At 33.4% G+C, this 72,089-nt stretch overlaps 1 protein-coding gene and 1 pseudogene across 1 annotated transcript; one reads left to right on the plus strand and one right to left on the minus strand.

Annotated features, from left to right (window-relative positions):
• The first annotated feature begins 12,444 nt into the window (after positions 1–12,444).
• On the plus strand, positions 12,445–26,454 carry LOC134695251 (ubiquitin-like modifier-activating enzyme 5). The gene is made up of 9 exons (XM_063556469.1): positions 12,445–12,512; positions 14,888–14,960; positions 15,735–15,824; positions 17,895–18,004; positions 19,047–19,218; positions 20,969–21,073; positions 23,498–23,576; positions 25,135–25,253; positions 26,173–26,454. Exons 1-9 carry the CDS (start codon positions 12,445–12,447, stop codon positions 26,245–26,247), a joined length of 891 nt encoding a protein of 296 aa, XP_063412539.1. The 3' UTR covers positions 26,248–26,454.
• Positions 26,455–42,370: 15,916 nt separating this feature from the next.
• Positions 42,371–58,950, minus strand: LOC134694016 (serine/threonine-protein phosphatase 6 regulatory ankyrin repeat subunit B-like; annotated as a pseudogene).
• Positions 58,951–72,089: the final 13,139 nt, after the last annotated feature.

Raw genomic sequence — 72,089 nt, forward strand, 5'->3', positions numbered from 1 at the left:
GTTGAGACAGTGGATAGGTAGGTAGGTAGGTAGGTAGGTAGGTAGGCATTTTCTTTTTTTTTTCAAAAAGGAAATTGAAGTATCAGATGTTTATTAGTCTTCATGCCTAAATTTGAGTTTGATGTGTGTTTTATGGTGTTTATGTTTTATTTAGCAGTGTACAAGTTTCATAATATTATACCCCCACTCTTATATGTTAATCAGGTCAACACTTGTCTGCCCTGAAATTTTTCATATGAATCGTTGTTGGTTTGCTGCCTCTGATTTCTTCATTTTAAGGAAGGGTAAAAAGGGGGAGCAAGGGTCAGGGTACCACTGCCCAAATTATCCTTTTTTGCAATAGTTAAAAAAAATCATTTGAAGGCGTTTTCAACATAAGACAGGCCCTGGGTGAAATAAGTTTTAAAGAATTTTTTTTTTTATCTTGAACATCATTACAGATTGAGAGTTAAAAACAGCAAAAATATTAAGCAAAAAAAGATCTACAAATAAATCAACATGACCTTATTGCAGTTATTAGTCCCCTACCAACAAAGTTGAAGGGGACTTTAGGTTTGCACTCTGTCCGTCTGTCTGTCTGTCCGTCAGTCCGGCAAATCAGCTTTCCACACTTTTTATGCCCCCACAACTAAAAGTTGGGGGGCATATTGTTTTACCCCCGTCCGTCCGTTCGTCCGTCCCATTATAGGTATATAGTTATTCCGGATAACTCATCCTACAGTTTGAATGCTAGGAAGTTTTCACTTTGCAATCTGTTTGTACATATATTAAAGGTGTGCATGTGGTCAGGGTTTTGATTTTTATTATTAATATTTGCTCTTTTGGGAGATAGTTGGACTTAGTAATTTTTGGAGTATAAACATGCAAAAGAGGTGCATAGCGTTTCCTAATAACTCCTCCTACAGTTTAAATGCTAGGAAGTTTTCACTTTGCAAGCTGTTTGTACATATATTGAAGGTGTGCATGTGGTCAGGGTTTTGATTTTTGTCTCGTCTGCGACTTTTGTCGCAAAAAGCGAGACTTAGGGATAGTGATCCGATGGCTGCGTTAGCTCTTGACTTAGAGCTTAATATTTCAGAAGGTAGACCTGGATACTTCATACTTTTCATGGATCAGTGAACAAGGTTAAGTTTACAGGGTTAAGTCCATATCTAAAAACTATAAGCAATAGTTATTCTATATTTGGTGTGTGGAATGATTGTACATGTCCAACTGACAGGTGTCATCTGACCTTCACCTCATTTTCATGGTTCAGTGGTCAAAGTTAATTTTTTGTGTTTTGGTCTATTTCACAGATACTATTAGCATTCTGTCAATTATATTTGGTGTATGGAATGATTGTAAGGTGTACATGTCCAAGTGACAGGTGTCATCTGACCTTGACCTCATTTTCATGGTTCAGTGGTCAAAGTTAAATTTTTGTGTTTTGGTCTATTTTTGGAGATTGTTGAACTTAGTCATGTTTGGAGTATATACATGCATAACAGCTAGCCTAGGTGCATGACATTTCCGAAATAACACTTTGCATCTGTGGGGGCATCATCTGTGTCTCCCAGACACAATAATATCTCAAAGAAAGTCCTACATTGACTTTGTTATAATAAAGTTTCTTTAGAGTGGAGTGTGGGGGCATCACTTTGTCTAGTTTTCGTCATGCTTTAAGATAGTGGTTTGATATTTGGTATATAGTACAGCTATGACAAGTTACAGATCAAGTTCTAAATTTTTTCTGGTCAGATGATTTTTTGCAGAGTTATGGCCCTTGGACTTAGAAAAATCACATAAGTGATCAGTTTTCCTCACAGACACTTTTTATGAGGGGCATTATGTTTTCTGGTCTGTGCATCCGTTTGTTCGTCTGTCTGTCCCGTGTCAGGTTAAAGTTTTTGGTCAAGGTAGTTTTTATACGCCCGTCTAAGACGGGACGTATTATGGTATACCATTGTCCGTCCGTATTCCACATTTCGGGCAATAACTCAAAAATGCTTTCACCAATTTCCATGAAACTTAAGGCAATTGTTCATATCTATTGACTTAAGCTCCCTTTCGTATTTTTTTTAATTTCAGATTTTAAGTTTTGGATTTATGGGGCTTTATTCATAAAAAAGGGTGAATTTTCAACACCTGGACAATAACTCAAAAATGCTTTCACCAATGTCCATGAAACTTTGGTGAATTGTTTATGTCTATTGATGTAAGCTCCCTTTCAGTTTTTTTAAATTTCATTATATGCGTTTGGGATTTATGGGACTTTATAAAAAAAAGGGGGGGGGGGGGATTTTCAACACCATCGGACAATAACTTGATTTTTATGGTCCTTGGACTTAAAAAAAATCACTCAAATAATTGGTTTTCCACATTTTGTTTTTTAATGCTTAAAGATATTGACTTGATTGTTGGCATATATTTAAAACATGACAAGTTACAGATTAAGTGATAATTGTGTTCTGGTCTTATGATTTTTTTGCACAGTAATGGTCCTTGGAATTTTGTTTTTGGGAACAATGAATTTTATCTGGTAGGGGACTATGTATTGCCATGCAATACTCTCAGATCCATACTAATCTGTGTCCACACTTGTTCCAATTAATCTCTCGTTTGTGCATTTGGGTTTAATTACGGGTATTTTAAGGTACCAAATTAAAAAAGAAGGCCAAGGGAGGTTTATGATAGTACGCTTTAATACTCTTGGATTTCATTGTCTCGCAAAAAGAGAGACTGTCACTAAGGGATAGTGATCCGGCGGCGGCCTTAGCTCTTAACTTAAGCTTAATATTTCAGAAGGTAGAAGACCTGGATACTATATACTTAGTTCAAATTTTTTGCAATGTTAATTTCTCACTTATTATAAGTAATAGGATAACTATCTATATTTGGTATGTGCGTACCTTGCAAGGTCCTCATGTCTGTCAGTCGGTTTTCACATGACCTCAACATCATTTTATGGATCAGTGAACAAGGTTAAGTTTACAGGGTTAAGTCCATATCTCAGAAACTATCAGCAATAGGTCTTCTATATTTGGTGTGTGGAATGATTGTACATGTCCAACTGACAGGTGTCATCTGACCTTGACCTCATTTTCATGGTTCAGTGGTCAAAGTTAATTTTTTGTGTTTTGGTCTATTTTGGAGATATTATTACAATTCAGTCAATTATATTTGGTGTATGGAATGATTGTAAGGTGTACATGTCTAACTGACAGGTGTCATCTGACCTTGACCTCATTTTCATGGTTTAGTGGTCAAAGTTAAATTTTTGTATTTTGGTCTATTTTGCAGATATTATTACAATTCAGTCAATTATATTCGGTGTATGGAATGTTTGTAAGGTGTTCATGTCTGTCTGGCAATAATCATCTGACCTTGACCTTGACCTCATTTTTATGGTTCATTGGTCAAAGTTAAATTTTGCGATTTGGTCTATTTCTCAGATACTATAAGCATCAAGTGGATTATATTTGGTGTATAGAATGTTTGTAAGGTGTACAAGTCTGTCTGGCAACTATCATCTGACCTCGACCTCATTTTCATGGTTCATTGGTCAATGTTAAATCATCAATGATTTGAAGAGACTACAATATATCTGTTATGCTGGTAGAACCCATTATAACCCCTTTTGTAACTATTTGAAGAGACTACAATATATCTGTTATGCTGGTAGAACCCATTATAACCCCTTTTGTAACTATTTGAAGAGACTACAATATATCTGTTATGCTGGTAGAGCCCATTATTTAACCCCAACTTTTTTTAAGAGTATGGATGGGTCATGCAATTCTGTATTGTTTTTATTTTCTATTTCTCGTAAATTGTGCTTATTATTTTCTACTCTAAAAAATGTTTTTAATCATCGCAGGCTACAAACTTGCGATATACATACATGTACATAAAGGTTTATTTAAAATAATTATAGAAACTACAAAACATACGCTCTAAACACCTTTATTTTATGGTGTGCTTTCGTCGTGAAAGAGCTAATGGGTTATTTTCGTACTTCGTGTCGTGGAATTTCGCTCTGTGATTCGTTTTTCATTGATTTATTATCTGAAACTTGTGATTATTGTGGGTTTTTTAACTCCTAATCAATATAATTAATTAAACATACATTCTTTGCGATGAAGGTGTTAAATCATTGTTTTTCATGAACAGTGGTGAAGGTAAGTTGTCGATTCGTGTTTTTTTGTGAACAGTTTTGTTGACTCCTAAACCATGAAAATGAGGTCAAGGTCAGATGACACCTGTCAGTTAGACATGTACACCTTACAATCATTCCATACACCAAATATAATTGACTGAATTGTAATAATATCTCCAAAATAGACCAAAACACAAAAAATTAACTTTGACCACTGAACCATGAAAATGAGGTCAAGGTCAGATGACACCTGTCAGTTGGACATGTACAATCATTCCACACACCAAATATAGAAGACCTATTGCTGATAGTTTCTGAGATATGGACTTAACCCTGTAAACTTAACCTTGTTCACTGATCCATAAAATGATGTTGAGGTCATGTGAAAACCGACTGACAGACATGAGGACCTTGCAAGGTACGCACATACCAAATATAGATAGTTATCCTATTACTTATAATAAGTGAGAAATTAACATTGCAAAAAATTTGAACTAAGTATATAGTATCCAGGTCTTCTACCTTCTGAAATATTAAGCTTAAGTTAAGAGCTAAGGCCGCCGCCGGATCACTATCCCTTAGTGACAGTCTCTCTTTTTGCGAGACAATGAAATCCAAGAGTATTAAAGCGTACTATCATAAACCTCCCTTGGCCTTCTTTTTTAATTTGGTACCTTAAAATACCCGTAATTAAACCCAAATGCACAAACGAGAGATTAATTGGAACAAGTGTGGACACAGATTAGTATGGATCTGAGAGTATTGCATGGCAATACATAGTCCCCTACCAGATAAAATTCATTGTTCCCAAAAACAAAATTCCAAGGACCATTACTGTGCAAAAAAATCATAAGACCAGAACACAATTATCACTTAATCTGTAACTTGTCATGTTTTAAATATATGCCAACAATCAAGTCAATATCTTTAAGCATTAAAAAACAAAATGTGGAAAACCAATTATTTGAGTGATTTTTTTTAAGTCCAAGGACCATAAAAATCAAGTTATTGTCCGATGGTGTTGAAAATCCCCCCCCCTTTTTTTTATAAAGTCCCATAAATCCCAAACGCATATAATGAAATTTAAAAAAACTGAAAGGGAGCTTACATCAATAGACATAAACAATTCACCAAAGTTTCATGGACATTGGTGAAAGCATTTTTGAGTTATTGTCCAGGTGTTGAAAATTCACCCTTTTTTATGAATAAAGCCCCATAAATCCAAAACTTAAAATCTGAAATTAAAAAAAATACGAAAGGGAGCTTAAGTCAATAGATATGAACAATTGCCTTAAGTTTCATGGAAATTGGTGAAAGCATTTTTGAGTTATTGCCCGAAATGTGGAATACGGACGGACAATGGTATACCATAATACGTCCCGTCTTAGACGGGCGTATAAAAACTACCTTGACCAAAAACTTTAACCTGACACGGGACAGACAGACGAACAAACGGATGCACAGACCAGAAAACATAATGCCCCTCATAAAAAGTGTCTGTGAGGAAAACTGATCACTTATGTGATTTTTCTAAGTCCAAGGGCCATAACTCTGCAAAAAATCATCTGACCAGAAAAAATTTAGAACTTGATCTGTAACTTGTCATAGCTGTACTATATACCAAATATCAAACCACTATCTTAAAGCATGACGAAAACTAGACAAAGTGATGCCCCCACACTCCACTCTAAAGAAACTTTATTATAACAAAGTCAATGTAGGACTTTCTTTGAGATATTATTGTGTCTGGGAGACACAGATGATGCCCCCACAGATGCAAAGTGTTATTTCGGAAATGTCATGCACCTAGGCTAGCTGTTATGCATGTATATACTCCAAACATGACTAAGTTCAACAATCTCCAAAAATAGACCAAAACACAAAAATTTAACTTTGACCACTGAACCATGAAAATGAGGTCAAGGTCAGATGACACCTGTCACTTGGACATGTACACCTTACAATCATTCCATACACCAAATATAATTGACAGAATGCTAATAGTATCTGTGAAATAGACCAAAACACAAAAAAATAACTTTGACCACTGAACCATGAAAATGAGGTGAAGGTCAGATGACACCTGTCAGTTGGACATGTACAATCATTCCACACACCAAATATAGAATAACTATTGCTTATAGTTTTTAGATATGGACTTAACCCTGTAAACTTAACCTTGTTCACTGATCCATGAAAAGTATGAAGTATCCAGGTCTACCTTCTGAAATATTAAGCTCTAAGTCAAGAGCTAACGCAGCCATCGGATCACTATCCCTAAGTCTCGCTTTTTGCGACAAAAGTCGCAGACGAGACAAAAATCAAAACCCTGACCACATGCACACCTTCAATATATGTACAAACAGCTTGCAAAGTGAAAACTTCCTAGCATTTAAACTGTAGGAGGAGTTATTAGGAAACGCTATGCACCTCTTTTGCATGTTTATACTCCAAAAATTACTAAGTCCAACTATCTCCCAAAAGAGCAAATATTAATAATAAAAATCAAAACCCTGACCACATGCACACCTTTAATATATGTACAAACAGATTGCAAAGTGAAAACTTCCTAGCATTCAAACTGTAGGATGAGTTATCCGGAATAACTATATACCTATAATGGGACGGACGAACGGACGGACGGGGGTAAAACAATATGCCCCCCAACTTTTAGTTGTGGGGGCATAAAAAGTGTGGAAAGCTGATTTGCCGGACTGACGGACAGACAGACAGACGGACAGAGTGCAAACCTAAAGTCCCCTTCAACTTTGTTGGTAGGGGACTAATAACTGCAATAAGGTCATGTTGATTTATTTGTAGATCTTTTTTTGCTTAATATTTTTGCTGTTTTTAACTCTCAATCTGTAATGATGTTCAAGATAAAAAAAAAAATTCTTTAAAACTTATTTCACCCAGGGCCTGTCTTATGTTGAAAACGCCTTCAAATGATTTTTTTTAACTATTGCAAAAAAGGATAATTTGGGCAGTGGTACCCTGACCCTTGCTCCCCCTTTTTACCCTTCCTTAAAATGAAGAAATCAGAGGCAGCAAACCAACAACGATTCATATGAAAAATTTCAGGGCAGACAAGTGTTGACCTGATTAACATATAAGAGTGGGGGTATAATATTATGAAACTTGTACACTGCTAAATAAAACATAAACACCATAAAACACACATCAAACTCAAATTTAGGCATGAAGACTAATAAACATCTGATACTTCAATTTCCTTTTTGAAAAAAAAAAGAAAATGCCTACCTACCTACCTACCTACCTACCTACCTATCCACTGTCTCAACATTTGGGTAGGGCTTTGGCAAACCAAAATATTTTTAAGTGTGGCCTTATCAATTAAAAAATTGCTAAATATGTTGCTCCTCTGGCCTCAGTTTTCTTTTACCAAATATGAAACTTATACAATGCAGCTAAAATTAATGAATCGCCCTGGTCATTTAATAATCATTACTTTATTTAAAATCCAACAAAACTAGCTATAAATTGCATATATAGAGAATTCATAATTTCAGGTGTATACAAACTGTATTATATTTACTATATTAAAATACATTCTGACAGCCATAGAATTGAAAAGGCTAAAATAAAAATATCTAGAAAACACAAATTTGTAAAGTGAAATTTTTGTCATTTAATTGTTCAAATCAGGGGACCTCATATGCATATTTCAGTTCATTCAATTAACAAACATTGAGCCATTCTGTTTTTGTTAGATGTATTTCTATCCATCTGATGAGTTGAGCCTTTTTCAACTGATTTTTATAGTTCGTTCTTATATGTTGTATTGTTACACCACTGTCCCAGTGTTGGGATCCCGCTTACATGTTTAACCCGCCACATTATTTATGTATGTGCCTGTCCCAAGTCAGGAGCCTGTAATTTAGTGGTTGTCGTTTGTTACTGTGTCACATATTTTTTTCTTTCATTTATTTGTACATTAATAAGGCAGTTAGTTTTCTCGTTAGAATTGTTTTACATTTTTCATTCCAGGGCCTTTTATAGCTGACTATGCGGTATGGGCTTTGCTCAATATTAAAGACCGTACAGTGACCTATAGTTGTTAATTTCTGTGTCCTTTGGTCTCTTGTGTAGAGTTGTCTCATTGGCAATTACACCACATCTTCTTTTTTATTATGTATTTTGTTCAATTGCCATTTTAAGTTAAGCCATTTTCAATTATCATTTTACAGTGTGCCTTTTCGTGTTGTAGTTTTATACTGCTGTATTGGCAATTGGTAAAATATTCAAACCAACTGCATATCATATGCACCTGTCATAACCCAGGAACCTGTTGTTCAGTGTTTGTCATTGGTAGTTTGTTAGGTGTTTCTTGTTTCTAGTTTTGTAAATACAATGTAGTTTAGACAATTTATTTTCCTGTTTGAATTGAGTTACACTGGTCATTTTGGGGCCCTTTATAGCTTGCTGTTCTGTCTTATGTAAGGCTCTGTGTTGAAGGCTGTACTGTGACCTATAATTGTTCACTTTTAATACATTGTGATTTGGATGGAAAGTTGTCTCATTGGCACACACACACACCAGATCTTATTCATGTAGAAATAAAAATAAAAGTGTGAACCCACAAATGCCTTTGACTATGCTCCTGTAAGATTGTGGATATTTCATTATTCTTTCCCATGTAACTTAGTAGCCCGGGGTGTGATGCCTTGAATATACAATGTATGACTGAAGATTATGCTAATAGATTTGGAGGTGAATGAAATGTTGGGTGACCAGGGTCATGGTGACAAATTCTTCAATGAACTTTATTTTTCAGGATGCTATCAAAAATGAGATATCCGCTCTGAATGGTTATCAGTGTTCGAGTAAAGTTGAGATTGACGACCACTTGCCACATGTATACTCTGCTGATCAAGGCAAAAGGATAATAAAAGATAAAAGCCAAGCTGGGTACTGAACACAATATAAAGGACACATTTCTATCATATAGTTTGTAAAACAAATTTATAATTTTTAGGGTGCATTGGGTGATTATATGTGTGATATCAAGTTTTTAAAAAGGCACCAACCATTCATCTTTAGAGGGGTGGGAAACCTTTATTTTCTCAGAACAAACTTTTTTATGTTTTAAAGGAACAAACTAATGTTTTATAGCATACAGAAACAACAAATATTTTTCTGAAACATAATGTATTTTTTTTGTACTTCTAACTGTTTAAGTGACCGGTCAAAATTTCTCAATGCATAAGACCAATGAAAATATGCATGGGACATAGATTTTTTTTATTGAAACAAATCATTTTCTTGACTTGCAAGACACAAGACAAGTCACACATACTTAGAAGTTACAGTTTGTTTGGTATTTTGGTTATGGCTGTTTATAGTTTAGAATTAGGCTATGATTTAATTTTAGTAGGGGGGAGGGGGGGGGGGGGGACTATATTTTGGGCTGCCTTTTTCTAGTTGCAATCTCTGTCTAACATTTTTAATTTTTTTTCACTATATGTGTGATATTTGGTCCTGTCTCTTTTTTATAACTTAATCCTGGATTGATTTGTCCAGCTGCTCCTCCTGCTTTTCACTCAAAACTTTGATCCTGTCCTGCCTTTTTTTAAATTGTATCCTAGCACGGGTTCAATGTCTTGATAAATTTGTACCGGGTTTAATGTTCAGTTTTTATATCCCCTCCCGTAAAACTTTTTTTTTTAACAAATTTCAGAAATAATCAAACATTTTTTCAAAAAAAAAAAAACACCCAACTTTCATTCAAAAGATGAATGATCAGTGCCTTAATTTAATTCACAATCTTTATAATAAGAGGACCACCATGCCAAGAATACATCCAATCCTCATTCATGGCATACTATCAGAAAAATGCGCCAATTTTTTTTCATCAAATTTTATCAATAATTTTAATTCATACGTGAATAAAATAGAATAAAACTCGAGATATTATATTTTTTCTGTTTTATTTATGCTTTTTCATGTTGAGATGAAGTAACAATCTCTCGAACAATCTTTATGCCTCAAGGACCCCGAGGCAAACAGGGCATACGACCAAAAATAACTTGCGCCAAATTTTCAGAGCTTTTATGTTTTACTTTTATCACGCATTTTTACTAATTGCTGATGAAATATACTCATACTTTACAATACTTGTCTTCCCTGTTCCACACATGCCTGTAATTAGCAAATTATGGCCCTCTCTTGCTTTGGCGAACGAAAATTCTCGTCTATTGTCCATTTTGACAGCTCTGGTAGAAAGAAATAATTTTGCGGGAAAGAAACCGGAAGTTCATGATGGTTCAAAAGTTCAAAAGTTCAATGTTCTAATGTTTATTCATTAAATACTATACCTCATTTACATATATTCACTGCTGATTGGAATTTCCTCGACTTCCTGCCATGGCCAAAACGAATGACAAGGATTCTGTCAGGACGTAAAAAGAAGCTGTAAATTAATAATTAGTGACCTGCAAAGTAGTTTAAGTGGTTAATTGAAGTAACAATATGTTTATTAGTTGACGCATAGCGTTTATTCCGATCAAAAAGTCCCAGATTCAAAAAAGTTAAAAAAAATTGAAAAACGCGTTGCATTCCTGTCGGTTCTCTCTACGAGAGAAGCTCTACTGTGATAGTCGAGTTGACATATTTATAGACCCTCATTGATAGGATTTCAAACTCCTGTGGTATGAATAAGAGGAGTATCAGTGTTGCACATTTTTACTTCTAAACACCAGGAAGATTGGTATGCTATTTTAACACAAAACTGAGGGAGAGAAATGTTATAAATAGCTGGTAATTAATTAGTCCCTAAACTTGTTACACTTACAAGTTACAGACAGCCATTACATTTTCTTGAATAAGTTGAAACTTATATATGAACAACTAGTTTCATTCTGGTAGCTACGTGAATGTTTCTACATGGATCAGGATTTCAGATAACATTTGATTTTATTACATATAACACATAAATGTCAATCCCATATCTGTTTTCTGTGGTTACTTCCCCTTAATTCTTTTGACAGTTTGTCCAAGCAGTGAAATCTGTAGAAATTCAACAGATTTGTCGTCTTTGTTTGATCAATTTGTCATAACGTGTGTACAATAATAGGATTATGAGAGGATTTGCCATTGATCCCTTCTGTGGTATGTCGTTTTGGTCATACACACCACATGAAAAATGTTAAACAATTCAAACAAGATGGCCTAATTTATAACAAAAATAATTTATGTAAAAAAAATACATGTATGACAGACCTGAACCAATGACATCTTGTGACTGTACTACAGGATCCTGTCTTGAGACAGCGACATAAAGAATGTTTATGAGCGCTTAGCCCTTAATGAACCTGGGACAGCGGTGATATCGCACAATATACAGCGGTGATACAATATAAGAACAAACTGTAAAACAAGACTGTGTAATTTGCAACTAAAAGGATCGACAAGATGCATTAAAGAGACGTCATATTATATAAACTTAGAAATTGTATGTACATCATGTACATGGTTTCTTTTAATTTGGAACTTATTTATTGTAGCTACAATATGATTGATTGACTGATTGGTGTTCTTTCAACACTATTGTGCTATTTCTAGGCGGTCAGTTTTTATTGGTGGAGGAAGTCGGAGTCTACCATGTCCAAGGAGAAAACCCCCGTCCTTAGGTACAAATGTGAGAAAACAATCGTAGTCAATTAAGATTGGAGTCAAGTGCACCTGTCCCGTGTGGGATTTGAACTTACAACCTCAGGTTTGACAGGCTAGTGATCATGCTGATACAGTAGTTAGATGGTGAAATCTTCATTGTTCTTAGACAACATGGAAACTTCACAACCACGGCCTTCTGAAACTTATTTGAATGTCCATCATTAACCTTATTGTTTCTAATGTTATTAGTTTCAGCATGTTTAGAATATACAGTCTATTAATTTTCAACATTTCATATATTTTTGATACATTTAACATATATTTTTCAGATTTATATGTGTATGAGAGAAACAAGACAATGTGATAATTAAAATGAAAACTTTAAAAAATAAACAATGATTGAGTTTGAATCTTTACAAAATCATAACAATATTAATCAGACAGACTTAACAAGAGGATTAATTACGATCAATAGTGAACTAGAATCAGACAATATAAAATCGTTAAAATTCCTCTGTCAAGATCACATAGCACAGAAAACCTTAGAAAAAATTAAAGATTGAATTCAATTCTTGAACGAACTTGAAACAATCGGAAAAATTGACACTTCACGAGGGGAGGTGGATTACCTGTTGGAAAGTTTGTGTAGATGTCATCGAATTAACTTAATCAGGAAAATGGGCTTCAATCAAATACAAGTAAAGAATCGAGTGGAAAGTGGACGTTCTAATTTTTCACCTTTCAGGTAATATATCATTTTCTTTTAAGCTCACCTGGGCCGAAGGGCCAAGTGAGCTTATGCCATCACTTGGCGTCCGTCGCCGTCTGTCGTCGTCCGTCGTCGTCTGTCGTCGTAAACTATTTCAAGAATCTTCTCCTCTGAAACTACTGGGCCAAATACTTCCAAACTTTAATTGAATGTTCCTTAGGGTATCTAGTTTATAAATTGTATCCGAAGTTTTGATCTATCAACAAACATGGTCGCCATTGCTAAAAATAGAACATAGGGGTCAAATGCAGTTTTTGGCTTATAACTCAAAAACCAAAGCATTTAGAGCAAATCTGACATGGGGCAATATTGTTAATCAGGTCAAGATCTATCTGACCTGAAATTTTCAGATAAATCAGGGTTGCTGCCCCTGAATTAGTAATTTTAAGGAAATTTTGCTGTTTTTGTTTCTTATCTTGAATATTATTATAGATAGAGATAAACTGTAAACAGCAATAATGTTCAGCAAAGTAAGATTTACAAATAAGTCAACATGACCGAAATGGTCAGTTGACCCCTTTAGGAGTTATTGCCCTTTATAGTCAATTTTTAACCATTTTTCGTAAATCTTAGTAATCTTTTACAAAAATCTTCTCCTCTGAAACTACTGGGCCACATACTTCCAAACTTTAACTGAATGTTCCTTAGGGTATCTAGTTTATTAATTGTATCTGATGTTTTGATCTATCAAAAAACATGGTCGCCATTGCTAAAAATAGAACATAGGGGTCAAATGCAGTTTTTGGCTTATAACTCAAAAACCAAAGCATTTACAGCAAATCTGACATGGAGTTATATTGTTTATCAGGTCAAGATCTATCTGCCCTGAAATTTTTAGATGAATCAGACAACCTGTTGTTGGGTTGCTGCCCCTGAATTGATAATTTTAATGAAATTTTGCTGTTTTTGTTTATTATCTTGAATATTATTATAGATAGAGATAAACTGTGAACAGCAATAATGTTCAGCAAAGTAAGATCTACAAATAAGTCAATTTGACCAAAATTGTCAATTGAACCCTTAAGGAGTTATTGTCCTTTAAAGACTTTTTTTTCACTATTTGTTCATCATTTTGACTTACTTTAAAAAATCTTCTCCTTTGAAACTGCTGTATCAATTTCAGCCAAACTTAGGCTAAATGAGTTTCAGAGTACTAGTATCTAGTATAAATTTTATATTTTATTTCCTTGTATGTCAAGAAACATAGCTCCTATGGCTAAAATAGAACATAGGAGAAAATGATTATTTTTTTGGCTTTTGAAGAAAATAGGACGATCCAAAGAACATTTAATTACATTGAAAAGCCAAAAAAATCATTGATGAGAGATTTAACCAAAAGAATTAAGGTGAGCGATTCAGGCTCTTGAGAGCCTCTTGTTTTTTTTCTATTAAATCTTTTTAGATCCTCTTGATAATCATGATAATATGATCAGATGACATGTCCTTTCAGTGATATTGTGTGCCTTAAATTAGTGGAGAATAAAGGCTTTTTTCCCTGGAGAAGAATCCCAATTTGAATAAAAAATGGCTTTAAAAAAAATATTCCCAAAAAGACAACTGTTTTCCCAAACAGTGCAGTCTCAGTCGTAACTGTGCATGAATACAAACTGAAAACACTCATTTAATCATTTTTCTGGCCTAAAATGACTAAAATGTGCACATTTGAGGGTCTTTTTATGTATCATCACTGACAAAATGGGGTCTTATTTTAAACAGGGTTTGACTCTTGAAAATGGGTCTGCAAATTGAAGTTTCAGTCAACATCATGGTTTATTTTAAATTTCCCAATTTGATGAAAATGACGCATATTTTCCCAATAAAAAAGGGTAGAGGTAGTTTTGAAAAAAGCCAACAATATCACTGCCTTCCTTGTATCATTTGTGTATTGAAATAAAAAAAATATTTTACCTTTAATTTAGTAATGGTAAAATTAATAAGAGGAGGTGTGTGGTTCATTTTATATGTCTTTGAGACAGCAAACCAAATAACATGTGTTTGTTTTTGTGGACTATAAACATCATGATAAACAATTCAAAAGCTGTGATAACATAAATAATATCAAAAAAAAAAGTGTGTAGTTGTGTATTACACACACACACCTCTGCCAACTACTTTTTGGGGGTAAATGAGATGTACTATACACATCTAAAGAAGGTACATGTATGTCTGTTACATGTTTCAATGAGACATTATTTTACATATATAACAAACATGTGTTACCAACAGATTAAGAAAATTTAAGAAATCAAAGAGTAGACAATCCATGATGATAGTATATATGTAAGTGCGGTAACTCTATAGAGTTATATATCCTTGACTGTTCATATAAATGTTTGTTTATTCTATTTTAGATTACTTCTGTTTGAAATTGCTGAAGAAATGGAGACTGCTGATTTGAAGACAGCTCTTTCCACCTTATCGTCAGTAATTCCCACATCCATGTTTGACATCGAAACATGATAAAATTAAATCTATCTGTGATGTATTTATTCAGCTCGAGAGATCTGGGGATTTATCTCCCCTTAATGTTGACGTATTGTACAAATTGTTGAAGATGATGGACCGAGGAGATTTAATCACCAAAGTCAGAGCCTATCAAGGTACACCACAGCTTGTCTAAAATATATGAGGGTCATGAAGGTGGTCTCTCAGTTATTTAATTACTTTAATTTTTAACATGTTTAAGGTCTTTTTCTAACTTCAACACAACATTGCACAACAACATAACAAACCAAGAGAAATGCAAAGATCTATACATTTTCTATATAAACTACAGAGCATTGAGGCCTTGGAATAATTTGATATCACTCATGATCACTGTATACTGTGAATTCATTTATTTTCATGATTAGACCGATTTTGTACTGTGATTGTGCAATCCAAGATGGCGGTATACCATTAATCTACCTTAATTAGATGTGTAGAATTATGAATCAATTTTATGCTATATTTGCTCACATTACATTGCATTATAAACTCATATAAAAATGACTCTGTAGCCTTCTGATGTCATAGAAAAACACTTTGACATAAACAGGGCAGCAGAATATTGTGAACATCCATGACTAGGAGGAACCATGCTTCACATTGAACTTGTCCTCAAGCATGTAAGAGCCAGTGAGTAATCTAATTAATAAAGCATCTCTATCATAAATACCAGTAAATGTATTATTTATACTTTTGTTTTTCCCTCTCAAGAAAATCCGAGATTATACAGTGGCAGTAGTAGGAGTTGGAGGAGTAGGATCTGTGGCGGCTGAAATGTTAACTAGATGTGGCATAGGGAAGGTTAGTTGTTAACTAGATGTGGCATAAATGGCATAGGAAAGGTTAGTTGTTAACTAGATGTGGCATAGGAAAGGTTAGTTGTTAACTAGATGTGGCATAGAAAAGGTTAGTTGTTAACTAGATGTGGCATAGGAAAGGTTAGTTGTTAACTAGATGTGGCATAGGAAAGATTAGTTGTTTACAAGATGTGGCATAGGAAAGTTAAGTTGTTAACTAGATGTGGCATAGGGAAGGTTAGTTGTTAACTAGATGTGGCATAGGGAAGGTTAGTTGTTAACTAGATGTGGCATAGGAAAGGTTAGTTGTTAACTAGATGTGGCATAGGAAAGGTTAGTTGTTAACTAGATGTGGCATAGGGAAGGTAATTTGTTAACTAGATGTGGCATAGAAAAGGTTAGTTGTTAACTAGATGTGGCATAGGAAAGGTTAGTTGTTAACTAGATGTGGCATAGGAAAGGTTAGTTGTTAACTAGATGTGGCATAGAAAAGGTTAGTTGTTAACTAGATGTGGCATAGGAAAGGTTAGTTGTTAACTAGATGTGGCATATGGAAGGTTAGTTGTTAACTAGATGTGGCATAGGAAAGGTTAGTTGTTAACTAGATGTGGCATAGGAAAGGTTAGTTGTTAACTAGATGTGGCATAGGAAAGGTTAGTTGTTAACTAGATGTGGCATAGGAAAGGTTAGTTGTTAACTAGATGTGGCATATGGAAGGTTAGTTGTTAACTAGATGTGGCATAGGAAAGGTTAGTTGTTAACTAGATGTGGCATAGAAAAGGTTAGTTGTTAACTAGATGTGGCATAGGAAAGGTTAGTTGTTAAAAAGATGTGGCATAGGAAAGGTTAGTTGTTAACTAGATGTGACATAGGGAAGGTTAGTTGTTAACTAGATGTGGCATAGGAAAGGTTAGTTGTTAACTAGATGTGGCATAGGAAAGGTTAGTTGTTAAATAGATGTTTTATTCTCCATTTGATAAAGGTACAGAGAAAAAACAAAAAAAAATTGCACATTTATTTTTAATTCTTTGCAGGAAATGATGTTTGCAAACAATTGTACTGATTTTAGTACCACTGTCATAGCAGAGGGTGCATAACGTTTTACTGTTGTCAGTCTGTACATGTACATTCCATAATTGGTTTCCGTTCTCTAATTTTAGTTTGCCTCAACCAAATGTTATGAAACTTGTGCACAATGCTAACTACCAGTCAGGGGTACTACTTAAACAAGTTAATTTTATTTACTTGAACAAGTAAAAAAAAATATACACATATAAGTAAATTTGTAAGATACTTATTCAAGTGAATTTTATTTACTTGTATAGGTAAAAAAGTCATCCTTTCTTCTTTTCTTGAATTCTTAAGATTTCTTTGCTCTAATAGAATTTTAACTTGTGTACCCTTTGCAGATGTCTTTACTAATCATTTAAGTTTAATTTCATGGACAATGAAAATCCCATTCGTCTGTTATCTTCATAACACTGCTTATTTACAAGCCCCAAAGGAGCAATTTTTGAAGGCCTTGCGCAAATATACAAAATCTTTGCTCAATTAGTTTCTTTGATGAATAAATGAGATGAAACATTGAACTTTAATGAAAAAAATTGAGCAAACCTGGGAAAAATCATTAAAGGCATGATTTTACATCTCAAAATTCAAGGAATTTTGTTGGATTGTAAGAAAAATTTACTTATACAAGTAAATTTTTGAGAAAATTAAGGGGAGATTATTCAAACATTATTTATTTACTTACATGTGTATAAATGTTTTTTTACTTGTTCAAGTAAATAAAATTAACTTGTTTAAGTAGTACCCCCGACTGACTACCACATATATAACATAACACAAATTATGTTTTAATTTTGGTAGCGTCACAATTACTGTTCTAGAGTCAAATGGAAAAATTGCTGTTTTTTATGCCCTCACTGTAAAATGATTAAAGCTTTTGAAATCAATATTTTGAAATGAATATCCAGTTAAATTAAGTAGGCAGAATTGTCTTTTGCCATGTTTGACAGATGAAGAAAACAAATCTACCTGTGCTATAGATTCTATTAATGATATATATTTTCAGCTACTACTGTTTGATTACGACAAGGTAGAGTTAGCTAACCTAAACAGATTATTTTATCAGCCAAAGCAAGCTGGAATGAGTAAAGTAGAAGCAGCAGAGAGAACATTAAGGTAAATCCATCATCCATATGTTAAGATGGTGACGTTCAATTGGCACCATCTTATTGTGTTTATATATCTCAACTTGTATAGTTCATTAATGTATATAACAATGTATTTGATTAAAGAAGAAGCCACAGAGAGAACACTAAGGTAAACCCAATTTGCATTATCAATTTTTAAATGATGACGTTCAACTTGTACAATTCGTTAGTGTATGTTACAATGTGTATTTGTTTTCAACAAAAGAAATCTCTGTATTACTGAAAAAATTATTACAACAGGGATTTCGATATCACAAATTTGTCAAAACATTTACTACATTTTATCATTTGTACAAGGACTTCATTCATAAATATAAATCAACAGGCAGACATCTATGCCTTTCAACAATGAGCAATTGCCATACTTTAATTCAGCTGCTTTAAAAGGCCCTGACATTATAAATGATAAAACAATTCAAACAGGAAAACCGAAAGCCATTGATCAACAAAATCTATGATTGTAAAATGAATACAAGAATGTCTGTAATATTTGCAAGTGGGCTTAAACATGTTAAATAAACCATAACTCAATCAACAGTAAATTTCTTTTTTAAAGGGAGATAAATCCAGCTTTATATTTGAGATAAAATTAAATCACAAACTGGTTGATAATTTAATTTTTGATTTACATAATCCGCAAAAATTTGTACATTTTTTGTACCTTAAGAATGATATCCACAGTCACTATCTCATTGTCCTGTATATTCATGTAATATTTGCAATCGAACATAGATAAGCCATTTAGGTAGTACCAAACACATTGTCTAATATTATTTTAGCTCGTTTTCTTTGAACCTTTGACAAACATATGGAAATTTAAAAAAATTTGAACCAACCACTTTATCATAAAAAGATCATTGGTTACATATCTATTTGACAAACACTTTATGATCATTGAGAAGCTTAATATTTCCTTAACAATACAACAAGATTCAAACATTTAGCTGATTTTTATCTTCCTATAGTATTACCTACCACCTTATTATTCAACAGTATATTATTTTTCAAAGGGAGATAAATCAAGATGTAATATTTGAGATATATAATTACAACATCACAACAATGGATAACTTCCAACATTTTATGGACAGAATAAGTCATGGTGGAATAACAGATGGGAAACCAGTTGATCTGGTTCTCAGTTGTGTTGATAACTTTGAAGCTAGGATGACAATAAATACTGTAAGTCAGGGTAACCAGTAGATAGAAATTAATTAAGGATAACATCTCCCAATATTGATCATTCCAAAATCATTTAGAAAAAATGTTACTGAAAGAAATAAACATTAGTCTTGTTTGTAGAAATGAATAAAATAAAGGATTCATTTTAAGCTCACCAGGCCCAAAGGGCCAAGTGAGCTTTTCTTATCACTTGGCGTCCAGTGTCTGTAAACTTTTACAAAAATCTTCTCCTCTGAAACTACAGGGCCTATACAGCTAATTTAACCAAACTTGGCCACAACAATCATTAGGGTATCTAGCTTGAAAAATGTGTCCGGTGACCCAGACAACTAGCCAAGATGGCCGACATGGCTAAAAATAGAACATAGGGGTAAAATGTAGATATTGGCTTATATCTCTGAAACCAAAGCATTTAAAGCAAATCTGACACGAGGTTAAAATCTTTACCAGGTCATGACTATCTGCCCTGAAATTTTCAGATGAATCGGACAACCTTTTGTTAGGTTGCTGCCCCTGAATTAGTAATTTTAAGAAAATTTTGCCGTATTTGGTTATTATCTTGAATACTATTATAGCATTTGTATAGATAGAGATAAACTATAAACAGCAATAATGTTCAGCAAAGTAAGTTTACATATATGTCAACATGACCAAAAATGGTCAGTTGACCCCTTAAGGAGTTATTGCCCTTTTATAGTCAATTTTTACAATTTTTCGTAAATTTTTGTTTCTTTTACAAAAATATTCTACGAAGATGAATTTAACCAAAGTTATAAACAATCATTTTTAGGGTATGTAGTTTAAAAATTGTGTCTGATGACCCCGTCCGCAAACCAAGATGGCCGACATGGCTGATAATAGTTAATTTTTAGTACATAGGGTAAAATGCAGTTTTTGGCTCATACATCTAAACCCAAAGCATGTCGAGGAAATCTTTTCAAAAAGACAAAATTGTTCATTAGTTCGAGATCTATCTGCCCTTAAATTTTCAGACCATTCAGGCAACCCTTTGTTGGGTTGCTGCCCCTGAGTTGGTAGTTTTAAGAAAAATTTTCAGCTTGAAACTACTGGGCCAAGTTCATTATAGATAGAGATAATTGTAAGCAACAAGAATGTTCAGTAAAGTAAGATCTACAAACACATCACCATCACCAAAACACAATTTTGTCATGAATCCATCTGTGTCCTTTGTTTAATATGTACATAGACCAAGGTGAGCGACACAGGCTCTTTAGAGCCTCCATTTTTTTTTTTTGTGGGTACCAATTTGGTGGATTAAGGAAAATTTACGTGTTCGTGGATACTCAATTTTGTTGTTTTGCTGAAATCTGCATACAAGCCTATAGAAAATTAGCTGTTCTTTGAACCTTTAATTCACCAATACCCACAAAATCCACAATAATTGGTATCCAATGAATAAAAGTGAATCCGCGTTATTTTTCGTTGAATACCAATTTTCTTGGGTGTTATAGTAACAGGTAAACCACAAATGTCATCAAAATATATATTTATATCATGATGTTTTAGACTTGGGCAAAACCTTGATATCACATATCCCAATTAGGTAAGGTTTCCAAAATCCATGAAAATTGTTACCCATGAAAATAAATAAATCCGCAGTATGCTAGTTGAGTACTTTGTGTAGTCTAGTAACTTTTGTTCCTGTTATAAGCCTGTGTTGGACACAAAGTAGGCTAGGCTACAATAATGCTAGGTATTATTTTCTGGTAACCTTTTTCCTCTTTTGTAGGCATGTAATGGATTAGGTCAGTCTTGGATAGAGTCAGGAGTTAGTGAGACTGCTGTGTCTGGTCACATACAGTTAATAGTACCTGGTGATACTTCATGTTTTGCTGTAAGTGTGAATAAAACTTTAAAATAAAAAAAAAGAACGTAATTAAAACGTTTAGCTGACTTTATAGAGTTATCTCCCTGTAGTGTAGAATTGTGTTCCATTAAATGAACTGCATTTAACAAATTATAATTGCACCACAAGATCCATGGATTAAAGATCACTACTATATAAGAATAAGGAAACAGCTATCCACCAGATTTCAAATGACATTGATATAAGTAACTATGGGTCAACATATGGCCTATATATAAATAAGGAGATGTGGTATAATTGCCAATGAAACAACTATCCACCAGATTTTAGATGACTTGAATGTATAGAGAATATCATATGGCTTTTCAATATTGCATCCGTATCAACCCGAGACACCAATATAATCCCAAGAGCTCTGCTCCAGGGATTATATTGGTTGAGGGTTGATACGGTGTGTGATATTGTAAAAGCCATATTATATACACTTTATTATATACATTTATCATATACTTAGCATTGATATGATAGCTTTTGCATATGTGTAATGAGCGGAAGTACACAAGCCATAATTTCCCACCCGGGCTGATAACCCATATCAGGTGTATCTCGTGCACAAAACCCATAATAGTGCCTTTCGTGCGAGTTACTTCCGGTGTTTCCGGTATCGGTTGTTTACTTTTCCATTGTGACGTCAGATGTTTTTTATGACGACGTCAAAATTTACGGGAACTTTTGTGGGGATAGTTTAATACTTGCTAACAAATGCCATTGACAATTATGAATCATTTTATAGTACAACAAACATGGAGTAGTAATGATCGTAAAACTCTTCCAAATTTTCAATGTTTCAAAATGCCTCTATAGGAAATGTTACCATAAATATATAAGGAGTTAATGATGCTGCTGTTGGACAACTATAGTATATTTGATTCATAATTTTAATTTTCTTTATAAAATGTTTGACTGTTTTAGTTATTGCATTAGTTTATTTGCCTTACATAAAACTATTGTCGGAAGTATATGATAAAGCGATTAATACATGGCTTTTTCCATATCAGCCTGGGTATCATCCCTCGACCCATATCAGCACCTCGACCCATATCAGCACCTCGACTCCGTCTCGGGCTGATGTGGGGGTCTCGGGATGATACCCAGGCTGATATGGAAAAGGCCATGTATTAATCTCTATATATCTGAAGTAGATGTTTTTTATGTGACATGACGTCATACAGATAAGGAGGGTTGAAATGACGTTGTACAGATTATAGGTTTGACATGACGTCATACAGATTAGTGTTTTGATAAAGCCTTTGCAACAGTGACAGCAATCGATGACGAGACGTCATAAAGATTAAAGGTGTGATAAAGCTTTTGCAACCGTGCTGATATCGATATCATCACGGGGGCTGATACAGCACGCTTGCAATTGATTGTATTGCACATACAATTTATCTGTATTTACTACTAAGTATATAATAATTTAAAGCAATTATGGTTCATTGTGTGGCCTTTATAAAAAATATGGAAATGTAGTATTATTGACAATGAAACATCTTCTATCAACCAGTGTGTAAAATGACATTGAGATATGTATGGCCTATACATAAATATGGAGATGTGGTATGATTGCCAATGATACAACTATCCACCAGAGTTCAAATGACATGGATATAAGCAATTATGGTTCAATGTATGGTCTTCTTAATATAATAAGATGTAGTATCATATGATTGCCTATGAACATGATGAAACAACTATCCACCCAAGTTTAAATGAAATGAATGTAACCAATTTTAGGCATCTGTACAGTGTGCAATAATAAGAAAAAAGTGTCAGTTGTTAAAGGCCCCATATGGCCTAGTCTATATAAAAAACGTATAGAAAATACGAAAATCACTATAAAAAAATGCACTGAAGTCGATTCAAAAGTGCTAAATATTAAATTATCTTCAAATATAAATTGATTTACATAAAGCATACAGACCTTTTTAAAACTATATGTATCTTTTTCTAAATGTAAAATTTCTCCTTTCAGATATTTTTTTAAGTTTGGTAATCAGTCAAAGGTCTAACTTAAATAAGTTATTGGAGAAAAATAACATACATGTTGTTATTGTGGGCTTAAATATAAAAAAAAACTGTGATAACATTCAAAGAGAAAATATACAACCATTATTTTGTTAATTTTTTCTCAAGTTCTATTGAATTTTCTTTAAGTATACTAATCTTTTCAAAGATATAACAGCTCATAGTTTACCAATCATGCATAGTACACCTATGTTATTACAGAAAATATATTCCTGCAATAACAAAAGGGTGTTATTACAGTTTCTCTATATCTCTTTAAAGGCTTTGCTCTGACTTGCATAACAATGTATATCCTTCCCTTGAATTAAAGTAAATGTTACTTAAACATTTCTCAATGTTTTTATTTGTTTTGTTTTTCTCTAGAAAAGAGAAGCATTGAAGCCCAAAGTCGAAGTTGTTGAAGAAGTAGATACAGAACCTTTACATGACGAGAACCCATTTGGTAAGTTATTACCACAAGGGAGACATCAAACATTAACAAAGCATATGAAAAATGAGTTTTGCTTGTTGTTGAAGTCTGTACAGTGACCTATAGTTGGTAACTTTTGTGTCATTTGGTCTCTTGTGAAGAGTTATCTCATTGACAATTATACCACATCTTCTTTTTTATAATAAATGTTTCTCTGGATTCATTGATTTTCAAGGTTTGACCTCTGTGGTCGTATCAAGATGTGACATGCGAAGCCTTTTATTGGGAGTACCAATTTTCATTAATTTAGGACAACTTATTTACTGGATACACAATTTCATGGTTTTCAAAAATTTTAAGAAAATAAAAAATCTTGTCACTAAACTTTTTTTCTTGCTACAAGTGAAAAATTGAAAATTCTCATATGTCAAGTATGAACTTTGTACATAAAGAGTTATCTCCCCTTAAATGGCTTATTGGAAAAATTAATTCTAAAAACACAAACATTTGGTATTTGTTAAAACATTTTCGATAATGCAATGAGTAACTCTGTTTTCTTATATAAACTAACAGTGTAACCAATAAATTGTAAATCTGTCTCCAAATTTGCAGATTTGGGCAAAGAACTAGTCCGATTATTTAGTGTGATTGTACAATCCAAGATGGCAGTATACCCCTGAACTGTATAGCCAGTCAAGGTCGTTAAAAACTTCCATTTCTTGTAACATTCTTATAAAGAAATGTGGGTTGAATATTAATGAGATAGCTATGTTAATCTACTAATTTTAATGAGATAGCTATGTTAATCTACTAATATTAATGAGATAGCTATGTCAATCTACTAATATTAATGAGATAGCTATGTTAATCAACTAATTTTAATGACATAGCTATGTTAATCTACTAATTTTAATGAGATAGCTATGTTAATCTACTAATTTTAATGAGATAGCTATGTTAATCTACTAATATTAATGAGATAGCTATGTTAATCTTCTTATTTTAATGAGATAGCTATGTTAATCTACTAATATTAATGAGATAGCTATGTTAATCTTCTTATTTTAATGAGATAGCTATGTTAATCTTCTAATTTTAATGACATAGGTATGTTAATCTACTAACTTTAATGAGATAGCTATGTTAATCTACTAATTTTAATGACATAGCTATGTTAATCTACTAATATTAATGAGGTAGCTATGTTAATCTACTAATTTTAATGAGATAGCTATGTTAATCTACTAATATTAATGAGATAGCTATGTTAATCTACTAATCTTAATGAGATAGCTATGTTAATCTACTAATATTAATGAGATAGCTATGTTAATCTACTAATAGTAATGAGATAGCTATGTTAATCTACTAATTTTAATGAGATAGCTATGTTAATCTACTAATATTAATGAGATTGCTATGTTAAACTACTAATTTTAATATAAGACCTGTGTCAGATAGAAATCAAACTTATGCAAATAAATATCAATACATCTGCTCACCTATTTTGGAGTTGATCAAAACTCAGGTGCTCCACAAGGGTAACTTATTTATATATACCTTTTGATGAAAATTTTGTGTTTATTTACAGAAATAGAAATCGTCTCTGAAACAACAGAGGAAGAATTAAAACAGGCTGAAGGAGAGAAACCTCAGTTAACAGAAGGGGTCACAGTAGCATACACAAAACCCGCAAAATCAGCAGCAAATGTAGGTTTTGATAAACAAAGAGTTAAATTATGATAAAGATTCTTAAGACAGTATTAAGAGCTCTTCCTTAAGAAATAATAAACCTGTAAATGATAGACAATTTAAGCATTTGGAAATTTATATTTAAAGTAGATATTTATGTAAAAAATTGAGGTAAACTTTTAATTCATGCCAAAAGTTTTGTGTTTAGTGAAATATGTTCAGGTTGTCAAATGTTGCTTTTGAAAAAATAATCCTTTAGGTTAAAAGACGGAGAGAAGGATACCAAAGGGACATTCAAACTTAGAAGTCGAAAACAAACTGACAAGGCAATTTAAAAAAAAATAAATAGAGAAAAGTTGATAAAAAATTAGAGTAAAGAAAACAGGTTCCTAAAATATAGGATAGAGAATACAGAAACTAGGAACCCCCATACCTAGACGTATCCTCATGTAATAGATATCTTTCGAGTTCTTTACAAATCTGTCAAAAGCGTTGGTTTAAGTGAACATCAATTGTGTGTTTAGAGGCGTTGTCACTTCCGTTCCTTAGTTGGAGGATTGGGGGAAAATATGATAATGCTATATTGCAGGAATTATTAGGCAAATTAAATTCTTATATTTGATATTCAGCACTACTATCATAAGGGAATTGTGATTAGGTACCTACGGAACAAATATTATTTCTTGTTTATCCTGCACAATGACCATCACCTAAAAACACTTGATAAACGTTAATAGTGTAGGGGTACAGGCAATCCCCATCATCTGGTAAATGACATCATAAAGGGGCGCATAATTGAAGAGGTTTTTCCGGTGACAGACAAAATAGAAAGTGGTCAATTGGTCTTTATTAGATTAGACTATTTAAATTATATTGACAGAAGCACAATTTTTAAAACACAAAAGTGATATGAAGATTTGTCTTTTGCTTTTTGTAGGACACATCAGAAACAGTAGGAGATGTTTCAGGACAAAGTTTGGATGAATTAATGAAACAAATGCAGAGTTTATGATGTTCATGTTGTGATAATATCTTGAAATACATTTTAAAACTATGCTTCAAAATTAATTTTACATGTGAAGAAATACTGTCAATTTCTTAAGTATTAACAAGATTAAAACAATACTAGTCAAGACATGTGAAGATATGTGCCATTCAAGAAGGACAGCATCAGCAGACCTGGAAATAAGTTGTCTGCCCTTAATTTCTATATTCTATTACAAAAGTTAACAAGAATATTGTAAAACAATTAATATAAATTCATTGCAGTTAAAGTGTAAACACAGTATTTTTTAGGTGATAATAAGACTGTTACTAGTGTTAAATTTTGACTAAATAATTTTAAATGATAGTGCTGAAGGGCTTCGGTAAAAAAAATCTGACTCGAATAAAAAAAACATTTGTATTTCTGATCATCTTCAGTTTGTGAGTTCTACATCAATATCATGTACTATTAAATTCAGAGTCGGTTTTATGTCATTTCTTGCATATTTTTTTTGTTACATGTACATAATGCAGCTTACTTTTCAAGTTCTTATATGACAGCAAAAAAAAATTGAGAATGGAAATGGGAAATACAAGCATGTTAAAAAAAACACATTTGGTTTCAGACAATAACTTGAGTTAAGTAAATGGCTTTCCATGAAATTTTACCAAAAGGTTCATACACAAAACTCAAAAGGAAGATAAGAATTGATTTTGGGGTTATAGTACATTATTGGGGGTATTTTAATTTTTTAATTTTGGGTTTTTCTTCCAAAAATTACCTTATTTACATCAATTATACTCATCTAGTACAGATTTGGCAGGAGATGCACTCAAAATAGGGTGTTTTAAACATTTTATCTGTAGTCTGTGCTTTTCTATGATGTACATGTACTTCTTGATAATGTTGATGTGAGTATCATGATAAAGAAAATATATTTGGTAACCGTAAGTATATATTCACAATTGACATGCACCACAGCGAGAAAAGGATCTTCTTTCCCTTTAATTCCAAAAATTTCACATGATTTTTTTTCTCTCACAGAAACACATGAGTTATTTGGTAAATAAAACATTTGTCAATGTTTGAAACTTTCAGTAATAAAAATTCAGTTTAGCTTGTTTGAATGTTTCACTGATTGTGTGAAAATTTTAACAGCAATGTACAAAACACTTGAATAAATTGCATTATCTGCAGAATTATTGATATCTTTCCTCAATAAATTCTCAAGGACATAAAACTAACATATTGTCCATGCTATTCTGATCTGAGTTTTATACATACATATACTGGCATGGCTGTGCTGTTTCAAGTTGTCTTCTTTTTTTGATTTCTTGAGAAGTATTTGTTTAACCTATTCAGTCACTATAAAGTGTTACAATTCTTATTTAGACGCAACACATAAATAGTGACCAAAAAGGTACTGCTTTCACATGAGGAACTAGAAAAAAAAATGTAAACATTATCAATATTTTTGTAGGACTTGCTATCATTTGAAATTAAAGAGATTTGTAGTTAGAAACTTCTGCTGAATAGAAATATGTGGGTCTACCTGCTACCTGTTTTCAAATTAGTCCATATTGAAGTTTAAAGGATCCAAAATTAAAATATGTTTGATTTCAACTGACAACAAAAATTGTGTTATTTATATGCTCAATATACATCTGCGGTCGTAACAGGCTGTGCATGGCAAAGCATTTTATTGCCTTCAGGTTTGTACTTTTTGGGGGGTTTTGGTCATGAAAATGAATTTGTAAGTCTGTTGTGAAGTTGCTAACATGAGAATACCCTAATTTTATCAAAATTGTCTGATTTTTTTACCCAACTTTTTTATGTACCAGACAAAAGTTTATTCTGTGCTTATTTTGTAGACTTTCCTTGTTTACAATAGAGTTACACCAATTTAATTTTGAGTCCATGTAGAGTCATTGAAAAATGAGTTTGAAGTTACATCCAAACAATCCATGATCCTGTAATGAGGCCAGTACCCAAATGTATGGTTAATTTCAAATCCTTTAAACTGGGATATAAACAGAGATTTTGTTTTATTTCATGCTGTAACTATTATTTTTGGAAGAAAAGGATGTTCATGGTAACACATTTAATTTGCTCATTTTATTGGAACCCAATTGAACCTTTCCATAGATTCACCTGATAGTTACCTGTCCATTTAAACTTTTTGCAGTCCTATTGTCCCATTGAACAAATACCACAGGTATTGTTCTCTGTATATTTTATAGTCACTCAGACCTTTAAATTTCTTCTAAGAGAAATCTATCACTCATCAATTAATCTAAAATTGAGAATGGAAATGGGGAATCTACCAGAGTAAAAGGTGATAATACGATAATTTCACATGGTGAAACAAAACTTGTAAGATTTTTGCAGGTATTTTTTTGTTGAATAGGTGCAATTTGGTTACTGGGTACAATTTTGGTACTTTGATGTTATATCATAAGTGTGTATTGCTAAATAGGTTGAAATATGAACCTGATAGTGATATAGTGATAAAGTACTTGGTAGAGTGGAAATGTTTTGAACGGATAAACTGATGCATAAAATATGCAGGCGACTGTTGCAGCTTGAATTTTAAAGGATGTAGCCCACATTCTTCCAAGTAACATGCCCTGTATATACCTAGCATGGTTTATTCTCTGACATGGGTTATCATAATAACTCCATCTTCCCATAAAATCCAATTTTGGACAATATTGAAGCATACAATATATACAGTAGTCACAGTGTTCTCCCCAGAAATTGCATTTAGCATCATGGTTAACAGGGAAATTAGAAATACCATCTTGTTTCTAAAAATTATAGCATCACATCCATAACATACATGTAATCCTTGTTTTCAAAATTCCAATAGGGAACATACTTTATATAATTGTTTAAATAAACCAATTTTTCAAGACGTTTCGGCCAATGGCCTTCTTCAGTTCTTTATTTTTCCTCTCAACTACATGGCTGACATTACATTCAAAAGTTTAATTTGACTTTAACATTAAAAAGATCATATCATAAGTCATAAGTCATATCATAAGCAACAAGTGTACTAAGTTTCAAGCTGATTGGACTTCAGCTTCATCAAAAACTTCCTTGACCAAAAACTTTAACCTGAAGTGGGACGAACGGACGCAAGGACGGACGAACGAACGGACGGACGGAGCCACAGACCAGAAAACATAGTGCCCCTCTACTATTGTAGGTGGGGCATAAACATATGACAACACTTTGAACATATATCAAAACAGCAAAGTGTAATCAGTCTAACTATACAAATCCTTGCTGATAACAAAATGGAAGTCAAGTTCAATATCACGATTTTGACTTTTATGGTTCTGGAGTTATGGTTCTTGAAAGATTGAAAAATGGCGTTTACATTCCTGTCCGTGCATTAACTCATGAACCGTTCAACCAAAGCTTTTGACTTTTTAATATGTTGTTACTGACAACAAAACATAGGTCAAGTTTAATATTGACGATTTTGACTTTTACCGGACAGGAGTTATGGTTCTTGAAAGATTGAAAAATTGTGTTACCAGTCATGTTGTTGCATTTACTCATTAACCATTCAACCAAAGCTTTTCAAATTTTAATATGTTGTTACTCATGATGACAAAATGGATGTCAAGTTTGATATTGATGATTTTAACTTTAACCGTGCATCAGTTATGGTTCTTGTAATATTGAAAAATGCCAGGACACGGATAATTATTAATAAATCTGGTTTGCTGTCGCTCTGATAGCCTCTTGTTTTAAGTTTCTGAATGATATATCAATGGACTATTTATTTCCTCATCTTTTACAAGACATTCACAAAAGTACTAATCATACATGTCATATATAAACACAATATTTTTTTTGTTTTTTTCAGTGGAGAGGGCTTTATACATTGGCTATGCCTGTTGCCCAATCCAATTCAATTTATTTGAATAAAATATTGTTTAAGGTGGTACCTAGCACTACCGGGAGATAACTCTGTAAAGTCAGCTAAATGTTTTAATTACGTTATGTTGTAAAAGGAATATTAAACTTCTCAATGATCAAAATTGGTGTTTGTCAAACTTCTATATAACCAGTGTAATTTTTCTGACAAAACCGTTGGTTCATAATTTTTGAAATTTTTATATTTTTGTTAAAGGGTCAAAGTAAATACTATGACAAAATTTTATGAAAATTAAACCAGCCAAATTAATTTTAGTGAAAGTGTTTGGTATACCACCTGAAACTAATATTTTTTATTGGACGTTGGAGCAATATACTATTTACCATGAAGAGACAATTATAGACATTTAACAGTTTCTACATTTCTGAATATGGACATCGGTCATATAGTGTTTTCAACTTTTTTTCATATATTTCTTCAACCCATTCTGACAGAGTGTCCGATTCAACTTCTTCTCGTCTAGCCTATGCTTTGGAGTAGTCCTCAAAGAAATCTATATTTATTTGAATGCATGGTCTTTCGGAAAAGTTCATGTTGAATTATGTTAGGATCCCTAATATTACTGTTATAATTATAGTGACATGGCCAGATAACTGTACGTTAATGGTGAGGATCTCGGAGCAGCAAGGGCCCCAGAGATGCAGTGTGTAGGCCCATCGGCGTGTGGACACGCCCTAGCACTCATCATCCTTGTCCCAGATCTGGGTCAAATAGTATCACTGCCTTGTGATTGGATTCTTGAATCAAAGGAAATGTAAGTAAATCCAGACAGAAAATTCGGGTAGATGGAACTCGATAGCAACAGCACTCGTCTAAGGGATGGAAACCCCTACAGAAAAGCTGTCGGTCCTCCGGGCACAGGGGGTTAAGCGTAGGGTTAATCACCCTGCCTTGGAAAACTGTATTGATTACAGAAACGACTACAATAGCCAATACTCTTTCTCGTCACAGACTGGAGGAAAAACATGATTTTAATCGAAAACAGCAGATGACGCGAAGGCCGATGGAGCTGTTTTCAACCAAACTCACCACCAGAATAGGCACATGGAATGTAAGAACACTATATCAAAGTGGTAAATGTGCACAAGTAGCAAAAGAGATGGATAGATACAAGATCGAAATTCTAGGATTAAGTGAAGTTAGATGGAACACATCAGGCATGACAAATTTGAATACAGGCCACACCATCATATATTCCGGAAACACCAAACAAAATGACCACACGAAAAGGGAGTTGGATTTCTAATAACGAAAAGATCTAAAACAGCTTTGCTGGAGTGGAATCCCATCCACCAATAATTATCACAACACGCTTTAACTCACGTTTCCAAAAAAACACCCTGATACAAGTATACTCCCCAACCAATGGTGCAGATGACTGTGAAAAGGAAGACTTCTACCACTCATTACAAACAACTATAGAAAAAGTTCCAAATAGTTATCAAAGGTAACAGGATTATAATTTAGTACGCCAGACGCGCGTTTCGTCTACATAAGACTCATCAGTGACGCTCATATCAAAATATTTATAAGTACAAACCAAAAAGAGACATATTGGTACTTATGGGTGACCTAAATGCTAAGGTTGGATCAAAAAGAAAGGGATGGCATAGAGAAATCGGCCCCAATGGGATAGGAAAAATAAACGAAAACGGTAAATTGTTTGCAGACTTCTGTGCTACCAACAAACTTGTCATAGGAGGAACACTCTTCAAACACAAGAACTGCCACAAGGTAACCTGTGTGTCACCAGCAGGAAATGCAGAAAACCAAATAGACCACATAACTATTTCTCAGAGATGGAGGTCTTCACTGCAAGATGTAGTGATAAAAAGGGGAGCAGATGCTGCATCAGACCATCATTTAGTTATAGGGTCAATAAAGATGAAACTTTTAGCCCCAAAAAAAAATAGTTGTCAAAAGAAGAAAGTTCAACGTTGGGAAGCTGAAAATACCAAACATAAGAGAAGTATTCCAAATATCTCTTCAAAATAGATTCTCAGCTATAAGTGACCTGGTTATAGAGGAGAATGATATTAACAACAAATGGGAGCAGACAAAAAATGGAATACTAAAAACATGTGAGGAAACATTAGGATACATGCAGTATAAAGACAAAAACTGGATGTCAGATAATACATGGGTTAAGGTTGAAGAACGGAGAATAGCCAAAGAAAAAGTCTTAAATGCCACCACAAGACAACAAAAAAGACAAACACAAGACCTTTATATAGAGAAAGACAAAGAAGTGAAGAAAAACTGTAAAAAGGATAAAAGAAACTATGTTATACAACTAGCACAAGAGGCAGAAATTACATGTAGCAAAGGAGACATGAAATATCTCTACAACACAACTAAACAACTAAGTGGAAGAAGATCGAAACCAAATGCTACAGTTAAAGAAAAAAATGGCAATGTGATAACAAAAATTGAAGAGCAATTAAAACGATGGAAATGTCATTTTGAAGAAGTGCTAAACAGACCCCCTCCAACAGACCCACCTAACATCGAAGGGAGACAGGTCCTGAATATCAAGACAGGAGATATAACTAAAACAGAAGTAAACACTTCAATAAAATAACTAAAGAATGGGAAAGCAGGAGGGATCGACAACATACCCCCTGAAGCTATAAGACAATGGATAACATCGGTATTGATGAACTTCACCAACTACTTAACAAAATATGGAATGACGAACATATACCTGATGACTGGCGTGAAGGAATCCTCATTGAAGTACCAAAGAAAGGCGACAAATCAATCTGTTGCAACTGGAGAGGAATAATTTTGCTTTCCATTCCTAGCAAAGTCCTACGTCACATCATCCTACAGAGGTTAAAGAAAGAAGTTGATAAGTTACTAAGAGACGAACAGGCCAGTTTTAGACAAGAGAGATCATGCATTGACCAAATTGCCACATTAAGAATCATCATCGAGCAAACCATTGAATGGCAGACATCCCTATACTAAACATTTGTAGATTTCGAGAGGGCCTTTGATAGTATAGACCATCAAGTACTATGGAACATCCTTAGACATTATGGAATACCCGAAAAAATCATAACCGTCATCCAACAGCTCTATGACGGTTTTACATGTCAAGTGAGCTATGCAGAAACAGATCCATTTCCTGTATCAACGGATGTCAGACAAGGATGTTTACTCTCCCCTCTCCTTTTTCTAATAGTGATAGATAGGGTGAATCGGAAATCGTACAATACTCCTTTTGGTATTAAATGGACATTACAGTCATGCCTTGAAGACCTGGACTTTGCAGACGATATCTGCCAGCTTTCCCATCGCCATGAAGACTCACAAAAGCAAGCAACCAACCTTGAAACAACTGCAAAACAAGTAGGACTATACATAACTGCAAAAAAGACAAAATCAATGAGGGTAAACACAAACCAAAGTGAGAGATGCTGAAGTTGAAAATGTCAATGAGTTAAATATCTTCGAAGTGTCATCAGTACATCAGGTGGGACAGATGAAGACATCCAATCAAGAAAAAGAAAAGCTCATAAAGCCTTTGCTATCTTAAAACCAGTCTGGAGAAGCAAAGCGCTCAGAACAAACACCAAAATCAGAATCTTCAATTCAAATGTAAAATCTATTCTTTTTTGTGGGTCAGAAACTTGGAGACTGACAGCTGCATCTACAAAAACATTACAAGTTTTCACGAACAGATGCCTAATAACATCATGGGAATCAAGTGGCCAAACGCAATCAGCAACAACGAGTTATGGAAAAGGACAAGACAAGAGCCAATAGAAAGAACGATAACAACACGAGGATGGAAATGGATTGGACACACTCTTCGTAAAAGCAACACAAATGGAACAAGACAGGCACTAGATTGAAAACCTCAGGGCTATCGTATTAAAAGAGGGCGACCAAAATCCACCTGGCGCAGAGATTTAACATCTGATCTTCAGAAAATTGGGAAAACATGGGGTGAAGCAAAGAAACTAGCAAAGGACAGGAAAAGATGGAAAGCTACAGTGGTCGCCCTTATCCCCCATGGGACGAAGTGGATTAAGTCAAGTAAGTAAGTCATGATGGTGCAGTACATCAGTTACAAATTCAAACTTATAACAGCTTAAGTTTTTCAATCACGCATACATGTATATGTAGTTGCCTACTTAATTATGTATGAAGTTATATGAATCATTTGTACTTACAAAATTACACATACTGAGTATCCCATATTATTGAGCCAAAATGCTTCTGGTCTTGCAAGTCTGCTGCAAGTTTGCGGCAAACAATTCAGTTTCATAAGGGTCACCAGATCTGTCAATATTTTCTCTAATAATTTGCTGGGGATCGGTCGTTCTTCTGTATTTAATTTCATGTTTTCTTGCAGAATATTTAATTGTCTTTCATATTTGCTTGCATTGGTAAATGTCGGGTCAGGGAACAAAAGGGTTGTCTCGAGTAGTTCACAGCAATAGTTGTTAAACATTTGATTGAATATTTACGTAGAATGATGCTACAAATGCAAAGTTGTGTTGTGATCTTCACGAGTTATAGGGGCGGATTAAGTCATTTTAAAGGGGGAGGGTCCCAACCCAGAGTAAAGGGGGGTCCAACTATATGCGTCCATTCAAATACATTGATTGTCCAAAAAAGGGGGGGTCCAATTATAGTATTATCAATTCTGCAATCAAGTTATGGTATCACGAGTAAGAAAGTTCAACGCAGCGCTTTACTCTTTTTAAGTTTTCAAAGCACGTGATAATAATCATACTAAACTAAAAGAGGCAGACACTTTGATTTATAACACATTATAAAAAAAAATAACATATACGCCAATGTCCTCATTAAGGTAGCACAATACAAAGATTTTTCATCCCTAATCAGACATCTTTAAACTGATGTAATTCCACTCATCTTTCTCTAAATTTTATAAATGAGGTACCAAAAGAAAGAAGAAGGATTAATCTTTCAAATTGTGATAATTTCATTATGACATAATAATTACATATTAATTAATTGTTATGTAATTAGTTGCCATATTGTGATGTCCATACTTGAATGAATTTAGCTTCTTTGTTATTCATAGCATCCCAAAATACTTTATAGATTTTTGCACAACACAGTTATAAAGAAGTTTAAAATATAAAGAAGGATAAAATGAATTACATCAGTTTAAAGTTGTCTGATTGGGAGTGAAACAATCTTTGTATTGTGCTACCTTAAATTCAAGTACAGCCCTTGGATGGTGTAAACTTCCCAAAAAAACGTGTATGGTGTAATGGTGTAAGGTGTATGGTGCAATGGTGTAAGGTGTATGGTGCTATGGTGTATGGTGTAAGGGGAATGGTGTAATGGTGTATGAGGTATGGTGTGATTGTGTAACGTGTGATCGGGAATGGTGTGAATGATGGTTTACGACATTTCATTAGTTGAAAACGAAGTTCTTTTTATTTAGTTTTTTTTCAAATAGTAAACATAAACAATAATAATAATCTTAATCTTTGGAATTTAATTGCATTATGGGTAATTTTGGATCGTGTAGATAGAATGGGTAATGGTGTATGGTGTAATGTGTAAGGTGTATGGTGCAAAGGTGTAACGTGTATGGTGTAATGGTACAAGGTGTATGGTGTAATGGTGTATGGTGTATGGTGTTATGGTGTATGGTGTTAGTGGGAAGTTTACACCATCCAAGGACTGTATCTAAGATACAATAATTTAAAATATGCGAGCTCGACACTCTCTCCGCATCGTTGATGAAACGAAGAATCCTTAAATTGAAAAAAACATTATGTGTTTATTAATGTTCTACCTAAATCCATATTCTGAGTCAAAGTAGCTGTGAAATGTCTTTAAAATAATATGTTGTTGTTCCTCTGCAAAGCCTCAAACAATATCATATGTGTAGGTAATTCCTATTATTACGAGTATGTTATCAAACAATTAGGCATAAATGAAAACTGTGGTTATTCTACGTAAAAAAACCCGTAACTTTCGAAACAGATGGGATAGTGTCATACATTGTACCACAAGTCCTCTATAGTGCCTCATTGAATATTTCAATAAACAACACATCTGAAGCATCGGAACTAAACACATTTTTCAAAAAAACAGTTGTTGGCATGACACGGGTTATGTTCTTCTGATATAGTTATTAAAGGTACCAGGATTATAATTTAATACGCCAGACGCGCGTTTCGTCTACAAAAGACTCATCAGTGATGCTCAGATCAAAACAGTTATAAAGCCAAACAAATAAACAGTTGAAGAGCATTGAGGACCCAAAATTCCCAAAAGGTGATATGTTATGATGGTATGATACTAAAACCCTAACGAGAGGGATTGTGTATGATATTCATATGATGAAGACATAATCTTTCAAACAGTTTAGTTGAAGTCTGGAGCTGGCATGTCAGTTAACTGCTGGTAGTCTAATGTTATTTATGTATAATTGTCATTTTCTTTGGTTATATCTTCTGACATCAGATTCCTCTTGAACTGAATTTCAATGTGCGTTTTGTTATGCATTTACTTTTCTACATTGGCTCGAGGTAAAGAGGGAGCGTTGGGATATCATAAACATGTTTAACCCCGCCGTATTTTTGCGCCTGTCCCAAGTAAGGAGCCTCTTGACTTTGGTAGTCTTGTATTATTTTTAATTCTAGTTTCATGTGTACAATTTGGAATTTAGTATTGCGTTCATTATCAATGAACTAGTATATATTTGTTGAGGACAGCTGAAGGACGTCTCCTGAAACGGGAATTTTTCGCTGCATTGAAGACCTATACTCCACAGGACTTCGTAAAGAATTAGTGGAAAGAATGAAATCTTAGTATTTTTCTAAAATACATTTACATGTAATCAAGACCATCGATTTTCCCTTCTTTATACCACCATATCACAAGCAAAATAAAAATTCATCGTCTTAAAAATCATCTTCCATGCCTTTATCCATAAAAATAGAACCATACGATACACATTTACATTTTTGAGATATAATAATAATTTTTTTGGTTTAAATCCAATTTAATATAGATATCAAGTATAAACTTTGAAATCATAATGGTTCTCAAGATATAGAGCGGACACGATCTGTTCCATAGATCATGGGGTTGTCAACTGAAGCCCGAAGACCCTGAACTTTGACCGTGGAAGTTTTACAAACATGATGACACACCCTCTGGTGTTGGTTAATATGCATGTCAAGTATAAAGTATGACATTGTATTGGTTCTCTTGATATAGAACGGATTCAATTTGTTGCTGACTGATCACAATAGGCCTTTCGCATGGCCCATAATAATGTAGAAAACTCCAGAAGCCTTTAATGTGCATTTAATCAATGTTTCTTTCTAGATGTTGTTGATTTCAACTAGTCTATTCATATGATGGTCGAATATTAATGGAAAGTGCAAAATATCATCTAAAACGTATCTGGGGAAATAGTCGGGTTTCTGTCTTATTGATGTATTATCTACCTTAAGTTTTGCATATAAACTTCACATCATGAACTACTAATAACAATACAAAGAAAGTTAAATAATACTCAAATGTATTTATTCAATTTTCTATTCCATAATCTGTGTTAGTATGAATGTCAAAAACAATGACGGATCTACACATATAAAAAGTAGGATATTATTTATTAAACACGAATATAAGTATATAATATAATTTGTTTTTCAACCATGGGCATATCAACAACTTTAACAATTAATTTTATCATCAGTATGTGATATAATGCATAATAAAACAATAATTGGATTCAAAAAAGAAACTTTAACTTTACGAATAAATGAGATTAAAAAAAGAACAGTTATACATTTGAATTTAAAAACCAACATGAATTTGTGTGTATATAAAAATATTAGAAAAGAGGGGCGAAAGATACCAGAGAGACGGTCAAATTCATAGATCGAAAATAAACTGACCACGGCATAGCTAAAAATGAAAAAAACCAACAGACAAATATGATAGTTCATATGTCACAATTTAAAAAATAAAAGACTACGCAACATGAACCCCATAAAAAATGAGGGTGAAGAGGAGAGAAGGGTCAAACAAAAAAATATGTATTCGTATAAAATCTACAGAAAAACGACAACAATGAATATGCTGTTAGTGCAGTCTATTTTTTTTTCTAGTTGTATGTTAACATTTGTTTACATATACAGGCATGTACACTGTCTCACTTATCAACATTGTGAATCAAAACAGTGATAGAATACCAGGTTGATGTATGGATTAGCAGACCAGGAAAACAATCCATGCCTTTTCTCTAAGTTGAGGTGCAGATTGTACGTGACATTTAAACATAGTGGTTTTTTTTCTAGCAGTAAATGTAAGTAGATATAGGAAGATGTGGTGTAAGTGCCAATGAGACAACTCTGACATGTTTTAGTGAACTGACTGAACAATCAATCCTTAATCAATTTGAATTGTTACGCAGCAGCTATGTTAAATAATTATATTTTAAGAAAAATAACAAAATAGAACTAGAGGCTCTAAAGAGCCTGTGTCGCTCACCTGTTACTGTATTTACTGATGTCGGTCATCTTGGTTGGTAGGTGGGGTCATAAGACACTTTTTTTAAATAGATACCCTAGTAATGATTGTGGCCAAGTTTGTTTTAATTTGGCCCATAGTTTCAGAAAAGACGATTTTTGTACAAGTTACAAAAATGACAAAAAGTTGTTCAATATTGACTATAAAGGCCAATAACTCCTAAAGAGGTCCTCTAACAATTTTGATCATGTTGACTTATTTGTAGATCTTACTTTGCTGAACAGTATTGCTGTTAACAGTTTATCTCTATCTATAACAGTATTCAAGATAATAACCAAAAACTGCAAAATTTCCTTAAAATTAACTATTTAAGGGCAGCAACCCAACAACGAGTTGTCGGATTCATCTGAAAATATGTGAGGGGAAAGCTCTTATTCTAATGGACATTTAAATCTTGAAAGATTTACCCTAAATGTCTTAGTTTCAAAGATATAATTCAAAAACTGCATTTTACCGCTATGTTCTAATTTTAGCCATGTCGGCCATTTTGTTTGGTAGGCGGGGTCATTGGACACATTTTTTAAACTATATACCACAATGATAATTGTGGCCAAGTTTGGTTAAATTTGGCCATGTAGTTTCAGAGAAGAAGATTTTTGTACAAGTTACAAAAAATGACGAAAAGTTGTTAAAAATTGACTATAAAGGGCAATAACTCCTTAAGGGGTTGACTGACAAGTTTGGTTATGTTGACTTATTTGTAGGTCTTACTTTGCTGAGCATTATTGCTGTTTACAGTTTATCTCTATCTATAATAGTATTCAAGATAATAGTCAAAAACTGCCAAATTTCCTTAAAATAACCAATTCAGGGGCAGCAACCCAACAACAAGTTGTCCCATTCGTCTGAAAATTTTTAGGGCAGATAGATCTTGACCTGATAAACAATTTCACTCCATGTCAGATTTTTTCTAAATGTTTTGGTTTCAAAGATATAAGCCAAAATATACATTTTACCCCTGTGTTCTATGTTTAGCCATGGCGGCCATCTTGGTTGGATGGCCAGGTCACCGGACACATTTTTAAAACTAGATAACCCAAGGATGATTGTGGCCAAGTTTGGTTAAATTTGGCCCAGTAGTTTCAGAGGAGCAGATTTTTGTAAAAGTTTACGGACGACGTCAGGTGAGCTAAAAAGTAATACACATGTAAAAAATCTATGTCGGAGAATACAGTTGTATTTAACTAACTATATTCTACAAATGTAATAGAACATTGTATGGATATAAAACAACTATCAATGCAAATACAGAAAACACAACCAAAAACACAAACAATTAAAAAAAGTCCGCTAAAATGCCATGTACTGCTCTTAATAGGATTTCTACACGACAGAAACTATACAAAGCATCTTAGTCGTTAATGCAGAAGTGTTATAGATTGCTGTCTTCCATAATAATCGTCCATTAATATTTGACTTTAAAAAAAATTACTCATTAATCTTTTTTTTTAATTTCATATTTCCCCCTGAGAAAACAGAACAACATGTTTAGCTTCGTAATCGAATACATTTTTTTTAAAATTTAGCTTTTATAAATGTCGATCTTATGACTCATAGCTCTTGTTTTTTTATGAAACCCTAATTGTTGCTAGTGAAACTCAAAAGGTGAAACGTGCATTAATTTGAAGGTAATAGTTAATAATTCTAAAGTTTTTATAATTTTTCTAGCAAAAGCTGAAATCTAGAAACAATAACATGTATAATACATTAAAAGAAGTGGTTCCTTATTTGTGTTGCTGAGGATGTAAACAAAAATATATGAAAAAAAACAACAACAAAAAAACAACTGAGCACTATGAATCAAAAACTTTATCAGAAAACTATTGATATCAATAATTCTAAAGCAAAAAATAAATTCCATAATATGGTCATCAATAAATTTAACACAATATATTAATAAAAATTATTGAAGTTAACATAAACTAAATAAAGTTACAATAGTCATCCTTTAAGTGAATGTATTATTACTTATTACCAACAAAATACTTAATGTCCTAAGGTGTATTTGTTGTTTGACAGGAACACTGTTTAACACCTCTTCAAATTTCTGTGCAGTTCTTTGCTTTTAAACCATCATTAAGATTTTTGTAGTTAACAAGTTATTTTTTCACTCATCATCGTGGAATCGTATGTTTATGTGTTGCCAGTAGCATAGTTCTTCCAATAGCCTCCTGCACGTGTGGCAATGACTATATTCAACAACATACCAACTAAATTTAAGTCAAATTGACAGTGAATATTGATTCAAAGAAATATTGATTAAATACATGATACTTGTAATAATAGGACACAGGCATTTATGAATAGTATAATGGCTTATAAAATAATGATTTTTACATACATACTAAGCAAACAAATAAATAAATAGTTCTTTTTATAATGTGAATTATTTACTAGACAATTCATGGTCAAACAAGGATGTAAAATATACCGAGAATAAAACATACAAGAGGTTCTTATTTTCCGAATAAAGAAAATTACCTTTGTTCATGTTATTTCTTATATACTTAAACATGAAATGTAATTCAAACAAAATTTTATAGCGTAGAGCAAGTTGTAGAATTCAATTACAGTAGAACCTGTTCCAAACAAATTATAAACTGCTCAAAATACATTTATTGCAAACTTATGTTTGATTTTACAGGATTTACGTCAAATGCAAAAATAACTGGTTTTACTTGACTGGAATGTCATAGTATTTCATACAATGTAATTAAAGTGTATATTACAACACACAGATATGAGTGTTTATAACAAAACAAAGATATGAGTGTTTGTTACAAAATCAAACACGTGCATAATACAGATCACAGTGTATTCCCTAATAACAGTAAGCATGCATTAAAAACAACATAATAAGATAGTCCTACAATAAACCTACAGACGGTCTTTAAGAAAAAATATAGCACCATAGTTTTCCATCAACTCTCTCAACATGGGAACAGAAGTAACGATGCCCCTAAATACACAATTGATGTTCATTTAAACCATTGTTTTTGACGGAAATCCATCGAACTCAAAAGTTTTCTATTGCATATACCATAAACACATTGACCGATGACATTAACTCCATAAAAAAACCAAATAATCACATACCTTCCATTGAGATACATACAATGGATATAAGGACTTTCTGTGCATATATAAATCAAATAAATACACTAAAAAAATAAACATAAACTCTATACATATATTGACCAAATAAATACACACCATGCAATAATGGCCTGAGTTAACTTCTTTGTGAATTGATTATTTAAGTGTCAGTCTGCCTAAGAATCAGGCAGTGGTGAAAACATGACCAAAAAACCCCACCCAATTTGACATTGATTTCAGTTCATAAAATGTAGTTATGCACAAAAATAACATTTATTTCCATTATCTGTTCTGGTAATAGAAGATACAATTTGGTTGAAATGCACTAGAAATTAACAAATAAGGGGAGATAACTCTGTAATTTGCTATAATTTGCTATCATTCTAACCAATTTTCTAACCAAGTTATTTGATATTACCAGACACACACAAACGAAAGACCAATTATTTTTAACTCAGGACGATGGTTAGTATTAAATAGCATGATTAACTCGGTGGGTTTTTTCTGATCATGTTTCGATTTTTCCCTAAATTGCCTGATTCTCACAAAGACTGGCACTTAATAACGAATTACTTTTCCTTTATTATGCACACTATTGTTGTGTATTGTTTGTGTATATGTAAATATTGTTTTCCTCTTATTAATAAAGTTAAAAGTTCAAAATAAACTTTACAAGTTGTGTTGAAATAATAATGCTCTTTTATATATCACTTATTTGAGTCATGTTATTATATAATTTGCAAAATTCAAAAAAATCGATGTCATAAGAGAATGTAGAAATTACTGAATATTGTCCAGGCATTTATTGTACATAATATTGTAATCTCAGATAAATCTTGTTAGTTATTTCGGTTGTATATTCCTTTGAATTACCTGAATAACTAATTAAAAATAATGTCTGGTTTAAGTAACACCTGGATTATGTATGCATACATTGACTTCCTTTATAGTGATACAATTATTATAATGTAACAATATGTCTTCGTTGTAAAATTCAAACTCAAAATCATAAAATGTTTACTTTAATTGAGATTCTTTAGTTGAAGAGTTTCCTCCAAAAGATCTAACAGTTCCTTACATTGTGATGCACGGGCACTATCAAGTGGTGTCTGACCATTCTTATTACGCAATGTGACATCTGCTTTCCATGTAAGTAATGCTTTTACAGTTTCAATGCATCTCTTTGAATAATTTGTAATAAAATATTCCAAATTGGGATCAAATGAACAAACCGCATGTAGAGGAGAATCTCCCTTTGTATTACACTGCGAGACATCAGCCTTTCTCTGCAATAACAGTTCTACTGTATCTTTATATCCTCCTTTACAGGCAACGAACAATGGAGATTGTCCATTCTCATTACACTTCGAGACATCAGCATTGTTCTGAAGTAACAGTTTTACTGTATCTCTGTATCCTACTTTACTGGCTACATACAATGGAGACTCTCCATTAATGGCACACTGATTGACATTTGCATTTCTCTGAAGTAACAGTTCTACTGTATCTTTATGTCCACCTGCACAGGCCATATACAACGGAGATATTCCATCCTCATTACACTGATTGACATCAGCATTGTTCTGAAGTAAAAGTTCTACTGTATCTTTATGTCCTCCTGCACAGGCCATATACAACGGAGATATTCCATCCTCATTACACTGATTGACATCAGCATTGTTCTAAAGTAAAAGTTCTACTGTATCTTTATGTCCTCCTGCACAGGCCATATACAACGGAGGTGTTCCATCCTTACCACACTGATTGACATCAGCATTGTTCTGAAGTAACAGTTCTACTGTATCTTTATGTCCTCCTGCACAGGCCTTATACAACGGAGATATTCCATCCTCATCACACTGATTGACATCAGCATTGTTCTGAAGTAACAGTTCTACTGTATCTTTATGTCCTCCTGCACAGGCCTTATACAACGGAGATATTCCATCCTCATCACACTGATTGACATCAGCATTGTTCTGAAGTAACAGTTCTACTGTATCTTTATGTCCTCCTGCACAGGCCTTATACAATGGAGGTATTCCAACCTTATTACACTGATTGACATCAGCATTGTTCTGAAGTAACAGTTCTACTGTATCTCTAAGTCCTCCTGCACAGGCCACATACAACGAAGATGTTCCATCCTTACCACATTGATTGACATCAGCATTGTTCTGAAGTAACAGTTCTACTGTATCTTTATGTCCTCCTGCACAGGCCTTATACAACGGAGATATTCCATCCTCATCACACTGATTGACATCAGCATTGTTCTGAAGTAACAGTTCTACTGTATCTTTATGTCCTCCTGCACAGGCCTTATACAATGGAGGTATTCCAACCTTATTACACTGATTGACATCAGCATTGTTCTGAAGTAACAGTTCTACTGTATCTCTAAGTCCTCCTGCACAGGCCACATACAACGAAGATGTTCCATCCTTACCACATTGATTGACATCAGCATTGTTCTGAAGTAACAGTTCTACTGTATCTTTATGTCCTCCTGCACAGGCCTTATACAACGGAGATATTCCAACCTTATTACACTGATTGACATCAGCATTGTTCTGAAGTAAAAGTTCTACTGTATCTTTATGTCCTCCTGTACAGGCCATATACAACGGTGGTATTCCATACATACCACACTGATTGACATCAGCATTGTTCTGAAGTAAAAGTTCTACTGTATCTTTATGTCCTCCTGCACAGGCCATATACAACGGAGATGTTCTATACTTATCACACTGATTGACATCAGCATTGTTCTGAAGTAAAAGTTCTACTGTATCTTTATGTCCTCCTGCACAGGCCATATACAACGGAGATGTTCTATACTTATCACACTGATTGACATCAGCATTGTTCTGAAGTAACAGTTCTACTGTATCTCTATGTCCTCCTTCACAGGCCACATACAACGGAGATATTCCATCCTCATCACACTGATTGACATCAGCATTGTTCTGAAGTAACAGTTCTACTGTATCTTTATGTTCTCCTGCACAGGCCTTATACAACGGAGATATTCCATCCTCATCACACTGATTGACATCAGCATTGTTCTGAAGTAACAGTTCTACTGTATCTTTATATCCTCCTGCACAGGCCACACACAACGGAGACATTCCATACTCATTACATTGTTTGACATCAGCATTGTTCTGAAGTAAAAGTTCTACTGTATCTCTATGTCCTTCTGCACAGGCCTTATACAACGGAGGTGTTCCATCCTTACCACACTGATTGACATCAGCATTGTTCTGAAGTAACATTTCTACTGTATCTTTATGTCCTCCTGCACAGGCCTTATACAACGGAGATATTCCATCCTCATCACACTGATTGACATCAGCATTGTTCTGAAGTAACAGTTCTACTGTATCTTTATGTCCTCCTGCACAGGCCTTATACAACGGAGATATTCCATCCTTACCACATTGATTGACATCAGCATTGTTCTGAAGTAACAGTTCTACTGTATCTTTATGTCCTCCTGTACAGGCCTTATACAACGGAGATATTCCATCCTCATCACACTGATTGACATCAGCATTGTTCTGAAGTAACAGTTCTACTGTATCTTTATGTCCTCCTGCACAGGCCTTATACAACGGAGGTGTTCCATCCTTACCACATTGATTGACATCAGCATTGTTCTGAAGTAACAGTTCTACTGTATCTTTATGTCCTCCTGCACAGGCCTTATACAACGGAGATATTCCATACATACCACATTTATTGACATCAGCATTGTTCTGAAGTAAAAGTTCTACTGTATCTTTATATCCTCCTTCACAGGCCACATGCAATGGAGACAGTCCATCCATAAAACATTGATTGACATCAGCATTGTTCTGAAGTAACAGTTCTACTGTATCTTTATGTCCTCCTTCACAGGCCACATATAACGGAGATGTTCCATACATACCACACTTATTGACATAAGCATTGTTCTGAAGTAACAGTTCTACTATATCTTTATGTCCTCCTTTACAGGCCACATATAACGGAAATATTCCATACTTATCACATTGATTGACATAAGCCTTGTTCTGAAGTAAAAGTTTTACTGTATCTTTATGTCCTCCTGCACAGGCTGCATACAATGCAGACATTTTATAGTTGTTACATTGAGATACATCAGCATTGTTCTCTAATAATAGTTTAGCTACAGCTGTATGTCCTCTTTCAGATGCCTTATGTATAGGAGAATTGCCTCTTTCGTCTGTGTTATTCACATTACATTTAACATTAACAATTAGAAATTCAACGATATCAAAGTATCCCGTTGTTGCTGATTCTATTAAAGGTGTCGTATAATAGTGTGTTTCATACGGATATTCTTGATCACCATATTCGATTGTTTTGCAACCTTCTGTATCAAGCTTTGTTAATACTGTGTTTGCATCATTTCTCCTTTTTAAAAAGCTTATTAACTTATCTCTAAATGTCTTATGAATTAACTGGTAATTATTGAATGTACTTATAATAGCATGCCGTGTTAAGTCACATAACAGTCGTTCAAAATAATCTTCTTCTTCGTCTTTTAATAATACAATTAAATTATCATTTTCATGGACATCCGTTACAGATTCAAAGATAAAATTATCCCGAATAAATATAGCTGGAGCATATTTGATAAAACATTCTGTAAGGTGTTGTCCACAGATTACAGCTGCCATTTTATATATTTTGTCATGTATCATTCTATACTCTGTTCCTCTCAGTTTTAAGTAGGTGCCATTTAATGTTGAAAAGCAAGCTTTTAAAGAATTTCTATGCTTCTGTTTGCTTAAGTCTATATCAAATTCTTTAACAATGTACTCAAGTTTATCCAATTCCATGTTCTTCCTTTCTGAAACTGATCCTAATTTGAGCCAATCTGTATCAAATCCTTCATTAAAAATGATACACAGAACAAGAACACAAAATTGTTCTTTGTTTTCATGAATAATGTTGTTTATGTTCTGTTTAATACTGATTAAAGGAACTGTAAACAGTTTCTTCACTTCCTCAGATGTTTTGTCTTTTGACAATTTACAAAGCAAGGGAAAGTAATCAACGTTCTCTGTGACTTGTTTTATATTGTCAATTATGTCATCAGGAAGATACTTGTGCAGCATATGAATTCTTTCAGCTTCCAGCAGACACAACTCGGGAGATAATAAATTGCATTCTTTTTTTGTGAATAATGAAATACGTTGAAACTGAGCTTCTTTATATATATGCAGTCTACAAGACAGCAGTAGTTTTGGACTTGATACTTTTAAAACCGTTTCATCATTTTTACCTGCAACATCTTTGTCTGCAACTTTAAATATTTTCTCAATTTTTTCTGAATAATCTCTCCACGTCTGTAATGTTTGTGTGTTTATTGTTTCCTTCCCACAGATGTCATCTACAACAAACACTTGTTTTTTGTTTTCATTATGATAATTCATAATGTCTGATGGTCCTGTTAACACTGGTATTATCTCATATCCAAAACTGTCACGTAAGTGTAAGGCAGCTTGATGTATGTTTGAAGATTTACCGCAGCCCGAGCTTCCTGTCACAACAATACAGTTATGTGAGGGTAGAGACTCAAGTATGTGACGTGTTGCTCTGGTTTCCAAAAAGGTAGTTTGGTCTTGCTCCCATTCTCCTATTTCTTGTTCATGGTGAGCTGCAAAGAAAAGAAATTGTACAAGCTGATGTCTGATTTGTAAATTTAATTTTGACCATGAACTGAAGATATAGGCCTGGATATTCATTTACAAATTTCCATACCCCTTCCTCAGTCCTAATATTAAATTATCGTCCCTGATTTACCTGTTACTAAAACCAACCAGCTAGGTAACAGATCAATATAATCTATGCTATTTGTGTCAATGGATTGCTGACTAATTTGTGTATAAACAATATTTTTGGGGTTCTTACTTAAGGGGATTTGATAGAACCTTTTGCTTGATTGACTTTTGATAAACGCCACATCACCAAATGATGCAATACCCTTTCAAGCTATAGATAACTTGTTATAAAATAGAAACTACTGCATGACCTTATCACATAAACATTGATAAAAGAACAATGAAAAAAAATAGAGCATGTAGAGTTCCAATGTTCTCCTTAAAAAATGGCTTGTTTCTGGCCCCTAATTACTAAACTGTTGGTACCATAACCTCCATAAACAATTCCAACCTTTTTCTTGTGATATTAAACCTTCTGGTAAAATTTGAAAGAGACCCATTCATTTTAACAACAGTTATTGTCTGGAAACCAAATGTCTTCGGACGACGACAGCGACATCATAGCATTATACAACAGAATTTTTTTTTTGCAGATATATAAAAACAGATTCTGTGAAAATAAGTAAAGAATGTTCAACCCTGCCGCATTTTGCACCTGTCCCAAGTCAGGACCCTCTTACCTCTGTTGGTCTTGTATAATTTGCAATTTTAGTTTCTTTTATATATTTAGGAGTGGAGTTTTAGTATGACGTCCAGCATCACTGAACTTGTACATGTAGTATACTTTTTTGTTTAGGGGCCATCTGAAGCACACCTTCCGGATGCGGGATTTACTTGCTGTATTGAAGACCCATTGGTGACCTTTGGCTGTTTTCTGTTTCTTTGACACATTCCCCGTTTCCATTCTCAATTTTACTTAATATTGGTTTATTCGCAGCCTACAAACTGTATCGAAACACAATCTCAAAATGTCCTTAAAAATTGTTATGATATCTGAAATAGGAGTAACAAAACATTTTTTCCGAATTGTTTGCTAAAACATGGTAATGTCGTTTGAACGTTGAGAACCCCTTTGTTTGTATGTCAATGAAAAACAAGTTGACTGAGGTATTATTTCCTCACACATCTGCTTCAAATCAAGGAATTAGCAACAAAAGCTGATCATCTTACATTTCCAAAGAAAAGAAGCTGGATTATGTATTTTCTTTTAGCTTTCTGAGTGCTGCAGTAGACTTCTAATACTTTAAATTTCCTGTGAACACTGTGTAGTGTAGTGGTAAGATGAACTAAATGACAGCAAAAAAGTACTTGTTTAAGCCTAGGAGGTTGACAAAAATAAAATCCTGTAATAACTTCAATTTAATTCAATTTAAAAAAAAAGCAGCTAGATATATGCAAAAGTCAAGTTCAGGGGAGTTGGTCTTTAATTATCAAATATATATATCTAACACGTAAAGCTCTGATACCATGTCCAGATTTGGCTAATGTAAGGTTCTGTATCTGGTGTAGTAAAATTTGTATTTTATAAACTGTTTTTTTTTTTTCGATTACGGAATTGTATATTATAGCACATACAGTAGGTTACTTCAAAAAAGTGAAACGGATACAGCAGAAAACCTTCATCAATAATATACAAGTTGCAAGAAAGATAAGGGCTGTTGTTCTCATAAACTGTTTCGGTCTTTATACATGTTATACATCTTTGGCTTTGAGTGTTCCTTACACATGTTACAAGGGTAAATCCAGAAAGGAGCTACAAATGCATGAAATTATTAAAAGTGCTGTTTTCAATATGTTCTACCCCATTATCTATGTACCAGTTTATATCTATGTAGAGCACTAGCTATCTGTTATAAATTTTATACAAACATATATAACAACTGATGTGATAGTGTGATTTTTGAGAATAGAGACTTAAAGTAAACTACAATTATGCATACCTTGAATATGTGGTGGAATATGATCTTCAACTTTTTTTTTTATTTCTTCTTTCAAGGTATCTGAAAAATAATTCAGTTATTCAAGTTGCAATAGATCACACATTTTTTATGATTATTCTATCTTTTCTGTCTTTAATCCTAATTAAGCACCAGTTTTAAATAAGATTATCTTTGTTGTACAGATAAGAAGTTCTGTCAATGTACTATATTGATTTCCCTCTTTTTCAGTGTTCTCGTTATGTCTTTGTTTGTTTGTTATGTTTCATATCTAGTGTTTTTTTTATATAAATTGTTTTGTCAAAGATGAGGTCGTTAGTTTTTCGGTTAAATTTTTCTTCCAACCTTTTTTAGCTAACTATAGAGTGTGGATTTCCTAATTGTGGAATGCCATACAGAGACCTAGCTATAGTTGTTTAAATTAGCATCATTTTGAATCATTTAGATAGTTGTTGGCTGCAATCCTATCTCATCTCCTTAATTATTTTATTCCTGATTTAAAAAACAAAATAGAAACCAATTGGTTTCCCGTTCAGTTAAACTAAAACTTGGCATCTCCTAACCTTATAAGCGAAGTATCCAAATAGCGGTTATCCTTCTGCTATCAAAATTTTGATTGTTTTTTTTTTTTTTTTATTGTTTTGGGGAATTGTTAATAAATTGATTTACAATTAGTATGCAAACAGTAAATAGATATTCCTGGTCATTAATTTAATCAAATTAGTTGATTTCAACAGTTGTGATGCTTGTGAATTCTTTTAGACAATTGCATGAATAGTGAATCACTATTTCTATTATTAAATATGTTTTAAAGTTTGTTGTCTTTTGGTATTAACCGAAGTATCATTTCTACCACAAGAAATCCCTCTATTGAATTGCAATCAGTAAATTGTGATGTAAGAAATATCTTTCATATTCTGTGAAAATGTATAAATGAAGAACAGCAATTTAAGTGCTATTCCTTTGCTTTTTGTCTGTGTGTTTTTTGGCTGTGTATGTACTGATTATGTGTCATGGATGAATACTCCATACCCTTGTTGTTTCTATTTCAGGTATATGTATGAAACAATAAATATACTCACTTAATGTTTCATCTTGCTCCATAGATTTCTGAAAAATAATTGAGTACCTTTTAACTCAAAACCATATACATCTCAAATGTAACTGTATAGTAAAGAAGCAATCTATTATCAAGTGAATTAGTGTTGATGTTAAGTTTGGTGTTTGTGAAAATGGATGGCAAAGAAAATGATTAATAAATCTTACAAGGAAAGACAACAACATGACAAAATAAACTGTATGTTTAGATACAATATGAAAACCCTTGTATCTAGTACACAGCAATAACAATGATCTGTGTTGAATTGAAAATGTTGGTATATTGATATATTTGACTAAGTTTTTACTTATCTCTAGCATATTTTACAAGAAATTAAAAACAACAAAATTGGGTCGAGTTATCATGGGCCAACACCTATATAAAGATGCTATTATTGATTTGGACTAATTGTGGATCTAATAATTACATTTCATGTATGTTTCATAAGAATCCATTATTTTGACTGGATAACAATGCTTGTGCAACATACTAAAATTAACCTTCATATCCTAATGAAGTGTAAATTCATGATGACATTTGCCATCACAATAAAGTGCACAGGTTAACTAAAGAAATAAATGATGAAAGTCGATTTTTCAAGACCCTAGCATAAAACTGTAATTATAAATAAAGGCAACAGAAGTATACCGCTGTTCGAAACTCAAAAATCGATAGGAAAAAGCAAGTCAGGATTACAAACTAAAACTGAGGGAAACACATTAAATATAAGAGGAGAACAACAACACAACACTAAAATGTAACACACAGAGAAACAAACTAAGCATAAGAATTGAATGTTTCTTTAAGTAATTTTATAGGGTTGTAAAAGAGTTGATCGTGTGCACATTCCTAGAATGAAGCACTTTTACACCCCAATAAAATTACAAAAAGATGCGTTCAATTCTTATAATTACTAGTCATATGTGCTGTTCATAGAAGAGGGATGAATGATACCAGAGGGACAGTCAAACTCATAAAAGAGGGACGAAAGATACCAGAGGGACAGTCAAACTCATAAATCGAAAACTGATGACGCCATGACCTAAAAATGAAAAGAACAAACAGAACAGAAAAACAATAGTACACATGACACAACATAGAAAACTAAAGAATAAACAACACGAACCCCACCAAAAACTAGGGGTGATCTCAGGTGTTCCAGAAGGGTAAGCAGGAACATATCCTATATCATTTTTGAAATGGTTATTTAAAACAGTCAACCAACTCGTGATGGTGTCCATAAAATTAACGAAGAGATGAAATTAACTTCACCATTTGGAACTCTTGATTTAATAGCTTCCTATCTATCTGTAATAGTGTTCAAAATATTAGGTAAAAACACTTAAAAGAGTCTTTAAAGGCCAGTAGTCCAGTAAATTCATGATTTCAGTAATTATTCCAAATTGTAAGATACCATTTTCTGATTATTTTTCTTTTACAGTTTTTTTTAATCTCCTACACATGATGATGTAGAAATGAATACAAACATGAGCTAAATCCTTATTGAAGGAAAAGAAACTCATGTAAGGAATTGGTTGATGATTTTGCCTCTATCAAGCAGGGGTATAAAAACAATCGAAGAAGAAGGACAGAAGTAGCTACTACCAGACAGACACATTTTTGACAGATTATCAACTTTTTCTATCATGTTTAGACAGACCATGACTGTCTATTTCTACAATTTTTATATGTACATATGTTTATTTTATCACACATAACACAAAATACTGCTGGTGGAATAAAAATGATTTATCCTTTTAAGGATTCCAGCAAATATCATGCATATTACTGAGTCTTTCTAAAGTGTAACTTAGGTACAATAGTTGCATATATATATATATATTTATTTGTTAATTTTACATACACTTTCTAAATTCTTTATCCTTTCCTGTAAATCGTTTTCTATTCTTGATAATTCTTTTTGCACTTTGATAAACTGACCGTCTGCTTTATAACACAAAGTCTGTACATATCTACTAAGAACATGTGTCTGTTGACGAAGCTCTCCCACTATCTCTAAACCAAGTGTTGTTCCACTGAGGAATTGTTGACCTGTAAAACAAGATCATGTGTTTGCATATTCAGGCATGGTTGGAGATTACCTGTTCCAAAAACATACTGATAACTAACTAAGTTCATATTGCATGTATGTGTTTGATATTGACCACCGTACCAAATTATATAATTAAAGTCACTGCAAGTATACTAGTTTTTTGTATTGTCTGTCATTTTTAATTTTTAACAAATCGATGAAACATCAATAGTTTATTAATAATCAAAGAAATTCAAAGACAAGAATGATATATCTTGTTTAGAAAACAGGTTCAAGCATCTACTTTTAGAGTTTGTTTGAAGTTATTTCATATAAAAGACAATTTTGTAAAACTTCCGATACTTGTTTCTCAAATTGACAGGGTACATCAAATCGTTATAACGTTTTGTGACAAAATAAGATTGTTACTTTATCAGAACGTGACGAAAGTTGCATTCATCAAATGTTTTATCCATTTATTGCATTAAAAACGTCATATGCATTTCCAAATAATTTGTCAAAAATTGTCATTGTTTGTAAGTTTTCTTTGTCTGGCATTGAAACATTTATACAAACTAGGGATTGGAGGCTGGACTAATTGGAAACAGACCTGCCAGGACTAACAGAAGAATATTGATCCCAAAAGTAAAAATAACGCATTCCACACGCACTAACAGACCTTTGGTTAGATTTACTTGATTAATATATATAATTGCACGTATTATATATGCATTGTTTCAATTTATTAATTAAAGTTGCTTCACTCTGGTATTAATATATTAAATCCTGATAATGACCCAGTTTTATTTTTAATTTATATATTTGTTAATGAGAAACACTTAATATCCTAAACTAGAGGCTCTAAAGAGCCTGTGTCAATCACCTTGGTCTATGTGCATATTATGGACACTAACATAATACATGTAATTTCACATATCAAAAACCAGCTCTGTCCTGTCTGTGCCTGTCCCAAGTCAGGAGCCTATAAATTCAGTGGTTGTCTTTTGTTTATGTGTTACATATTTGTTTTTCGTTCATTTGTTAACATAAATAAGGCCGTTAGTTTTTTCATTTGAATTGTTTTACATTGTCTTATCGGGGCTTTTTATAGCTGACTATGCGGTATGATCTTTGCTCATTGTTGAAGGCCGTACGGTGACCTATAGTTATTAATGTCTGTGTCATTTTGGTCTTTTGTGGATAGTTGTCTCATTGGTAATCATACCACATCTTCTTATTTATATCATAATCTGAAGGCGTATAAAAAAATCCATATAACTGTGATTTTCACATGTTTCAACAATCATCAAAATCTTAAACCCTTAATTTCGGCAAAAATCAGCGGCGCGTAACTTTACCTTAACTCGATCTGTAACTATTCATGGTTAATTTACATACCAAAAATCAGCCCAATATCTCAAGGCGTTTAGAAAAAAAAGTCTGTATAATGGTTTGTTGCGGAATGACAGAATGATGGACAAGGGTAAAACTATATGGCACCGACAACTTTCGTTGCTGGGCCATAAAAATTTACTTTAAAGGGCAATAACTCCTTAAGGGGTCAACTTATCGATTTGGTCATGTTGACTTATTTGTAGATCTTACTTTGCTAAACATTTTTGCTGTTTACAATTTAATTAACTCTTATTACCAAACAAAGGGGTTGTCAGATTCATCTGAAAATTTCAGGGCAGATAGATCTTGATCTGATAAACAATTAATTCATTTCAGATTTTCTCTTTATGCTTTGTTTTAAAGATATAAGCCAAACATTGCATTTTACCCTAAGTTCTATTTCTAGCCTGTCAGCCATCTTGGTTCACGGGCGGGGTCATCGGACAAAAATTTTAATTAATTACCCTAATGATGATTGTGGCTAAGTTTGGTTAAATTTGTCTAAGTAGTTTCAGAGGAGAAGATTTTTGTAAAAGATTACAATTTTTTTTTTTAAATTGTAAAAAATTGACTATAAGGCCAACCAAAATTAATTAGTAGATTTTCATCCAAATTTTTGAAAAAAATGGGGCAGTTGGGAGGATTTTATTTTTTAATTTTTATTTCCAAATTTGAAATAGGAAGTTTGGAAGGAAACACAAATTTTGACGGTTACTGGAAACGGAGATGAACAAATCCGGAAATCGAAAAATTTTCAAACTAACAAAAATCGGGGCGGGACGATTTCAGAGGGGCGGGCGGGGATGAAAATCTACCAATTAATTTTAATTGGCCTAAAGGGCAATACTTCCTTTAGAGGTCAACTGACCATTTTGTATCGTTGACTTATTTGTAGATCTGGCTTTGCTAAACATTATTTCTGTTCACAGTTTATCTATATCTATAATAATATTAAGGATAATAACCAATGATGTCAAAATTTTCTTAAAATTACCAAATCAGGGGCAGCAACCAAACAATTGGGGTTGTGCCATCCATCTGAAAATGTTAGGGCAGATAGATCTTGACCTGATAAACAATTTAACTTTGTCAGATTTGCTTTGGTTTCAGAGATTTAAGCCAAAATATATTTTACCCCTATGTGCTATTTGTATCAATGGCAGCCGTCTTGGTTGGTTGGCCAGGTCTCTGGACACATTTTGGAACTAGATACCCAAATTATGATTGTGATTATGATTATTAAATTTGGCCAAACAGTTTCCGATGAGAAGATTTTTGTAAAAGTTAACAACGACAGACAACAGCGAAGACAGAAGCAAGATGCTGGACGTCAAGTGATGAGAAAAGCTCACCTACAGGGCCAAATGAGCTAAAACAGATACAGAATAGTTCATGTAGTTTTTTAATTTAATTGTGGTTGATATATTTTTCTATCTTTTTCTTTTCGACATAAACTAAAAATTCTTTTTCGTCCTAGATATATATTTAGTTTGTAACCTAAAACAAGAACTAAAACACATTGAATTTAAAATGTTACTGTAATTGCACACTCAGATAACGAATTGAACAATATAAAAAAGAAAATAAGTTAAATATGGCCTTTACTATATATAATAAAAACTAAACATTGTAGCGGCACAAGCCAACAATCTCACCACTTCTCCCAATCAGTTTCAAAAAGAGAAGTCACACCTCAATATGATTCTGAAGATGTGTGAGCCCAGCAAAATAGTACATTTAGTACGCTATACATTTTATCATTTTACCATTTGTTGCCCAAGTATTGAGTTCTCCCAAGATCCTGTTCTCTTCTCTGTTAGTTAGTCCAATGTCCTTAACAAGTTGTCCCATTGCATTGAATGAATGTGTATATTTGCCTGTGGTCCATTCTCTGAACTCACAGTGTGCCCAGGGATTACGTATGTCTGATCGTATCTATAAAATTTAAAAAAAAGAAGGATAACTATTAAGTCCATTTCATATTTGATGACAGAAAAATACCTTTTTTTAAAAACTTAAAGAGAAGGTATGATTTTGAACCTAACTGACCTACAATCTTAATGTTTCAAAGTTGTTCAATTCGCCGAGTTAAAAAAAGAGGCAGGATATAAAAAGGAAACTTTTAAAAAGATCAAAGAAAATCGACAATAACATAGCAACATTTAACAAAAAACAAAAAAAAAACCAATACAAACATGTCAACACACAAGATAAATTAAAAGTACACATATAATAATGCATATATTAAAATATCTTGAAAATGTATAAATGTATACAGAATTCAACAAGTAAAGGGATTGCTAGGACACAATTAATCTCAAAAGGTCAAAAGAAAAACGAAAATACAGAAAAAACAGCAACAAACCAGATGATACGCAGGGCGCAGCTTTATACGTACGCAGAGGTCGAATCCTGAACGGTTGGGGCTAGTAAAGACACAACATTCAAGCTGGATACAGCTCTGAATTTGTATTCTGATTAAATAGTTGACACACCATAGGTTTCTGACACAGAATGAATGTGGTCTAATGAACTTATTTTTTTTTTTGCTTTTGAGCAATTCACTATGCCGTTGAATATTAATCCTCTCAAAAAAAAATATTTGAAGAAATTCAGATTTAATTTCTGAAATCTAAAATGAGAAAAATTGAACCCCCCCCCCTTTTTGTTGTACCTCCCCCTTTCCCCTATTCCAACAATGATCTCAATTCAAATTTCTTATGGAGTTTGCACCATTTATTACTCATTTGCACATCATTAAATATCAAAAAATAAAATATAAAATGTCATACAGTCATGGTTAAAATTAATATTAACTTCTTAAAAGAATGGGGAATGTGTCTAAAGGGACACATATGATGCCCCCACTAGCATATAACGTTATAAAAGGACATTACTCAAGAACTGTAAAAGTGAAGCTGCAAAAAATTGAAATTAAACTGAGTTTAGAGGTAAACATGGTAAATAAGCATTATATACACATTTCATTTAATTTAGTTCAGACAAACTTAAGTTAAGAGAACAGAACTATTTTTTTCAATTTTTTCCATTTGTAAAGGGGCATAACCCTAGAATGGTGGACAAGGAAAGATAACTCCAATTTTCAAAGATTTCATAAAGCATAGGTTTTAGGTGATCCAACAACCATTCTGGACAAAGAAAGATAACTTCAATGTATTGTCTTTAAACTACAATAAACATAAAGGCTTCATCAGTAACATTTCATATTGGCAAATTTCCAATGAAGTTTATTAAACTAAAGTTATTGGCAAATTTCCAATATACTTAATTTTTAAAGCAGTTTAGGTGAGATAAACAAAAAAAACTTCACTTGCTACATTTTATATTGTCAAATTTCCATTGAAGTTCATTAAACTAAAGTTATTGGCTTATTTCCAATGGAATTAATTAATAATAAAGTTTTTGGCAAATTTCCTATATATATACATCATTTAAAAGCAGTTTAGGTGAGATATTCAAATGAGTTACAATTACCAACCTCACACTGCTTTTAAATTATGTTTTGTACTTAAGTAATTGTCCATTAACCTGGAAACCCTTTTCCCCCCTTTTTGAACCATATTCCTTAACAGTTTGAGCCATAACTCCCAATGACAATTATTACCATCACTTTGTGGTATTCCAATATCCAAAATTTAAATACATGGTTAGATTCAGCATATCAAATAACCCAAAGAATTAATTTTTTGATGAAATCAAATAAAATTCTATTTTGGACACTTTAGACCTCACTGTGGACTTATTTGTTAAGCGGGCCAAAATATCATAAATCTAAATACATAGTTAGATTCAGCATATCGACAAAACCCATATATTCAATTTTTGTTGACATCAAACAAAGTTTAATTTTGGACCCCGATTCGGACCAACTTGATAAATGAACCCATAATCAAAAAGCTAAGTACATGTTTAGATTCAGCATATCAAAGAACCCCAACAATTCATATTTTGTTAAAATCAAACTTGGTTTAATGTTGGACCCTTTGGACCTTAATGTAGACCAATATGAAAACGGGACCAAAAATTAAGAATCTAAATACACAATTATATTCGGTATATCAAAGAACCCCAATAGTACAATTTTTGATGAAATCAAACAAAGTTTAATTTTGGACCCTTTTGCCCCCACTTCCTAAACTGTTGGAACCAAAACTCCCAAAATCAATCCCAACCTAAGCTTTCTGTTGTGGTCATAAACCTTGTGTTAAAATTTCATAGATTTCTATTCATTTATCCTAGAGTTAATGTGCGAAAACCAAGAAAAATGCCTATTTGGGCCCTTTTTTAGCCCCTAATTCCTAAACTGTTGGTACCAAATCTCCCTAAATCAAGTTCAACCTTCCTTTTGTTGATATAAACCTTGTGTTTAAATGTCATAGATTTCTATCAAATTACACTAAAGTTATAGTGCAAAAAATATAATACGACAACGCAAAGTCAATAAATTAAGCATTTAAGGTTTACATGCATTAATGTGTATACTAATCTATCTTGAAAATTTATACCTTCTCAGCATCGGTCTGTACACTTGATGGAAATATACTGATGTCATGAATGTTGATTATCAAACCAAGCAGCGCAGATAAGTCACAAGTCTCATTAATACCAGAGTATTGAGCCATATTAGGCTGTAAAAACAACTTTGACAGATCCACATGGCTTGTTACTCTGTAATCATAACTCCTATAATTCTTGTTCAATCTTCTGTTGTTGTTGACTGATTCATAGTTGAGATAATATCTACTTGTAACTGGATATTTTTTAAGATATCCATTGCAGCTCTGTGTATCAATAGAGTTGCTGGATACCAGTGAACTATACAAGTTACTGAGAATAGGATCAACATATTTTCTCAGTAGAGGAGAAATAATTGAATGTAGACATATTCCAACAATCAGCCATCTTTTCTTCTCCTCATCTAAACCTGGTGGACCTAGAAGAAAATCAATGTGAGAGAAATGTATTTCATAGAGAGAAGACGGAATTTAATATATTCTCTTGCCTTCCTTTTCAAACAGTTTTTTTTTTATACTTGATTTCGTGTAAGGATTTGTTAAGAATTGAAATGAAATCATTTAACAAACTGACCTTATATGTAATCATGGTAAAGCATGTTCATTTTTCTAATCCACTTTGACATCAGAATTTGACAATATCTTGTGACACATTTTAATTTTTTTTGCAGTGACAACTGCTGAATTTCTTTTCCAATTATCCACCTCTGTTGCCTAGTGGAAGATTGAGGTCCTCGAGTGAGGAAGGTTTCGGTTCGCTTGCCATCTTGGTCAAACAAATGAACTTGAAAGGTATTTACAGCTTCTCCATTTATCCTGTCCACTCAGAGATCTAGCATGATTTGTCTGTGATAGGAGACTTGTCCTTCTGTAGACTGTTATCCTGTCCACTCAGAGATCTAGCATGATGTGTCTGTGATAGGAGACTTGTCCTTCTGTAGACTGTTACTTTGTGATCTAGCATGATGTGTCTGTGATAGGAGACTTGTCGTTCTGTAGACTGTTATCCTGTCCACTCAGAGATCTAGCATGATGTGTCCGTGATAGGAGGCTTGTCCTTCTGTAGACTGTTATCCTGTCCACTCAGAGATCTAGCATGATGTGTCTGTGATAGGAGACTTGTCCTTCTGTAGACTGTTACTCAGAGATCTAGCATGATTTGTCTGTGATAGGAGACTTGTCCTTCTGTAGACTGTTATCCTGTCCACTCAGAGATCTAGCATGATGTGTCTGTGATAGGAGACTTGTCCTTCTGTAGACTGTTATCCTGTCCACTCAGAGATCTAGCATGATGTGTCTGTGATAGGAGACTTGTCCTTCTGTAGACTGTTATCCTGTCCCCTCAGAGATCTAGCATGATGTGTCTGTGATAGGAGACTTGTCCTTCTGTAGACTGTTATCCTGTCCACTCAGAGATCTAGCATGATGTGTCTGTGATTGGAGACTTGTCCTTCTGTAGACTGTTATCCTGTCCACTCAGAGATCTAGCATGATGTGTCTGTGATAGGAGACTTGTCCTTCTGTAGACTGTTATCCTGTCCACTCAGAGATCTAGCATGATGTGTCTGTGATAGGAGACTTGTCCTTCTGTAGACTGTTATCCTGTCCACTCAGAGATCTAGCATGATGTGTCTGTGATAGGAGACTTGTCCTTCTGTAGACTGTTATCCTGTCCACTCAGAGATCTAGCATGATGTGTCTGTGATAGGAGACTTGTCCTTCTGTAGACTGTTACTTTGAGATCTAGCATGATTTGTCTGTGATAGGAGACTTGTCCTTCTGTAGACTATTACTTTGTGATCTAGCATGATGTGTCTGTGATAGGAGACTTGTCGTTCTGTAGACTGTTATCCTGTCCACTCAGAGATCTAGCATGATGTGTCTGTGATAGGAGACTTGTCCTTCTGTAGACTGTTACTTTGTGATCTAGCATGATGTGTCTGTGATAGGAGACTTGTCGTTCTGTAGACTGTTATCCTGTCCACTCAGAGATCTAGCATGATGTGTCCGTGATAGGAGGCTTGTCCTTCTGTAGACTGTTATCCTGTCCACTCAGAGATCTAGCATGATGTGTCTGTGATAGGAGACTTGTCCTTCTGTAGACTGTTACTCAGAGATCTAGCATGATTTGTCTGTGATAGGAGACTTGTCCTTCTGTAGACTGTTATCCTGTCCACTCAGAGATCTAGCATGATGTGTCTGTGATAGGAGACTTGTCCCTCTGTAGACTGTTATCCTGTCCACTCAGAGATCTAGCATGATGTGTCTGTGATAGGAGACTTGTCCTTCTGTAGACTGTTATCCTGTCCCCTCAGAGATCTAGCATGATGTGTCTGTGATAGGAGACTTGTCCTTCTGTAGACTGTTATCCTGTCCACTCAGAGATCTAGCATGATGTGTCTGTGATTGGAGACTTGTCCTTCTGTAGACTGTTATCCTGTCCACTCAGAGATCTAGCATGATGTGTCTGTGATAGGAGACTTGTCCTTCTGTAGACTGTTATCCTGTCCACTCAGAGATCTAACATGATGTGTCTGTGATAGGAGACTTGTCCTTCTGTAGACTGTTATCCTGTCCACTCAGAGATCTAGCATGATGTGTCTGTGATAGGAGACTTGTCCTTCTGTAGACTGTTATCCTGTCCACTCAGAGATCTAGCATGATGTGTCTGTGATAGGAGACTTGTCCTTCTGTAGACTGTTACTTTGAGATCTAGCATGATTTGTCTGTGATAGGAGACTTGTCCTTCTGTAGACTATTACTTTGTGATCTAGCATGATGTGTCTGTGATAGGAGACTTGTCCTTCTGTAGACTATTACTTTGTGATCAAGCATGATGTGTCTGTGATAGGAGACTTGTCCTTCTGTAGACTGTTATCCTGTCCACTCAGAGATCTAGCATGATGTGTCTGTGATAGGAGACTTGTCCTTCTGTAGACTATTACTTTGTGATCTAGCATGATGTGTCTGTGATAGGAGACTTGTCCTTCTGTAGACTGTTACTTTGAGATCTAGCATGATGTGTCTGTGATAGGAGACTTGTCCTTCTGTAGACTGTTACTTTGAGATCTAGTACATTAAAAATTCAGCTCAGTGGGTCGGTCTTGTTAAGAATGAATATATACATGTAGGAAGATGTAGTGTGAGTGCCAACAAGACAACTCTCCATCTAAATAACAACTTATAAAGTAAACCATTATAGGTCAATGTAGGGCCTTCAACACGGAGCCTTGGCTCACACCGAACAACAAGCTATAAAAAGCCCCAAAATTACTAGTGTAAAACCAACCAAACGGATAACCAACGGTCTTAGCTATACAAAACAAACGAGAAATGAGAAACACGTATAAATTACATCAACAAACGACAACTACTGTACATCAGATTTCAGACTTAGTACAGGTGCAAACATTTTCAGGGGGATTAAATGTTTTAATGGTACCAAAAGTTCTCCCTTTTTTCTGAAACAATAGTATAACATCACAACATAGAAAAACACATGATAAAAATATCAATTGGAAGGCTTACCTCAATAAAAAAACATAAATTTATAGCCTGATTCATTCTAAGATCACAATAATATGTTCACGTTCTGATGAGACTGTCATGAAAGTGAGAGATTTAGCACTTTAAAACAAGGGTTTTCAATCATTTTCTACATTTGAAAATGTCAGTAACAAAAGTCAGGAATATGACAGTTCTTGCTTGTCGCTTCATTTTTGATGTGTTTTGTCATTTTATTTTGCCATGTGATTATCATTATGGACTTTCTAATTGGATCCTCCTCTGAGTTTAGTATTTTTGTGATTTTACTTTTGACCACAAAACATTAAGCGCAAATAATATCTTTATCTTCCTTTCAAATTCTCATATAAAAACTTTTCTACTCATACATCGTTCTTTTCTTGTAAAACCTAAGAAATCACAAACAGACAACACTTTACATCTGGTATACAAGAATACTGAAAAAAATTACAATTTTCAACAATTTCCAAAGAAGCAATAATCAAAAGCCTGACCACATGCACACCTTCGATATATATACTGAGACAAAGAAGTTTATCAACACTTTTTTTATAAAATTTTGTTGGTTCTTTCTGGAGAAACATTATTTAAACATCATTGATATAATCCTTAGTTTTACCTGTAATTTAAAACAGTCATTCTTTTTTCCTGGTGATTGATTTCGCACCATTTAAGCTTTGCACATGTAATTGATGTTTTACCGTCTGTATCTGTACTTTTAAAACGATATTAAAAATTTCTTTTTCACTAACGTTCAGAAACACACCATTGGTAAGAAAACCACATACACAAAAACAAACAATTGCATGGGGTGTCAACCAGGCCTCCTCGAAAATTACCATCAGAAAGCTCTTGGAATGGTTGATGACCGAAGAGTGTTGCTGACATCGTGGCTCGATTAAATGTTCATAAGACAGCAGTTTAGAGACTAATTAACAGATATCAACAAATTGCAACTGCACGGGATAGGTCGATATCTTGTCATGCTTGTAGACCAAAATAAACTATTGTCAAGGGAGGAGTGTTACTTTTCCTTTACGTCAACACGTGACAAGTTTTTTTCAGGCCACAAACGTAATGCATTGCCCAAAGGCAGCTGCTGGTGTGCCTGCCAATCCTTCATTAGTACACATACATGACATAGGGCATGGCTGAGAAATTTATTTTGAATAACACTATACTCATGTCATTTGCATGTCTGCATTCTGACCCTCCCACGCTCCATAAAATAAAATCCTCATGAATGTGAGTGATAGACATTCATGTTGCTTCTGACTTGTCATAATTTCATTTTGTTATTATTGAAATTATATATATGCTGCAATGATTTTGTAATAAAATAAAATTTCACATTTTTGTTGCTATTTGAAACTTTTTTTGCTCAGTATATGTACAAAAAGCAAGCAACGTGAACACTTCATAGCCATCAATTTGTAGGACGAGTAAGAGTTATTTGGAATATGTACCTGTATTAACTCATAATGAGACAGATGCGTTAACGGACCGACAGGGGACAGACGGACAGAAAGGAGTAAAACAATACGCCAATTTTTAGCAGTGAGCATGGTGAGTGCATATATAAAATGAAAACCTGCTAGCTTTCAAACTGAAGGCGCAGTTATCTGGAAGTACAGTATAAACATTGAATGAGAAAGGGACGGACGGACAGATGGACAGACAAAGGTATACATTATAACGTCTCGTTAAGGAACGTATAAAAAACGCGATAAAAATCAAAATTTTAAAATATGTTAGATTGCACAAATGAAAGATCACCAATATTTAGTTTTCTAATGAAATCAAACAAAGTTCTGTTCTGAACCCTAATTTGGACCAACTATGCAAACAATAAAAAATTTGAATACATGCTTTGCTATAGCATATCAAAGAACCCCATTCAATTAAGAAAAGTGGAATATAATAACAAATTGTGAAAAACAATATTTAATTTATTAAAATTGTTAATCAAGGATTGTGTGACCCCGGCCGACATCTAACTGGTACAATGTATTTGTTATTTTTTAATTTGTTACTAATAGTATGCGTTCTCTGTAGTGAGAATATATAAAACAAAACCTGTTGAATAGGATAATACCTGTAGTTCTTGGTATCTTTTGTCCGTACATCTTCTACTTAATTTGTACTTGTTACTGTAAATCAGGTGGTATTGTCATTTTTAGTGGCCCTGGTTCTGTTGGTTCAGTAATTTTTATTTTTTTATTTTGACCTACATCAACTTGCTCAATTTACCATGATTAACTAATTAGATAACATTAAATATATTTTGTATACCTGTAGTTCTTGGTACCTTTATCTGTATGTCTTCTACCCCTCTCTGTAAATCAGGTGGTATCGTCCGTTCTAGTGGTCTATCTTCTGTAGGTTCAGTCATTTTGTCATGTATGAAATCTACTCTTCACTTCTCGTTCTTTAAACAGTCAATCTTTAAAGAGCTTTTAATTGGACAATTACTGTGAAAATTAAAGTAAAAACAATATGTATACATGTGGTATAAGTCATCCCAAAATAATTATCAATAAAATATATCCAATGTATTACAAATGAAATTAACCATGTCATTGCATGTTAATAATGTGTGTTGAGGTTTGTAAACATGATTAACATGATTAACGTGTTGTAACCAAAAATTGATTGACTATAAAAATTCCTTCATTCAAGAGGGTCGTAATGGGGGTACCTTCATGACGAATAATGGTAAAAAATCTTGCCAAATGACGTTAACAGTAGTTTTTGGTGTATGACGAAAAAATGAACACTAATTACTATTAAACGATACAAACATCGACTGATTATTACATGTGTTACAAATTACGTAATTTTTTTTCCAAATGACCTAAACAATAATTATTTGAGACCCCTGACGAACCAAGATAAGGATAATTAAACGAATCACGGTAAAATTTTAACCAGTTTGACACTAAAGGTAGACGAAAATGACTGTTTGATGCCTGATGTAAAAGGGCATTACTATCCTCATAAAACATGTATAAAAACCAATGTTACAGCAATACCTAGTACTATAACATATGACTTCACATTCTCATTCAATTTTTAACATTTTTATACTGATATTTTCATTTATTTTCATTTTACAGTGCTTATCCAGTGACCTTTGGGATATCACACTTGCAAAGACCAAAACAGTTTACCAAATTGCAGTCAGATTTCTACTCCAACTAACTGATCAACTGGTAAAATATTTTAGCAGATTGCTCAAGTGAAATGTTGTTAGTTTGAGGTGAGTGCTGTAAAATAAAAAAGTTATACTTACCATCCAGATCCAGTCAGTTGATACCTTTGTCAATCATTTCTAACACAAATAATATCTTACTATAGTATGAGTCACTGAATAAAATGGTCTAATTTTAACATGGAAACTTCTATCATAAATAAATATTATAAATGAATAGTTCAAAACATTGTTTTATAGGTGTATATTTTATAGCTTTGTCTTCTAAGATGAAGTTATTGTGCAATTGTGATGCGAAAGTGAAAGTGAAAATGAAGTTTACTCAGTTTTTCATTTTGGAAATACATCTAATGAGGCATATAAAGTGCAAATCAATGTGAATGAATGTGAAATAGCCATGGACATAGATACCGGAGCGTCAGTTTCTATCATGAGCGAGGATACCTACAAGGAATACAAGTCGAAATTCAGAATCGAACCGACAAGTGCTAAACTCTGAACATACATGGGAGAGCAGATTCCTGTAATAGGACGTGCAATCGTCAATGTCAACTACAAGAAGGAAAGTGCAAAATTACCATTACTGATAGTGAAGCGTAAAGGTCCGAATTTACTAGGCCGAGACTGGTTGAACAACTGGATTGGAAGGATATTTTCTCCGTCGTTGTAAGTGATAATCAATCGAGGGATTTAAATGTGATCTTGGAAGCAAATAAGGAGGTTTTCAAAGATGAACTTGGAACTGTAAAAGGCAAGAAAGCCAAGATTTATGTCGATAAGAGTGGCGTACCAAAATATTTCAAGACTCGACCTTTGCCGTATGCGTTGAAGGATAAAGTGGAGAAGGAACTTGAACGTCTTGAGAAGGAGGGTCAGATTCAGCAAGTGGAATTTTCCGACTGGGCCGCTCCGATAGTACCCGTAGTTAAATAGAACAGATCTATTAGAATTTGTGTTGACTACAAGGTAACCGTTAATGCCGTTTCAAAGTTGGACAATTATCCGATTCCTAAAACAGAGGATTTATACGCAACGCTTGGAGGAGGACAAGAATATACAAAATTGGATTTAAATCAAGCATATCAACAAATTGAACTTGATGAGGACAGTAAAAGGGATGTAACTATAAACACGCATAAGGGTTTATTCAGATACAATAGACTTCCGTATGGTGTAGCGTCCAGCCCAGGTATTTTCCAGATGACACTTGAAAATGTTGTTCAAGGTATAGCCAATGTTTTGGTTCGAGTAGATGATATACTGATAACGGGTAAAACAAGGGAGGAACATTTTAATACTCTTTCTGAGGTATTGTCTAGATTTAAGAGAATCGGAATTCGGTTAAAGAAACAGAAGTGTGTGTTCATGGTCGAAGAAGTTGTTTATTTGGGATTTAAAATAAACAAACACGGAATATATCCAGTCGAGAGTAAAGTGGAGGCGATCGATAAAGCACCAAGTCCGACAAACGTGACAGAACTGAAAGCTTATCTTGGAATGCTGAACTATTACAATAGATTCTTAGCGAATTTGTCTCACTATTTAACGGAAAAAGTCACGATTTTTTACTTATGGTTTAAATATGTTCATTATGACATAATATATATATTCACAAAGTTGTATCGCTATATGTGCAGTAATAAAGGAGAAATTCAATAATTAATGAAAAAAATATCATCTACTTCCTGTAGGTCGTGACGTTTTCTCCTAATTTTTGCATGCCGGGATTTAAAATACAATCATTAAAAGTCTTGGTTTTTAATCATATTTTAACGTAATCGTAAGCGCGCCGATGACTTATGCTTTATCTAATAACCATCCGATAATAAGAAGATAAAACGCACAGACGTTCAATTGTACTCATTCGTGAGATAAATTATCTATGTTCAACGTATATATTCGAATTATTTTTGTAGACAACACAAAAAGTTATAAAACATTTTTTAATAAATGCATTTTCGGACTGATAAGGTGAACAAATTAAAGTACAATAATCTGTAAAGACAATATGTTGGTGTACTCTTATGACTAGGTTTATACGATGTGTGTATTCACGGTTCTGTGGCAATACTCGTAGATGGCTTGTTGAAAGGTAAATTGTTATTTGCACTTCGGTATTTAACCACGCCTCTAGGGCACACCTTACCAGGTGTGGCTGTCTATTCGGATCAGTGGGAGCATTTAATACACACATTAAAAATACATATTCAAAAATTGGTCGCCGTGGAATTATTTAATTATATATATTTGGTGCTATTATTTATTTGAATTCAAATAAGTTAATTTACTAAGAAATACAGAATTTTCGGTTAAAAACGGGAAACTTAATTCATATGTCAGAATGAAATGATATACAAGTCTTGTCCTTGATTTATGTCTCATAAAAAAGGGGGACTTGGAAATTAGAAATAGCATTACTAAATCATTTTTATTTGTCTTTATCAGGCGAAAAAATGTACAAGAACACTTACATTTAGACTTTTGAAAGCCATGTATTAATTAATATCTGAAACTGTCTGAAGATAACTCTACCGAAGCGGAATATAATATGTACGAATAAAGAAAAAATACTTTTGTACTTAAGAGGTTTAAAAAGTTGACAGGATCTTCATGGAATGGAATCGCAAAATTACGAATAGATATTCTGTTCAAGTGTGAAAAACGTCAACCTTTATTCATAATCGGGAACGTCCTTATTAAAACCTGAGACTACTATAATTATCGTCGACTCCCAACGTATATATATATTTAAATAACTATTTGACCAATGATGTTTAAAATTAAAAGACAACGAATTTAATGTTATCTTTCCCTATTTTTGAATGTTATTATAAGTCTGTTCAACTTGCAAGAATACCCCTAAAGCGGACAAATATCCGACAAGCAGTTTATTCTTTAAATTGCTGTCATTGAATATCAAGAAAGAAAATAAATCCCGAAATTGATACTCAATAGTTTTCCTAGAAAATATTCACATCCCTTGGGGATTATTAGTGTACGTCCAGTTGCATATATTTTACATGAATGTTGGAACAATTGTGAAGATGACGAATTTCGTCCTTTATTCGAGAACAATCTAATTGATATATAAATCTGTGAGTTTACTATGTTCTTAACTTCGATGAACCAAAGCAAGTTATAAATTGACCTGTATTTAAATCAAATTGTTTCTTTTTTTTCTTCTTCTTTTGATATACAATAGTCTATCGAATTCGTTGATTACATACTGTTGGCATACGTGGATTAGTCTATTTACAAAACGTTTACCACAATTTACACAAAATGTATGTTTCTTTCTTATGTTCAATGTATACATGTATACATATTTTTAATTGCGCGACTGACTATAGTTCCGTAACTTTCTACCCAGGCGTATGTATACACGAATCGTCGACAAGTGCGGAAATTTTTTTTAAATCAATAATTTTGGTATGTTCCAATCTGTCCTACACTATTGACAACGAGTATTATTTCTTTGATACATTTAATAAAAGATGTTGATATTTCTTTTTATCTTGTAATTTTTGAAACAAATGAATTAAGCCCAATTAACTCAAAATGTCCTATTGGTTTTGAAAGGTAAAGATTGTTTTTTTAAATAAAAGAACAATGGTATAATATTGTGTTCCGTGTTAAATTGAAGTATACTATGTTCAAATGGTTGTCTCAATTTTCAATAGAGACGATACAGGTAAAGCACGCATCGATCATTATAAAAGAGGATTTTACAATATACAAAATATATCATATCAATCTGGATCCAAATATCTTGAATATGCATTTTTGAATCAAGAAAAATCAAAAAAAATATATTGGAAGAAGACAGTTGCACTTGGTAACAACTCAAAATAGTATAGACCAAACAAAAAAGATAACGTTGTCTACGCCATGTATAGAGGATGACATAAAACCACATTGTAAACATAAGATTTTGCATCGGATCGGGCACCGCAAGGAAAGAGAAGGTCAGAAGCCAACACAACACTTAGAGAAGAACATTAACATCAGAAGTACAATAGATGGATTACAGCCAGGGGAACCACACTTTACGACAAAGGATATACAGTAGTGGATGCATTTTGTTATGACCTTAAGTCCTACTTGAGACGGAGATGATAAGAATTTAGTCATCAGAATTATGTTTCGTACTGACTATAAAACTACTGGTTCATTTATTATTTCGTTTTATGAGACAATGACACTATTTGATCACCAAAATTGGTATTCGCAGTTTGACATGCTTAACAAGATTGTGAACAATTTGTGTTAACCGGAAACATACGCTCAGTGGATTGCGACCATATATATTCACTGTTAACATGAAAGAAGTGCAAATGCTTTCTCTATGATGGCGTATTGTATTAACATATTAACATTAAAATACCACAAGTATCACAATGATCACCCTTTATAATTTAAATTTTTATAACCGACATACCTTGGGATAAAGAAAATACGGAGATCATACGAAGACGATCAAGATGCAAGACAATATATTTAAAATGCCATTCAATCATATTGTATAGACAGTATTGCACATAACACCACAAGGTGAGAGAAAGCCAAAAAGATCACGGAACACTTGGTTGAGAGCAATAACATCGGAAATGCAATAGATGGGTCACAGTTGATCATGAAGAGAAGCACGTTTTGCCATTGCTTACGGACATTGTGTGTCTTGCGTCTAAATCGTCTTCGTATAATCTCAGCGTTGTCATTATAATGGAATTTGATACGACTGTCATATCAGTGAGACGTGTAGCTAGCTTTAAAACCAGATTCATTCTACTATTTTCTGCATTAGATAAATGCATGTACCAAGTACAGTTGTCCATTCGTTTGATGTGTTTTAATTTTTGCTTTTGCCATTTGATTACGAGCTTTTTGTTTTGAATTTTCCTCCGAGTGCAGTATTTTTTTGTGATTTAAATCTTTAAATAAAAAAAAGATAGACAGAACCGGAGGAAGTATGTTTTAGCAATAAGTCCAGCCGGGGAGGAAAATGACAATTATATACATTGATATCAAAGCTAAATTATCCAAATTCATTATCAAAGTCAAAATTCACACCTTATACGGCAAGAAATCTAAGAAATCATCAACATTAATTTCCGCAGTTTAGGTTGCTTCAAATAAATAGGTATATTTGTTACTAGCCAGAAAGACATTCTTGGTGGATTTCGACCATTCATATCCACCGTAAACAAGGTATAAATACATGTACTGTTTTTTTTTTTTTTTTTTCATATTAGCATGTACATGTATCATACTAATAGCCTTTGATTCTGACATTCAGTAAATGCTAGACACACATTAGAACTACAGTGCTGTAGATTTCGAAAAAGAGTAGGCTAATGCCGCTACAAGGCAGCGCTCGCACCCGCAAAGTGGAAAGGGATTAATATAAGTTGCAAAACTTGTTTCCCAATCCACTATAAATAAATATGTTTAAACTGAAGGTACCAGGATTATAAATATAGAATACAAATTGATAAAAAGCATGATTTTTTTTAAACACAAATTCCATTTAAAGTGGACAAAAAAATAGATCTTAAATTTAATATAATTAAAGAGCTTTTATTATCATTATATCAGTGGATTCATTGAACCGATTTGCTTTGTATGAATTTAAATAATAAGATAAAGTATTAAGTGTCTGTTTATGATCAACTTTAGTGGGTCGCTATGTTACCCACTTTTAAATGGAATGCACTTAAGAAAAAATAAGACATACGTCTTTTGACCTTCTGAGTGCAGTTATTAGAAAGAATTTTGTGAAAGAAGACTTTCAGTACGTTTAAATTTTAAATATGAATTATTACTACAAGATACCTTTACATATATGTATATGTCGATATCAATTCTAAAATAAGAATCAGCTACGTCGACAAAAGAAATGAAAAATGTTAAAATGTTAGTCGTCCAAAATCTTTAAAAAAAGAAAAGGATGACAAAAGAAAATTAACAGTCTTAAAAAAGCAAGGCAAAAAATAAGCTTAGGCGACATTAAAGATACAACACAATATTCAGCTATTCAAATATTTAATGTTCCGGCAATTCAAGGGCTAGATTTGTTTTAATTCATTTTGATGCACATAATTTCGGACAGAAACATACAATTGCTGACTACGTCGTTGGTAAAGGCAATTTGTCATTACTTTTTGAAAACCGTTAAGGTTTGAATATCGATTAATAAAACATCTAAAAGACAAACTTTAAAAAGAGAAGCAAAAGATACCAAATGGATATTCAAGTACATAAGTCCAAAATTAAATAACAATGCCATGAAAACAAATGACAACAATACCAACAACAGTTTTAAAAACATAACACAGAAGACTTAAGTCTTAAGTAACACATACCGGGGTATACAGGCGCTCCGTAGGGCTGATCAGATCCTTCTCCATATGTGTCACCGGTCGCGTTGCTCATGAATGTACCAAAAAGGAAAATCACAAAAATACTGAACTCCGAGGAAAATTCAAAACGGAAAGTCCCTAATCAAATGGCAAAATCAAAGGACAAAACACATGAATGGATAACAACTGTCATATTCCTGACTTGGTACAGACATTTTCAAATGTAGAAAATGGTGGAAACCGGAGATAAATCTAATATTCTATTAGTCACCAACAAGAAAAAGAGGACGAGACTATTCTGACTACAATTGGAACCTACCCGACGTTATCTATGAAACACTACATGACAGTAAGGTCGTTTCTCATCCATTTACCTGTAAAACCTGCAAACTGTAGATTCTGCCAACGCTTACAAAATAAAACAAATTCAAAACAAAATACTGACATGTAAAGAA

This window comes from Mytilus trossulus, chromosome 13 (assembly GCF_036588685.1).
Source record: "Mytilus trossulus isolate FHL-02 chromosome 13, PNRI_Mtr1.1.1.hap1, whole genome shotgun sequence".
In the NCBI taxonomy this organism is placed as follows: Eukaryota; Metazoa; Mollusca; class Bivalvia; order Mytilida; family Mytilidae; genus Mytilus; species Mytilus trossulus.

Bases quoted from the DNA above. Each gene is read 5' to 3' on its own strand.
- LOC134695251 (XM_063556469.1), top strand. From the start codon at position 12,445: ATGGGCTTCAATCAAATACAAGTAAAGAATCGAGTGGAAAGTGGACGT. The intron at 18,005-19,046 runs GTAAATCCATCA...TATTTTTCAAAG, and splicing joins GCAGCAGAGAGAACATTAAG to GGAGATAAATCAAGATGTAA. The intron at 21,074-23,497 runs GTAAGTGTGAAT...GTTTTTCTCTAG, and splicing joins GTGATACTTCATGTTTTGCT to AAAAGAGAAGCATTGAAGCC.